This window comes from Panicum hallii, chromosome 2 (assembly GCF_002211085.1).
Source record: "Panicum hallii strain FIL2 chromosome 2, PHallii_v3.1, whole genome shotgun sequence".
NCBI classification, from domain to species: domain Eukaryota; kingdom Viridiplantae; phylum Streptophyta; class Magnoliopsida; order Poales; family Poaceae; genus Panicum; species Panicum hallii.
Genome location: NC_038043.1, coordinates 55,584,934 through 55,649,848, shown reverse-complemented (window position 1 = coordinate 55,649,848; position 64,915 = coordinate 55,584,934). Strand labels below are relative to the sequence as shown.

At 45.8% G+C, this 64,915-nt stretch overlaps 7 protein-coding genes across 8 annotated transcripts in view; 3 read left to right on the top strand and 4 right to left on the bottom strand.

Annotated features, from left to right (window-relative positions):
• The first annotated feature begins 13,482 nt into the window (after positions 1-13,482).
• On the top strand, positions 13,483-17,714 carry LOC112879760. The gene is made up of 4 exons (XM_025944143.1): positions 13,483-14,491; positions 16,566-16,773; positions 16,863-16,992; positions 17,073-17,714. The coding sequence occupies exons 1-4, from the start codon at positions 13,731-13,733 to the stop codon at positions 17,321-17,323; spliced, it is 1,350 nt and encodes a 449-aa protein (XP_025799928.1). The 5' UTR covers positions 13,483-13,730; the 3' UTR covers positions 17,324-17,714.
• Positions 17,715-18,372: 658 nt separating this feature from the next.
• On the bottom strand, positions 18,373-21,829 carry LOC112880572 (NADH dehydrogenase [ubiquinone] flavoprotein 1, mitochondrial). Its single transcript, XM_025945272.1, has 2 exons — positions 21,639-21,829; positions 18,373-20,091 (listed from the first exon to the last, which is right to left on the bottom strand). Exons 1-2 carry the CDS (start codon positions 21,690-21,692, stop codon positions 18,631-18,633), a joined length of 1,515 nt encoding a protein of 504 aa, XP_025801057.1. The 5' UTR covers positions 21,693-21,829; the 3' UTR covers positions 18,373-18,630.
• A 900-nt stretch (positions 21,830-22,729) lies between these two features.
• On the bottom strand, positions 22,730-23,637 carry LOC112882731 (protein DMP2-like). Its single transcript, XM_025947859.1, has one exon. The coding sequence runs from the start codon at positions 23,557-23,559 to the stop codon at positions 22,915-22,917; it is 645 nt and encodes a 214-aa protein (XP_025803644.1). The 5' UTR covers positions 23,560-23,637; the 3' UTR covers positions 22,730-22,914.
• Positions 23,638-26,336: 2,699 nt separating this feature from the next.
• Positions 26,337-47,651, top strand: LOC112879891 (transcription-associated protein 1-like). The gene is made up of 36 exons (XM_025944313.1): positions 26,337-26,671; positions 27,470-28,197; positions 28,270-28,398; positions 28,491-28,576; positions 29,066-29,174; positions 29,629-29,724; positions 29,910-29,972; positions 30,054-30,113; positions 30,544-30,612; positions 31,017-31,098; positions 31,206-31,258; positions 31,365-31,427; positions 31,500-32,729; positions 33,675-34,667; positions 34,752-35,087; positions 35,225-35,483; positions 35,815-36,037; positions 36,654-37,026; positions 37,586-37,735; positions 37,822-38,043; positions 38,125-38,346; positions 38,437-39,087; positions 39,519-39,782; positions 39,887-40,243; positions 40,641-41,044; positions 41,119-41,548; positions 41,634-42,935; positions 43,022-43,282; positions 43,371-43,661; positions 43,753-44,220; positions 44,611-45,042; positions 45,231-45,509; positions 45,627-46,029; positions 46,118-46,266; positions 46,598-46,795; positions 47,220-47,651. Exons 1-36 carry the CDS (start codon positions 26,608-26,610, stop codon positions 47,337-47,339), a joined length of 11,619 nt encoding a protein of 3,872 aa, XP_025800098.1. The 5' UTR covers positions 26,337-26,607; the 3' UTR covers positions 47,340-47,651.
• A 661-nt stretch (positions 47,652-48,312) lies between these two features.
• On the top strand, positions 48,313-49,889 carry LOC112879892 (uncharacterized GPI-anchored protein At5g19250-like). The gene is made up of 2 exons (XM_025944314.1): positions 48,313-48,569; positions 49,268-49,889. The coding sequence occupies exons 1-2, from the start codon at positions 48,497-48,499 to the stop codon at positions 49,777-49,779; spliced, it is 585 nt and encodes a 194-aa protein (XP_025800099.1). The 5' UTR covers positions 48,313-48,496; the 3' UTR covers positions 49,780-49,889.
• Positions 49,890-52,056: 2,167 nt separating this feature from the next.
• LOC112880452 (DEAD-box ATP-dependent RNA helicase 40-like) lies at positions 52,057-59,287 on the bottom strand. 2 transcript variants are annotated; one of them, XM_025945088.1, is made up of 8 exons: positions 59,107-59,287; positions 57,290-58,827; positions 56,798-57,010; positions 56,024-56,092; positions 55,201-55,470; positions 54,286-54,636; positions 53,832-54,109; positions 52,057-53,685 (listed from the first exon to the last, which is right to left on the bottom strand). In XM_025945088.1, the coding sequence occupies exons 2-8, from the start codon at positions 58,748-58,750 to the stop codon at positions 52,260-52,262; spliced, it is 4,068 nt and encodes a 1,355-aa protein (XP_025800873.1). In that variant the 5' UTR covers positions 58,751-58,827; positions 59,107-59,287; the 3' UTR covers positions 52,057-52,259. The 2 variants fall into 2 exon arrangements, with proteins under 2 accessions (XP_025800873.1, XP_025800874.1); XM_025945089.1 differs by having other exon boundaries at positions 56,798-57,007.
• Positions 59,288-61,996: 2,709 nt separating this feature from the next.
• The window catches only part of LOC112880455 (cytochrome P450 3A31-like), a 4,591-nt gene continuing 1,672 nt past the window's right edge, over positions 61,997-64,915 (bottom strand). Inside the window, exons 2-7 of the mRNA XM_025945091.1 lie at positions 64,551-64,750; positions 63,829-64,428; positions 63,500-63,650; positions 63,173-63,322; positions 62,782-62,948; positions 61,997-62,535 (exon numbers count right to left, since the gene is read on the bottom strand). Coding sequence (XP_025800876.1) covers positions 62,428-62,535; positions 62,782-62,948; positions 63,173-63,322; positions 63,500-63,650; positions 63,829-64,428; positions 64,551-64,750 — 1,376 coding nt within the window. The 3' untranslated portion in view covers positions 61,997-62,427. The remainder of the gene's footprint in view (positions 62,536-62,781; positions 62,949-63,172; positions 63,323-63,499; positions 63,651-63,828; positions 64,429-64,550; positions 64,751-64,915) is intronic.

Sequence of the window (64,915 nt, the reverse complement as noted above, 5' to 3'; positions counted from 1 at the left end):
GAGATGAAGGTGATGTTTGGGAGCATCATAAATGAAGAGCAAGATCATTGGAATCCTATGACTTCCAACCCCATCATACCCCCAAGTGAAGATGCCCCCCTCCTATGAGTGTCAATATCATTGATGGTGAGGATGAGAATGAGATGGGTGATAACATTGACTTGGACAATGGCGATGAGGTTCAGGAAGTCTCTCCTGTACCTGCCAATGATAAGAAAAAGGCTCATATTATTCTTGAAAACCTAACAAGAAACCTAAGGCTAGCACTGCACTTGTTATATAAGAACACATGTCCAAGATATCAGAGAATGCTCAGGCTTTTGTGTCTAGTAGGCAAGCGGGGATCACTATTGATCAAGTAATGGGCCATGTCATTGCATGTGGGGCTGTCCTTAGAGTGATGAGCATTTTGTGAAGAAAGAACGGAGGGAAATGTTCATGACTATTCGCAATTCCCAACCAGGAGGCTAGGTTCGATTGGCTTAGGAAAAAGTATGATGTGATGTTTGGAAAGTGATGATAGAATCTAGTGTGTGCATTTATGTGGTCATCTTCTTTATTTAGGGTGTGTTCGTTTCCTAGAGTCTAAAGTTTAGAGGTGTCACATCGAAGAGAATCTTGTCATTTAGAAGTATTAAATAAAGTCTAATTACAAAACTAATTGCAGAACCTCAGGACTAATTCGCGAGACGAATCTAATGAGGTATATTAGTCCATGATTAGCGGATGATTACTGTAGCATCACTGTGGCAAATTATGGATTAATTAGGCTCATTAAATTTGTCTCGCGAATTAACACCCATTTGTGCAAAAAGTTTTATAAATAGATTTTATTTAATACTTCTAAATAGCAAGATTCTATTTTATGTGACGGGTCTAAATTTTAGAGGGGAAACCAACACACCTTTAGTCTATGTCACGTGGGCAAATTATTTTATACGGGCGTCTGACGAAACGACGAGGGGGGGCGTTTCGGAGGACGGACGTTCCGCACGACGTACGAGGAGCTCCGCTCGCCCTGTGCTGCCATGCAGGAAGCTCACCAATCCTGCCACCGCTCGCTCCTGCTCCCGCCGCACCTGAGCCCGGTGTTGCACGCATCTCTCACCGCTACCCTCCGGCCTCGCACGGAGCGAGGAACCGCTGCTCGCCGGCCGCGCTGGGGCGTTGGGCTCAGCGCGCCCAGGAGGAGCGCGAGGGCCGGCGAGAGAGAAAGAGACTGGGAGGAGGAGAGCATGATGCAAGGCAGCAAGGCTGATCCATTTGGAAGTGGGCCCCATGGCCGAGATGGTTCCGTGAAAAGAAAAAGGAAATGAAACCGAGGAGTAGGCACTATCTGATCAACCGTAAGCTCTCGTCAACGAGCGGTCGATTGCAGAATTAGGATTTCGGTGCCGGAGAGTCTCGGAGAGAAGACAAATCTAGTGCCGAGAAGTAACATAGTCTTGCGTGAAGGTACTTGCATTTACGGCTATATTCAAAATAATGTGTGCGCAAACCAAATTTAGATGCCACATTCCATATATCAAAATTATTATTGGATGGTTTTAAATATTGCCATGCCTTATTTTGAAGCCTTTATTTTATTTTAGAATGCAGCTCGAGCTTTCCGAGGAGTTAAATATTTTAGATTTATGCAGCTCGCGCTTCCTGAGGAGTTAAAATTTTTTAGATTTGACCAAATTTATACAAAATAGACATTTATGCTATAAAATAAGTATCATTAGATTAATTATGTAATATACTTTATACTAATCTATTTGGAGATATAAATGTTAATAAATTTTTATATAAATTTGATCAAACTTGAAATTGTTTAACTCCTCGGGAAATGAGAGTTGCATTCTTTTAGGGGACAGAGGGAGTCTTAGAAACACCAGCGCGGCTTTGCCGCTCCCCTCCTGGAGCACCAGCCGATTGGATTTTTATGTTTTTCTAGTGTATTTGATGAAAAGAGCAATTGTAGAAAAAAATAAAAATAGGAGTAGAGCAAACTATAATAACAGGGGCAGAAAATAACTTGCAACAACCATAAAAGAAGGTAGGAACAGAAACATAGTGTTGCTTGTGATATTAATTTTGCCCACAAAATTGTGACCTCTTCTGAAAACCCAAAAGGAAGGTCAAAATGTTAGGATAAGGAAAAGAGGAATCTCTGCAAAGTTCAAACTGTCAATAAAAAACACTGTCCTGAGAACCCAGGTAGAGCAACAGCTAACCTAGCCTCCTCTTGGGCCTATGCTCCGCCATCTTTTCCACTAACTAGTACAGTGCACATGCGGCATGCATGTGTTTTTGAAAAACCCAAGCACCATCAAACCTACCATGTTCTTGTTACATTCCTACACACAGGTGGAGAGAAATGCACAAGCAACACAAGAAACCTCTCCAAACGCCTTTGACCATTAGGCAAAAAGCAATTTAAATGATCAAACTTTATTAACTTAAATGAGAACTTTTCAGCTACCATGCAGATCTTATCAACTTAAATTAAGAAGCTTTTTAGCTACCACGCCGATCTTATCAACTTAAATTTAGAAATGATCATGCGTGTTCCTACGGTAAGTGGATTTCAAAATTAATGGTTCATCTCATCCCATCTCTCTCTATCACAAGCAATTTATATGCATAATATTGCCTATTTATTCGCATATGCCCCCAAAGAATTTATATCACCTGACAATAATATATCTTTTAGCAATCCGTCTGGTTGAGTTCAGCTGCCCCACATCTCGCCCCCCGCTCTCCTGTTCCGTGTTGCACTGTCTCTCCTCGTTCTCTTCTTCCCTTTCCAACAGTTCCTAAATTCTACTTTCACATTTCAACAGAAATCAGTAAAAAAAATAATTTCATGTACGCTTCCCGTTTAAAACCATATTCTTCGTTCTAGCATTTCCGTACACCTAATATAGTGGTAGAGCCCATCCATATACATATATTTCAAGTAGAGCTGATCCTAAGAAGATTGTCTTGCACTACTGTGCAACTCTAAGAAAATTTGTGACACTAAGGTAACATTGATATATTTTTACATCACTTACACACTGTGCTGCAAAAAAAAAGCTATCGTGGAGGGCCTAAAACAAGAATAACAATTTTAAAACAAGAATAAGTCCTAAAACCAAATAAGTATTTTACAGCCAAGAACAAGTCCTAAAATATAATAATATAATAAAGACTTTGTAGCCACAGGAAAAAAAGAAATCTGGATTAAATAAAATATGTTCTTGTTGCGTGTGCATCTTTACTGTACAAACATCAGGGATTCTTACCATTTCAGAATGCCTTATTAATCTTCTTAGTGGATGATACTCTCTCTATAGCAGCAGAACTTCCCAAATTAGCTTGGTAGCCTGAAATTTAGATTTTTATTGCGGTAAACTTTCATGGATCGCCGGCCACGACAACCGGGCCATGGGGGCGCTCCGGATTGATGATAGTGTGCGTGCGGCCGACCGACGACGACGAGGAGACTACAGCAGGAGATGGAACGGGATTTGACGCCGGCGGCCGGCCAGTAGCTGGGGCGGCCAGGCCACCATGCTCGATCACCTCTCCCGGGTTACTGAGCGTGAACGAAAACCCAGGTGGACGTGCTGGACGGTTAATCAAATACCATTGAGCCATTATTGACATATGCAGCACGAACAAGAATTGTGCTCCAGTTGGGGGTGACGATTGTGTGCGAGCCAGTTTGGCAAAACTGTTGCCAATCATGCTTGTGGCCTTATGGGTCTTCAATTGTACCGCGTCAGCCATCTAGGAAACAAAACGAAACAAAAAAAAACTAGGCGCAGGGTTTAACATGCTTGTGGCCTTAAGGGTCCTCTTTCTGTTTCTGAGGGCGGGAGGACTTCAAGACACCAATCCCAATCCCAATCATGTTTGCCAGGGTCACGCTGTTACTTCATATAAATCCATCTAAAAAAAGTTGCTTTACATATACCTGCCACCTAAAATATGCACAGCCCAACTGTTTTTAAGCTATATATGTCCAGATGTAGTACTATCTATAGTCTCGTTATTGACTAACTGTACAACTTCTTTGTACAATCAAATACAATCTACTGTAGCATCACTGGACAACTTCTTTGTACGATCAAATACAACCTGTAGCCTCACTGTCACTGGACAGCTTCTTTGTACAATCAAATGCAGTCTACTGTAGCCTCACTGGACAGCTTCTGTACACTCAGTGGAAACTAGTATGGAAATCTAGGTAAAGTTGCCCCTGAAACTATTTACTGATAGGTATATATGATTTGAAGTGGATGATATCCCCATCCTGCATGACATATTCACCTCCAACCCTTCTGCCCCTTCCAGAGACCCACAACATTGATTTGATTTATCATGTGTGAAACTAAGAAACAGTAGAATTGACTGGTCCTGTACAACGAAAGTAGGATAAGGGCCCAGCAGCGAGTGAGCTAACTCTGGTTCTTCCTTATAATTTTATGGCCCATTAAAGCCCACCGAAGTAGAGGTTAAGTGAGCTTGTTAGTTAGCCTAATATGTTTCGAGTAAAAATGACATGAAATAAGATATGTCGGTCAAAAATAAAAATTGATCTGAAACAAATGAAAATGTTTTGAATAAGAAATAAAATGGACATGAGAACAAAATGAGATGTTCCTAGAATAAAAATCCTGAAAAAATGTTCTAGTACGATTGGAAAAGCAATTGTTATGGACCAAATGAAAATGTTCATAGAAAAAAGTCCTAAGTAAAAAAAATGTTCTATAAAAACTAAAATTGTACTAGGGACAAAACAAAATGTTCCAAGGATAAAATAATGTATTCCAAAAAAATATTCTGAACAAAAAGAAATGTTTCAAACGGAAGTACAAGTTATTTTAAGATCAAACAAAATATTCTAGGAACAAAGGGAAATATTCTGAGCGAAAAAACATGTTCAGGTCAAGAAAACCACAATCGCTCGGAGAACAAAAGAACTATTTTCCAATAAAAAGTGTTCTATCTAAATAAATAATGTCGATTCTATCACTTTTCTAGTTTTATTTTCAAGATTTCTACATTTCAGCATAATCATCTTAGTAGCTATGAATCCTAGCCCCTATTGTCAAATGTAGCAGTGGTAGCCTTGGAATATAAGTACGATCTTTCTATATATTCAAAATAAAAGAATTGAAGATCTCTGTGGAATACTTTTCCTTTTATGCTATCAACTTTCTGTTTCTTATGTTCTGATGTCCTATTATAAATTTATAGGAAATACATTACAATAGATGGATTTGATGCTATTGTATAAATATTCTGCGTTCTTCGAATGTTTTAGGATAATCTCTTTCCGCACACTGCATTTTATAGAGCATGCTATAGACTTGTACGTTGAGTGCACTTGCAGAGATAAGATCTATTTACTTTTTCTTAAAAAATGCTAAATGTTGGAAAATAGGATGGATCTAACGCACTTATGTGAGGATCAATACTTAACAAACTACTCTGTTCATTGCGGCAATAGCATTACAAAGAAGAACTTTTACACTTCATGTGGCTATCCTAGTGCTCACCCTCTCACACTTAGCACTACTACCATGCTCCTTTAGCTTGCTCATGGTTGAATGACATGGCAAGGAAGGAGGCCTCTATTTATAGGCTATGGGTAATTATTGAGGCAAGTGCCTCCTTTTCAGAGAATTCCTAGATATTTATAAATATCTTCTAATGTTTTTAGTATCTTCTTCTTGTATGGTGGACAACACTCTGGAAGATTGCTTGCACCTTTCAATATTATAGGTTTATGATCATTTTTTATGAGGCTTCTAAGTTGGGATCCCTGTTTAGGGTGATGACGAAGAGCTTTCTGGAGAACATCACTCATCAAGTGCCGGATTATTTTTGGGCAAGTATTAACAACTTGGGTCAAATTGGGAGAGATATGCGCTAAAGGCCGTTTGAGAGGACGTGACCTTGACTTCAATATATCCAACCTGAGCATTAAGGTTAACAGCCATAATATGAAGACACTGGCTGATCTGTAGAACAAGCTTACCGTCTTGAGAATTGATTTGCTTAGATGAAGTAACTTGCACTAATTAACCGCTGCTAGCCGCAAGTTTAATACGCTGTGCTGCAGAAACAGCGTGCACCGATGAAACGGAAAAGGATAATTAATAGAGATGTTGCAAATGTGAACATCGGGATTAATCAGCAAGAACAGTGATGATGCACTCGCAGAACAAGACTAAATGTCAAGCGCAACGTAACAAAACCACGTCAAGTGTGCCTAAATAATAGTTTTTACTACTTCAAATGTGTCTCTCCAAATAGTAAATTTTACCGACCACTGCTCAAACTTCCCAATACTTTGAGCACAATGACCGATCTATTTTATTCAATCGCTTGAATTCCGGGACAAAGTTTTGAGAATTGCAGATATGAGACACTCTCTCCGTACGGGAAAAAAAATAGAGGCCTCCCTTAGTAGCGGGCCAACTGGAGCGGTTTTCTTTTTTTCTTTTTATTTTTTTGCCCTCGAGCCTTAATTTTTTAGTGGAGGATCTGAGTAAGGACCGTGTTGGATTTGCTTTTAGTGGCGGTGTTGTTCGGCTCTTGCTACTTGGCGTGACAAAAACTTACCAATTCAGCCCACCTCGAACCAATGCATTTGCCCCACAATTCTAACAGCTCAGGCCAGCCCAGCCCTCATATTTGTCAGACATGTTCACCAGGTTCATGTTCATCAGCTTGTGAAGTAAAAATAAGGATTATCATTTTTTTAAAGGAAGATTAGCATCTCTGGTTCCAAAAGGAATGGAAGATTCAGCAGCATCTTCGGTTAGGACCGCGTTGCCATAAAAGGCATTAACAATGTTTCCAGTAGACCTGATCCACAGAATAATCTTTGGTTAAGGGATTAAGTAGACTATTTTTTTAGCAAATGGATTAAGTAGACCTGATCCACGAAATAATGGGTAACGTTGGTCTACCGTCCGTGATTTGACGTGCATGCGTCCCTCAAATCTGGCCGGCTGTGCAGCTGATGTGATGCTGAGATATGACAGCGAACCGGCTCGCCAATGATTCAGAACAAGCAGCGCTAGTTGATAATCTGTGCCAGTAATGTGGCGAGCTGACGCTGACCCGTTTTGGGATTCACAATGCCCTCGTCACCTCATGGGTCGGCATGACTGCATTCTTGGATGACATGGTCCTGAACAAGATCATCGGAGCACTGAGCTAGCAGGGGATTTTCAGTGCCCTCCCTCTGAATTTCCTCTCTCTGAAACCGAATGCGTTCTGACGCACACTGGTCGCACCACGATTCAACAAGGTCAGAGACTTTGGCGCTGCGTCCCAGGGATCAATCAGATGGAGCCTGACCAAGCTCCTTTCGGCTTGTAGGTTGCTGGATGTTGCCGCTGTCGCGAGTCGCGACGGCGTTCGTCGGTGGTGGACAGTGGGGCGGCTCGGCAGGCTGCAGCAGTCTGCTCCTCAGCCGGGTGGCGAAGTGAGGGATAGGGTGGCGCTGCGCGCAATTGCGCGAGATCGTCCACGCAGGCCACTAACGTGAATCGCTCGCCTTTTAATAGGTGCCTTGCCGGCGGCGCCCTTTCCCGACGCCGTCGTAGCTTCTCCGCATGCTCGCCTCGTCCCGTCCCGCTTGTCATCTTCCTCCTGTCCGCTGCGCGCATCGTTTTCGCCATGACGAGACGACCTTGAGACAATGCATCGCGAGGTTCTTTCGCTTTCGATAGCTTTTCCTCCGCTTTTCTCCCCCCATGGCCGTGCTTGCCTTTCGTCGAAGACTAAAGGCCGCGAGAGCTGGTCCGCGTTGTGCTTCCTGCCGGGTCTTTTGCGCGCTGCTGAATCCACTAGAAATATATCCATCGCCATGATTCGGTGCAGAAAGATAAGCCTGCCGAGTTTAATTATGACGAGTCGACACGGAAGAAGCCCCTCTGAAGCCTGGAAGGGTTGCGTCGGCCCGATGATTGGCAGCACTGACGAACTGAACTTTAATCCTTCGCTCCTGATTATGTCTGAAAAGGGGGCAATCTATCGATCTAGCACTCGGTTTCGCTCGAAAGCAGCAGAAGCGAAGTCCAGCTTGGAAAGCGAGCCTTGGGGAGTTCCATGGGATTCAGAAACGCAGAAGGCTACCTAACTAACCTTTGCCTCCAAAGAAATGCAGACAACGAGGTTGCCATGAGCCCTTTTGTAAACTACTACTAAAAGTGCCGACCCCGATGCCCCAGGAAAGACGAGGCGAAAGCTCGTGTGATCTGACCGCGCCACGGCACCTACCGGCCATGCAAAGCCGCGCAGGGAGATCGGAACGCGGCGGCAAGCTTTGCGTTTGCTTAAGAGAAACCGGTGGCGGGTGGTTGGGGTCAACGTCCAGCGTCAGCCCTGCCCGGCCCTGAGGCTGTGAGGCTCCAGCATTAAATGTCACGACCCACAAATTAAAACCACATGAAGGAAAATTTAATTACATCATCATGAGCATCATCCAAGCATCAAGGAGCATCATATGCACTTAATTACATAATGATCATCCCTTTTCTTGTGTGATTTAATGTGTAAGTTGTGAAGGAAGTTTAAAAATTGCTATGTGTCTGTGCCACCAAATATTTTATTCAAATACTAGATTTCAAATGATGAATTTTAGATATTTTTACTAAATTTTTGGGTGTCCCTGCCGAGCCATAAAATTCTTGGAAAGTTTGAAAACTGCATTGTTGTTTGAATTTTTGTGATCAATCCATAATAGATTTTCGAGCTCTAGTGGTTGCATTGTGTTCTTGATGGTTTAATATTGCTTTAGTAAAAATTTGGTGATTTTTGGAGCTCGGGAAATGCATATTTTTAATTTTGTAAGTTGAACCATTGCCTTTCTTCTTTTTCCCTTCTCCCGGCCCCACCTGTCTGCCTCCTCCCTCTCTCCTCCGCGCGCCCGGGCCCGCATGTCAGCGCCTCCCTCCGCGTCCCCCGGCCCTCCGTGCCCGCCCGTTGGGCGCCCGCACGGTGGCGCACGCCGGCGGCCGCTGGCCCATCCAGCGTGGCCGCCGCCTCTTCGTCTCCCGCGCTCGCCGCTTTCTCTTCCCCTCCCCACTTCAAATCGCGTCGTTCTCTTTCTCCCCTCCAACCCTAGCCCCGCACGCCTTCGCCTCTTCCGCTTCCTCCTCTCCGAGCCGCCCGCCGCCGCAATCCCCCGCCGTCGCTCCACCTCCGCCCGATTCCCCGCGCGCGAAGCTTCCCCTCCACCTACTCACTCGACCCCGGCCCCCAATCGCCCCTTTCCTTCACCGCCGCCGCTCCCCGACGCGCGCCCCCGTCCACCGCCGCCGCTCTCCGCCGTCCTATTCTCCGCCACCCCGCCTCGCTCGTCCGCGCTGCGGGTGAGCGCCCCCTCCGCGCTGCGCTGCCCGCGCGCGCTCCGCCCTTGCGCGTTCGCGCCCGTGGGCCGCGGCCCCGTGCCGGCCGCCGCGACGTCGCGCGCGCGCGTTCGCGTGCGGGCCGCGCCACGGCGCACCCTGGCCGCGTCCGCGGCGGGTCAAGGCCGTGGCTGGCCTTGACTCGGCCCGTTCCCTCCCCAGGCCCACCTGTCGGCGCCTGTTGGGTGCCGGCCCGGGTGGATCTAGCGTTTGCCGCCCGTTTCGTTTTATCATTTCATGTGGATTCTTGTAAATTGCGTAGAAATTGTTGTAAATCTCCAAAAATTAAGAAATTTATTTTGTTTGAATCCTCTGTAATAGATCTACTTAGATAAATTAATGTTATGCATGTTAGAATCCTGTACCTTGGGTTATAGTTTTTTCTTGCTAAACCAAGTTAATTGTTAACCTTGTTGTGTGATGCTTTAAAAATGTCAAACTAAATGTTGTTGCGTTCCTTGTGAAATGATCTATCTCATGGTCCAGTTTATGTATTTGTTCCTGTGCTGTTTGATAGGTTTTTAATGCATTTTTGGTTTTGCTGCCTGCAAGTTTGTAAAATGAATAACTTTCGATAGAAAATTGATAAAATGATAAAACCACTTCTATTATCTTTTTTATCATGTCTTGTACTCCTGGTAATTTTATTAGGATTTTTGAAAATGTTTTGCATGGCTTTTAAGATTTAACTTGATTCTAGTAGCTAAAACTTGCAAATAACATAAGTAATTCCACTAATATGCTCTTGATGCAATTTCAACTCTCATGAATTTGTTTTGAGATCCCCTATGTACCTAAATTAAACCATGATTTATGCTTGTAGATGTCTTGCTAAGCGAAGTTCGCCTCGGTCCTAGTATTAAAATTAGTAATCGAGCTTGTGGTGCCATGGTGATTTTGCCTTCTCGTTGATGTGACATTTTTCTTCTATTACCATGTCATTGCATATCATCTCATTTTCACATCATTGGCATCATCCTAATGCATACATCTCATTCATACATTATAGTGACCGAGACGCCGGAGGACGCACCCGTTGAGCCCACCGAGTTCGTTGAGACCGAGCCGGGAGCCGAGTGTGTTGTTGAGCAAGAAGAGAACCAAGGCAAGCAGCTAAGCATGATTCCTTGACCTATTTAACTTGCTTAAATTTAGTTATTTCACTTGGGGTATCTATGCTTATGTTAAATATTTATCTATTACATCGTTGGTCCTATGTTCATACAATGCCCTCTCTTGATTTGTATATCCATGCCCTTGGCACACGTAGCCACTTGCAACTCATTTAACTAAATGCTTAGTCGTGCCTAGAGTTGGTAAATATCTTGTAGGGAAAATTGGAATAGGATCACTTGTTTCACCCACTTTGTGTTATCTTAAACATGTTGTCCGGTGTCGGAATGTTGGTTTGGATCGGTCTAGTTGGAAGTGTGGTTTTGGTTCGAGCGGAAGGTAGGGCCTAGAGAAAGGAGTCTCGGAGGTTTAGTCCGCTTGAACCGATTAAGGACCGTCCGTGGATGACCTTGGAAATTGAGCACTTATTGTACTACCACATATCCATTCATGGGGTGGATAAGCCGAATACCCTCTAGTTCTAATCGTTGATGCATGGTCCTAGATGCGTGGCCGTGGGGCTTTGTAGAGAGGCTTAGGGGTGTCCCCGGTGGACCTAGGTAACTCTCCGCGCAAGTTAGGCGTGATGTTCAACGGTTACAACTCGTCGGGAATGGTTGATGCGAGTACCCCCTCGCCCAACGTGATCGGTTGGGCGAGTCGCATGGTCCTTGTGTCGTGTGGGTAAAGTTGTACACCCTTGCAAGGTTAATGAATCAATTCGAATTGTCGCGCTCTCGGTTATGAGCAAACTCTTTATCCTACGAATTCTTCGTAGAAGTGTTGGTCGAATGGTTGGTTGCACGTTACCCCTTGTTGATGCTTAGAATTGGAGTACCTAATCAACTAAAACTTGAGGTGGGTTGGGCAAGTTAATTAAAATGCTAGGAGGCTAGATGGTGGAATTAGGGAGCTCATGCTTATTTAAATTACTTAACCCTAAAGCCTTTTTGTGAGCCTTCATATGCATTTTTCTTGATCTATTTATTCGCGTAAGTCTTGCGAGTACCTTTGTACTCATGTTGCTTTATTATACTAAGTTGCAGGTGAGCCGGAAGTGGTGTTTGGCTATTTCTACCCCGCCGAACCCGGTGCGGGCGACGAATAGGCCAATATGGTCAATGGTGTCGTTGAGCAAGACGCCATTAATATTATCTATCGTTACATTTTCCGCTGCGTATCATTCATGGGATATCATGATAAACACTAGATTTTATGGTTTCTATCTCTTCTATGTTATTGTGAGCCCGAAGCTTGTATCCTTTATTTGAACCTTTAAACTTCAGATTTGGAACCTTTCCTTAAATTAATGTTGTAATGGTTAGTTGCTTAACTTGTATTAAAATTTGCTCTTTGTGGATCTTTGGTGATGTAAGAGCTTGTAACGGTATGTGCATGTGTATGATCTTGGGCATACGTTGGAGCACATACCGGGACTACCGGGTTTAATGTTATTTTCGGCGAAAGGTTAAGTTGGTCTTTAGTAGTTTAGATGTGGGTTAACCCGTAACGCGCCATTTGTGCGAGTGCGTGTTAGCTCTCATCTTCACGATAACGACCGACGGTTTCGCTTAAAATGATATTAAATTGAACGGTTCTCACGTTAAAAGTTGTAGGAACTGTGTTGCTGCTGCCTGCTACGTACGCCTTGCCGTTGGGTTTTCACCTGGCAGTTATTCCAGAAACGACTGGGCGAGTAGAGTACCGGACCTGTCAGAGACCACGATGCTTCGAGCTCAGCGAGATCGCCTCCGAGATCAGCTGGTGTCAACGTCAGGCGCTAACCGCCTCCGGAAACGACGACGTCGAAGGCGGTCGAGCTCGCCGACCGGTAGGTCCGGCCCGTCCCCGGCGCGAGAGATGCCAGCGTCTTCTCTGCTCGTGACCGGCGTGATCTGTACGTCCGTTCACGGCGGTTCTCGTGACCGGAGAAAAGGCCGGCAGGGCGTGGCGCGCAGTAGCAGGGGTACGGGGATCGGTAGGCAGCGTCCGGAACTGATCGAATCGAAAGTGGCAGCGCGGCGGGCGAGCGATGCGTGTGGGTTTCTGCGCGTCCGTTTGGAAGGGGTTTTCGCGATGATGGATGGGGGTGGGTTCTGGTGCTCGTGGGGTGGTTGGGGTTGGAGTTGGAGGCGCCAGTTGCGTTGTGCGATTGATCGCCCCGCCCCTTCCAAAAAGAGCATGGCAGCCGGGATGTGGGGGGTGGTGGTGGGCTCCGGGCATTATCCTGAGACCTGAGCTCGTCGCCGCTGAAAAGGCTGGGGGGGTGGGCATTGCAATTTGCAAAACCGTGGTGGCACTGGCAAGATGCGTTGCCCCCATTTATTTTTGATTATTTTCTCCCGAAATGTGTGTCATGTGGCGCTGGAGCACGGGAGCAGGCCGAGCTGAGACCTGAGAGGAGCGCGCAGTTACTTGCACGCACGGTGCCTTTTTTGTATCCTTTTTGAAATTACTTTTTTTTATCCTTAAGCTCGCATCTTTATTACTCTTCTAGTCTATTGGTTGAGTGGTATTTACTATGCACAAAACTCTAAGAGGAGATGAGTTACTGACGACACATTGATCCGGATCCCAACTCAAACCAACACGAGCCAGATCATGAGTACGCTAACACACGGCACAACCTCGGTGCAAAACAATACGATGGAATGCCTTGGCCCCAGGACCCGTGACGTGGTGTTCGGACGCGTGCAGCCAAGCCAAACACGTGGAACTCTGGCCACCATTGTACGCAATTTCCTTTCTCAGATCCGTAGCGTGACGACGTACGATGTATCAGCAGCCGGACAAATAGTAGCAGTAGAATACGCCGAGATACCACGGAGAGGTAGGTGCGCGGCGCGCATGGGTACAAGAGACGGCAGCGCCACACCAAGCAAGCAGCCGGATCGATCGATCTCGCAGACGCCGACGCGCGGGCGTACACGCACACGAATACCCCCACCTCCCGGGGGAAGGCAAAAAAAGAACAGGCGGTTTCCCGTGTAACCACCGCGCGCGCGCTAGCCCGCGGCCGAAGCGAAACCGGAGCCGTCGGTGTCGCCGCCCGGCCGTGGCGTCTGGTATATTACAGGGGCGGCCGAGGCCCAAAAGCCACTGGGCGCGCGCGCACGCGAGCGAGGGAGCGAGGCGAGGTAGCTGCTGCGCGGCTGCACCCGTCGATCGCCGCGGCGCCGGCGGGCCTGGGGACGGACGCGACGCTAGCTGGGCCACATGCTGCGCCGCGTCCTCGACGGCTTCGACTGCCTGCACCCGCGCCGGCGCCGGCGGCACGGTGGGGGCGCGGGCGCCGGGGCGGTGCCGGCTGCCAAGGCGCGCGTCGCCGTGCGGCGGTTCGGCGGCTCCAGCAAGGCCGCGCCGTGCAGCGGTGTCAGCAGCAACGGCGGCGCCGCGGCGGCGGGCGGGGGAGGGCGGGAGGTGACGATCCGCGTGGCGACGTTCAACGCGGCCATGTTCTCCATGGCGCCCGCGGTGGCCGCCGAGCCGGCAGCCGGGGCGGGGGTTGGGGCGGAGCGAGGCGCTGGGCTCTCACTCCCGGGCAGCCCGGGCGGCGCGCGGCGGCCCAAAGGCATCCTGAAGGCGCAGGCGGCGAGCTTGGCGCGGTCGCCGAGCAAGGCGCGCGTGTCCATCAACCTCCAGGACAACGAGATCTCCCTGGAGCGTAGCCGGCTCTGGCGCGGCAAGAGGCAGCCGCCGCAGCAGCAGCAGAGGCGTGAGGCGGCGGAGGCGGTGGCGCCGAGGCGGCGGAGCGTGGAGGAGGTGCTGCGCGAGGCGGGCGCCGACATCATCGGTCTGCAGAACGTGCGCGCGGAGGAGGAGCGCGGGATGCGGCCGCTGTCGGAGCTCGCCGAGGGCCTGGGCATGCGCTACGTCTTCGCCGAGAGCTGGGCGCCCGAGTACGGCAACGCCGTGCTCTCCCGCTGGCCCATCAAGCGCTGGAAGGCGCACCGCGTCGCCGACCAATCCGACTTCCGGTCAGTCCACCCTCCCGCCACCCCTCCATCACTGCACTGTCCTAAGCTTACCAACCAGCTCCTGCATGCGCTTCAATGGAGTTCACCACGCTCATGAATTCCATTTACGACGCACAACAAACTAGTAATCTCCACTAATTTCACATTAAACATACGACACACGCATTACCGCATTCTAAATAAAGTTGGCTGAATCTCTCGATCATTTCGCTACTCGTTGTCGTTGGGGTCAGTTTTGAAGGCGTTTGATGCGCAGAAAATAGGAGTAGCGCACAGCAGCAGCATGGGATTCAGAGCTGGATTAGTGTCCCGTCCTGTCGCAGCCTGAATGCATGTTCTATCCTGGTCTCCATCGACGCCCTCGCTGTAACAATAACACCCCGTATCACTTTGCCCGACCACCCCCCGTGACACATCACATGTCAGAGCCAGCCCGCATGAGCACCCAGCCAGCCCCACCCTGCCAGTGGCTCGAACTCGTCGGCACTGCCTGCCGCCACACACACAGAGGAATGGCAGCCGTGATCAACCGTAGCTGCTGCTGCTGGCTACTCTTCTTTACCTTCCTGATGAAATGCTAGCAGCTGCTCCTGTTCCAGTCGAACAGTAACTGGCCCAAGCGCCGCCATGTTGCGTTGTCTGGTAACTAAACTGTTAACCCGCAAAGCTTGTCCAATTTTTTAGCAGTACTCATCACCTAGCTTTACCTGCCTGCCGATTAGTCAGGTGCATAAAGGTGACGGCTTGGGGGTTAGGAGCGAGCGTTCCAGGCGCTACGGACAAGCGGCAAGATGCTTACGGAGTAAGTATGGCGGATAACATGCTGAATTCAGCTGCTACCTGACTATTAAAAAGGATTAGGTGAGCTGCCCCCGTTGTCACAACCTGAAAACCACAGGGATCAGCGAAGCTTTTGCGGCCCGGGCCCCCATAATCCAAAGGCAAATGCGCGTCTCGGATCGTCCCCACAGCTTTTATCAACCCTAGCTTTAGCCCTACAGCCTACTGGACTAGGAACAGTAGCCATGGCAATGCTGGTTAGTATCATCGGAAAGGATTAGACAGGCGCCACCGGTGCAGACGGTTAGAACGTTAGGTGCTCGCTACTCGCTAGCTGCAGGTGCCGGTGGTGGTGCTGAAGGGAAGGGGATGGCGAGAGGTAGAAGAAGGCATCTTCGTGACAGCGTTGCGATCATTGGAAAAAAAGGGGAAGTTTTTGCCGTCGTGTGAGCCATCTCGCTGCGGCCGAGTGGTCGCCGTCAGGGAACTGGTAGCTGGGCAGCGCCTTTCTGGGCGAGACAACTCCCTGGGCAAGGGCCTCCGGAACCCCCCGTTGCCCACGCGAGGAGCCGGAAGGAGTTATTGCGGGACGCTTCTTTGCAAGTTATAAATGGCCGGAACAGTGTCTGGGATATATTTTTTTCTGATCTGTTATATAACTGGCTAGCTCTGCAATTTTGATCAATTTTGATTCTCCAACGATTTATGGATACGCATATAAGTACTGATTGACGAGATTATATATAATTTGCTCTTTCGATAATACTCACTCAATTCCAAATTATTAGTGGTTTTGGTATTTCTAGATACGAAGCCGTTACTATGAACGTAGATATAGCAAAATTTATGAGTGTGGAAATGCCAAAAATGACTAATAATTTGAAACGGAGGAAGTACCTTAGAGTTTAGAGCTGTAGCTAGAATTTTGAAACTGTAGTAAATCCTTGATTTTCCCCTAAAAGACCACATCAAGATTCTTCAACAGTACAGGCTACCTTCCTGTCGTGTGAAGAACCTTTCAAGGACCATAGGCATAAATGAGGCATAAACCACTCGTGCTACACAATTTATGGTCACAGAAAACTGTCACCCGTCACCTCGATCTGTGCGGATGAGCATCGAACCAGCAAGCGAACGATGCTGAAAGCAACATGGCGATCGTTCCTTCGCTGTCCGAGCATAACTGACTTGCCCCCGGAGCGTGATGGCGATCATTCCCTGTTGTTGGTTCGAGTGATTGACAGATAGTTTCCGAAAGGAACTGAGCAAGCGCGATGTGCGTGGTTGCTTGCAGGAACGTGCTGCGCGCCACGATCGAGGTGCCGGAGGCCGGGGAGATCAACTTCCACTGCACGCACCTCGACCACCTCGACGAGGGGTGGAGGATGAAGCAGGTGGACGCGATCATCCGCTCCGGCGACGCGCCGCACATCCTCGCCGGCGGCCTCAACGCGCTCGACGGCACCGACTACTCCGCCGAGCGCTGGGCCGACATCGTCAAGGTAGCAGTCACGTCGTGAGCTCGGTGATCATTCATGGGAGATTCTTGTGACCGAGATGGATGGTGTGCTCATCACTGTCGGCTTTGCAGTATTACGAGGAGATCGGCAAGCCGACGCCCAAGGTGGAGGTGATGAAGTACCTCAAGGGGAAGCAGTACGTCGACGCCAAGGACTTCGCCGGAGAATGCGAAGCTGTTGTGGTTGTGGCCAAAGGGCAAGGTAGATTAAGAGAATCTCAGTTCAGTTACTTAGTGAGATGTACCTGAACTTCCCTTCAGTTCAGTCTGTTTCATTTTCAGACGTGCAGGGGACATGCAAGTACGGCACCAGGGTGGACTACATCCTGGCATCCCCAAACTCGCCCTACAAGTTCGTACCTGGATCCTACACGGTCATCTCTTCCAAAGGAACATCCGATCATCACATCGTCAGGGTCGATGTAACCATACCTCAGATCAAAGAAACCGACACCGAAACCTTGAACCGCAAACAGAGAGTAGTCAGGGTGAACAAGAAGAGCTCAAGAAAAGGGATATGGGGTGCTAAATGATTTCTTTTTTTTTGTTGGGTCTTAGTTCTTTGCATTCTTTTTCTTTTGCCGGGTGATGTGGGTTGCTTGGAATTGTGTATACAGCTATGGTTGTTGGAGTAAGTCTGAAGAAGCCAGGTTGCAATGGCTGCTGTGGTGTGTGACCAAGAAGTGGAAGCATGCAACGTATTTTGGCCAGGTTTCCCTTCTGTTGGTTACCGTCTTGCGTATGTTTGTAGATTCAGAGTGACTTCAGCTGGAAGTTCTCTAATGTTGAAGGCATTGCAGCATACCTGGTTGCCGTAAAAGTGAACTGCTTGAATTGGCAGGAGTAATTTATACTCCACGGCTTCAGCTTCATAGACAAAAAATGATTCATCTTATTTTTAAAAAATAAACTATATTCTCTAAATATGTCTGAAAATAATGCATCGACCAAGAGAAGCTGGATCCTGGAGCAGATTTGGCGTCATCGTCGGGGCAAAAACAGTAGTTATGGCTCATAATCGTTTCAAGGGGAATATGTCCAGGCCGAACCGAACAGGGCCTCGTTTTGTTTCCCAGGATGTCACCGTGCTCAAAAGGCAGTTTGTTTTCAGACTACTGGCAATAGCCCATTCAGCATTTTTTTTTGTTCCCAATTCTCTCCAGCTCAGATATCTTGAGCGAGAAAACACTGGAAGGTCTAACCAGCAAGCTCTACCCCAGTAGCCTGTCTGATCCTGACAACAACTGAATACGATACGCTGTAGGAGCTGATGGACACACCCTGCAGCCAACAGTGGTATAACCCACCAGGTCAGGATCGTGTACATGTTGATACCGCAACCAGCCAACCACCCTGATCTTCAAACGACAGGCCATGGAACATGCATGGCCGGGGCACTGGCCACATGGCTACATGCCGAATGCCATGCAGGTGAATGGGTGATGCTGGTGCATTAGATGCAAATATAAGTCTCAGATGTGGACATGATTTCAAACACCTAACTCAAATTACGAGATCATCATAGTGTAAGTGTAACCATAGTTCAATACTAAAAAGACAAAATAATAGAGAGAAAAACAGGTAGACATACACATCCACACTAACATTATGATGGATCATGTAGCATACATGGTACAATGATCAAGTTCGTTTGTACTTTGAAAAGATTATCTAGTCCATCAAAATTCACCAGCTGCTTGAGTGCATCAAATAAACATCCATGTGAAGGTTTAAAGAAATCAAGAAAGCTGCATTTCCTTACATAGAAATGAGCTCCTCCAGTTTGCATTATTTAAGTAAAGAAATCAGGAAACTAGTACAGGGGCGACATGGTGGCATATCATGCAGAAGCCGCCACCAGCTCCCTTTCAGCTCGCTCATGGATCCTCCTTTCCAGCTCCGGCCTGAAGTGCCTGATAAGCCCCTGCACAGGCCATGCTGCAGCATCCCCAAGGGCACAGATAGTATGCCCTTCGATTTGCTTTGTGACCTCCTGAAGCATATCGATTTCCTCCAGCTTCGCGTTACCAACCTTGAGCCTCTCCATGATCATCCACAGCCAGGGTGTGCCCTCCCGGCATGGCGTGCACTGCCCACAACTCTCATGCTTGTAGAAGTATGACAGCCTAGCAATTGCATCAACAACATCCGTAGATTTGTCCATCACGATGACCGCTGCAGTACCCAATCCAGACTGCACAGCCTTCAGTGCATCATAGTCCATCAACACATCATCACATATGTGTTTTGGTAAAAGGGGAACAGATGAACCACCAGGAATAACTGCAAGCAGGTTGTCCCATCCTCCCCTCACACCCCCACAGTGCCTCTCGAGCAACTCCTTCAGAGGTATGCTCATTTCCTCCTCCACGGTGCAAGGTTTGTTCACATGCCCTGAGATACAGAAGAGTTTGGTTCCAGAGTTGTTCTTGCGCCCAAAGCTTGCAAACCATTCTGGACCACGCCTAAGAATTGTTGGGGATACAGCCACAGTTTCAACATTTGTCACAGTAGTGGGGCAGCCATAAAGCCCAGCATTGGCTGGGAAAGGCGGCTTCAACCTAGGTTTGCCCTGCTTCCCTTCAAGGCTCTCCAGTAGGGCAGTCTCTTCACCACAGATGTACGCACCAGCACCAAAATGAATATGCACATCAAAATCATAACCAGATCCGCAAGCATTCTTACCAAGAAGTCCAGCTGCATATGCTTCCTGCCGGGCTTTCTCAAGGTTGAGACGCTCATTCACGTATTCACCTCTAATGTAGATGTAAGCAGCTGATGCCCTCATTCCAACTCCAGCAATAAGGCATCCTTCCAGAAGCTTGTGGGGGTCATGACGCATGATTTCTCTATCTTTGCAAGTTCCAGGTTCACTCTCATCAGCATTAACAACAAGATAAGAAGGACGTCCATCTGAAACCTTGGGCATAAAGGACCACTTGAGACCGGAGGGGAAACCTGCACCTCCACGTCCCCGGAGACCTGATTTCTTCATTTCATTAACTATCCAGTCTGCCCCCTTAAGCACCAAATCCTTGGTCCTATGCCAGTCACCCCTCTTCATTGCACCTTTCAGAAAAGGGTCATGCAGACCATAGAGGTTCGTAAAAATGCGGTCCTCATCTTTGAGGCCACCGAAGTGAGTCTTCTCTGGAGGGGGAGGTGGTGGTGGAGGCTGTGGTGTGCTTGATGTTGTAGCAGCCTGGGTACTAAATGATCTGCTAGCAGGGCAGAGGCCAGCACCATTGAAAGAACGAGCAGGCTGTGCCCTTGATAGTGAATGAAAGTACTCAACTGCTGCCTGAAAAGAAAATAAAAAGTGAGGGCCTGAGGGGCATGCCAATGAATCATAATAGGCTGAGTAAGGGTATGCAATTAATAAAAAATTAAAAACATAAAGTGCTTCTACGCTCTCCATAAATAAATATATTCATAGTTAGTTTACTGCAGTCGGAAGCAAAAAGTGGGAGGTTTAATTTCCCAAGTGACTAACTGGTGTTGATATTTGATAAAATGGGACTCAAATACCATGATCAAAGTGTGACAATGAAATGATAATTTTGATACTGGTGCCTCCAGTATATGAAGTAGTATGGAGTAAATTGCAAGAGGAAAAAAATCACAAAGTGGTTAAAAAGGGGCACCACAGCAAAAATTTACCATTTTCTACATGGGCTGGCTGTAGCAGGAAAGTTACCAAATGAAGCACAAATAAGCATTGTTCATGAATCGGGAGAACATGGACAGGAAACAGTATAATTCATTGTAAGATTTCAAGATATCAGGTCAGTTACTAATCCATACAAGAAATGAAGGTGTATCCATGCCACATGATATCTGATTAAGTTTATACACTTAAAGGTTACATAATAGTCTACCAGGTGGCAACAAAGGCCTGACAACTAATTCAATAAAAATCTACAGATATAAAACATAACTCCTCATTCATTACAAATAAGCATTTTAAATGATTCTACTAGTCTATCCCAACATATTTATCCGCATAAGAGGCAACCTTCACTATCTGCTACATTCTAGATGAGTTTCTGAGGCATAACCCAGAGTTATGAATGAAATATTAACAATAAAAAAGATGGATTAAGACGTGAAAGTTCTTTTGCTTCCAGAACCAGTGGCCTGTCTAAGGATGCAAAACTATCATATTCAAGTTCAACTTAACATAACATTCCCACTTATTCCTAAAGGTTTACCAAATCGAAGAAGAAAAGTAGCAACTAACAAAGGAATTCGCACACAGGACATAAGGTGTCGTCAGATGAGCAGAGCTTGTTTGTCGTTTGGATTTTGGATCAGCAATGGCATAGGCAAAGTAGAATAGTATGCTCAGGTTCAGACTCTTGAGTTCACAATTGAACCTCGGATGGTCCAGTGGAAGCGACTTATAACAAGTGCAACTAATCATGAACTAACAATGAAATATACCCTCACCGACTTGAAATCTGGAATCAGCAGTGTCCCGCAGAAAGAAAGGAGGGAAACTTACCGTCTCCACTATTCCATTCAAGCGCCCCCGCACACCCCAACCCAACCAAAATATGCCGCCTTCACTCTCCACTCCGAGCCCTATCTCAATCTTTCGCCCATTTCCAATCACTAGCAATCTAGCACGCCGCGACACGGTAAGAGATTCATTTCGTCTCCATGTGCAAATACAGCAGCTGTTGGAACCCTTCCCCACCGTCCACGGCTCAAACCCACAACCCTCCGAGGCTACGCCTAAAACGCCCTCGCCCGGTCCAACTCTCACGCCGGATTTCACATCTCCAGGCAGTGGGATCCAGGCCGACGAAATGGGAAGGATACAGAGGGGGAGGGAGGGGATCGAACCTTGCGGTCGGGGGAGATCTCGGCCGATCTGAGGAGCGCCCGTCGCAGCGCCATCTCCGCCTCCGCCTCGCCTGCTCCGCTCGAGTCGAAGGTGCCTGCTGGTCTGGTCGGATTGGGGGAGATCGGGGAGGGGAAGAGAGAGGGGTGTGGGAGAGAGAGAGAGACGGAGAGGAGAGCGGCTGCGTGGGCGAGCTCCTGGCCAGAAGGGGATGCGCGGAGTGAGGCCTGCACACGCACGCGGGCACGAACCGGCGCCGCGTGGTTGGGCCTGGGCCGACCGATGGATTGGTTTCGGTCTGGTAGTCTCAGTGTCTGGGCCAATAGGAGGCTACGGTTTCGTAATGTGGGCTTTGGACTGGAAAGGAAAAAAAGATCAATAACTCTTATTTTTAATAAGTTTCAAAAGGAAATATAAGGATTCTCAGATTAAAAACTTTGCGCTGATCCCATGTGGTGTTTTAGAAACTTTTGGTCTGTAATGATTCCTAATTTTGATGTATTCATTTTTGTATCTCTTGGTATGAGAAAATAGCAATTTTCCTTTTGAATTTTATGGAAAATGCACACCCACATACATCGCATGCACTGCCGCAGGAACACAAAACAAGGGAATAATCGAGGTCGCGTGTGCTACTGCGATGGGACATGATGGGACGCATCACAGAAGGCCCGTCCCACTATTACTCCAACGACCTCGCGCCGTCGTCGCTGCTCGTCACACCACTAGAATTAGGGTTCAGGGTTGGCGGAGTTGGGAGTCTAGGATTGCCGGACCTAGAGAGGATCGGAGGCTGCCGGACCGACGGTGGGGTCCGTCGAGACGGCGGCGAGGTGGGGCGGCAGGAGCGTGAAGCTCAGCAAGATTAACGATAGCTGTAGTGGAGGGTGGCGGTGGCGGTGAAGGTAGGCGGGGGAGCTGGGCTGGCCTGTCTGCGCCCTCCCCCACACCTCCGCGCCCCGGGTAACGCTAGGGTTGCCCCCAACTCGTGAAAAGGATGTTTCATAGGTTATTGCCATTGATATGGATAAAAACCGTAGAAAACTGAATCGATGCAAACAAAATGAAGATGTTTCAATCTTGACCTCTGGGATTTGGGAGAAATAGATGAACATATGCAGGTAGGTGTGTGGCAAAAACATCACATTTATCATATGTCCACACAAAGCACGTACAAATAAATACAAATTAAGCGACACAGCATGACTATACAATGATGCAATTATGCAAAACAGATGCTCGCAAAACCAATCCACCTCGATGGCTCCAAGGTCGACCCTACTGCGACGCCAGCGCGCTCGTCTCTGGCTTCGACGGCGGGTACCCGATCCCGTGGCGCGTGGAGGGGAACACGATGAAGACGACGCCGGCGACGGCGCCGACCACGACGGGCAGCGCCATGACCACCTTCTTCTGCTGCTCCTTGAGCGACGGGTAGAAGCACGCCACCGTGTTGGCGTCCGCCAGCAGCGCCACCGCCGCGAACACGGCCACGGCGAAGGCCGCGTGCACGAAGTCGGAGAACCGCAGCCGGTACCTGGAGAAATCCCTCCCCCCGCCGGCGGCGGCGCCGCTGTCGGCGAAGGGAAGGAGGCCCCGGGGCGTGACGAGGCCGTACTTGACCTTGCCGTCGGCGCCCACGTAGCTGTCGGTGAAGGTGGAGAAGGCGCAGAAGAAGCCGCAGAGCCCGAGGAGGATCCCCGTGGCGATCTTGTACCCGACGCGGCAGGCGCCGGTGTTGGTCACGATCGGGTTGAGCACCTCGTACACGATCACCGTCGCCGTGGGGAGCAGCTTGAGCACGTCGCCGATGCTCTTGAACGTCGCGTCCGCCATGACCCCCGCGGTCGTGCTCTTGGCGGCCGGGTCTGCGGTTGCTCCTGATGCTTTCTTCGGCTCCCCCTCTTTGATGCCTTCTTCCATTTCGCTGCTCCTATCCTTCCTTATTTACTAGTACACTACAGTAGGCTGCTTGTGTCTGCTTGTTGCATGGCCGCGTAAGTATTTATAGGCAACTTGGGTGTAGAGGAAAACTAAACCCATATGAAATTAGGAGGTCGTTGCTTGGGGGACACAGTAGTATCTTCATTTGGCTGTTATGTGATAACGATGAAACGCCATATGATGCAGCATGCGCCTGCTGTGAAAGTACATTTTCAAGAAAAATATTTGATGATCCACACGATAAGCAAGAAATTTCTTATGATCTTGATGTGGATGCATGCACATATAGTTTCCTACACTCATACGCTGGTTGGGTGATTAGCTTGATCTCGACTGAACTTGATTATATAAACTGGCTTTTGGTATATGAACTGTTCAACTTGAACTCAGTTATTACTCCGGATTGGCCGAGAGTTTCTTGCGAGGATGGACCAGAGAAATGGTCGTGCTAATTTATCGCCGGCTGGTTAGTGGTCTCTGCAATTTTGATTGTTTAGCTGCTACGTTGTGTCTGCATGCATATCTACTCCAGTGCCAGTTGGCCCGGTGGTACTAGCTAGTATCCTAATGACGGTGGTTTGGAAGTTAATCCGGCAATCATTGGGTTGTTAGATGCCTGTAATGGCCAACTGGGGTTTCTGAAACATCCTCGCTTCTGATCTCTTTCTCAAAAGGATGCGTTTTTTATTTTCTTTCCTGAATCCAGCAGCTACATATATACCAGCTTAAAACAGACTCCATTGACAGGCACGCGTCTCTGCTGATGACAAGGATCTCGCTTCGTACGGTCAAAGACGCATCTTGTTAAATCCAGCGGGTAATCTATATATATATATATATATCACTACCGGAAACGCGGTCTTTGCTGAGTGTCCGAGGCTTTGCCGAGTGCCAAATATCGGGCACTCGGCAAAGAGACCCGAACTTTGCCGAGTGCCACGTAGCAGGCACTCGGCAAAGAGTCAGCCTTTGCCGAGCGTCGGGCTGAGGGCGCTCGGCAAAGGCTAGGCCCTTTGCCGAGTCCCAAGTCACAGGCACTCGGCAAAGGTCCAATCTTTGCCGAGCGCCAGCCAGAGGGCACTCGGCAAAGAGCCGTCACGGATTCAAACGCCGTCACGGCCATTTTTCTTTGCCGAGTGCCTTCCATGACACTCGGCAAAACCTTTGCCGAGTGCCCGAGTAAAGACACTCGGCAAAGACGTCTTTGCCGGAATATTCGCTGCCGAGTGCCCTTTGCCGAGTGTAACACTCGGCAAAGCCTTTGCCGAGTATTTTCGTGTCTTTGCCGAGACACTCGGCAAAGGTCCTGAATCCGGTAGTGTATATATATATATATATGAAACGTATTTTTCAGCGTGGCATAACCGAGGTTTGGCAATCTTGTAAGGAACTTCAGTTCGGAAAACTCGATCAGTCGAGTGACCCGAAACGTCAATGGCCGTACCATCAGGCTCCGGACGCGGACGCATCCCTTTCCCCGCCGGATCTCTAGGCCGTTTGTCTTTCGGTGTCATCACGACGTCGCGGCGCGCGCCGGCGAACGGGACGGGACGACGAAGCATCAGAGGGTATCGGCACGGCACGGGCGCGGGCACGCGGCAGGCGCGGCAGGAGACTCGGGAGTCGGGACGACGAACCCACCGGGAGCTATTCCGTCCCCGCACCGGGCGGAGGAGAGCCGGCGGGCGGCTACCGGCCATCCCGGCCTTGCCGTAGCGAGAGGATGAAGCTTTGAAGCAACCGGGATGACCGAAGCGCTGCAAGTGGCATGCAACGGGAGCTTGACCTTGAAGAAGATGCGCTTACCGGCGGCGGCGTCTACAGTTTTCCATCCGGCCCGCGAGGCCCATAGGCCGGCCCATGGCACGGCATTTTGGCCCGGCATGGGCCCGGCCCGGTACAAGGCTAATCCTTACCTGCATACATCGTCTTACCTTTCATTAGCACCTACTAACGAGTGCTCTTTATTCTCATACGTACCCATGGGTTCGTCAAAGAAGCAGCAGCAGCAGCCAAGGCTGTCAATAAAGCTTCATCTGATGTGGATCAGATTGCGAAGTGATAGATCATGGATGATTGCATAGTAGTTTCTCAACTAAGAAACTTTCTTAAATAGACTTATTGATAAAGAGCCACCTAGTTCTGAAAGAAAAACAAATTAGACTTATTGATGAAGGTTTTACAATTTGGATTGTGCCCCGATATCTCGTTACTCCCTCGTTCCAAAATATAATTTATTTTAATTTTTCTAAATTTATAGATTTTACCATATACCTAGACATATATTATATCTAAATACATAACAAATATAATAAATTTAAAAATAACAAAACGACCTACATTTTGGAACCGAAGGAGTACTCGGTTAAATCCAATATCTCACTCTCTACGTATGCAAATATATATTCAACCATCACCCGTTCATCATTTTATACAAAAATAAAAGAGTGAATACACCGGCAGAAGAAGAAGAAATCTTCAGCATTAACATGGCAAATCGAAAAGGACACCACTGCAAATCTGCATGAATTACTGTACCTTCAGGCCAAAACTTACCAAACCTACAGCTAGCTAGCCAGCCACCGGTTCAGATCCAGGCAGTCACGAACGAACCGAAACGACCCAAATCGTGTAGTTTGACCCGTCTCAACCCAACCAATGAACTGAAGCGACCCTCGAGCTGAAGCGACCGAGTGCTTCTGGGGTCCTCGTATAACTCGAGGCCCCATCGAACCTCGTCCTCCTCCGTCCGCCCCAGCTCCCTCCCCCTCCCCATCCCCCTCCAAACCCTCACCCCTCCCTCGGCTCGCTCGCGAGCGCGAGAGAGACCACCTCCCCCTCCCCAAACGAGGGAGCCCATTCGCTCGCGTCGGGGGAATCGAGCCCTCGCCTCCCACCGCCACCGCCCGCCTCACCCCCCCGCTCCCCCGCCAGCTCGCGGAGCTCTCCCGGGCGCCGATCTCCAAAACACTAAGCCCTGGCGCGGTAGGGTTGTGGGTCCGGACGCGGACGGGCGGGTCGCCCCCCATGGCGCCCATCAACAGCGGCAATATGGAGCAGCACTCGCAGCGGCTCCTCGAGCCCGACCTCCGTACGACCCGTGAACCCCTGCTCTCCCCTCTCACTTCATTCCCATCGCGTTTTTTTTTTTCGGTTTCGCTTGGGTGGTGAATTCCCAGTCAAGGTCGCGACGTTGTTCTGGTCCCTGATCTCTCTCAGGTTAAGACCTTGTGGAATTTTCTATTGTTTGAAGAAAATTAGATGCTTTTCGTTAACCTTTCTGCAACAAGGGTCACTCTGTCGCCCGCAGTTGTTCTTTCTCATATTTAACTTCTGTTTGAATCTCACGCCACTGGAGTGCATCCAGGCGTCTCCGTCCACTGATGTTTTTATAAGTGTTTGCGGCGGTAGTCTTTTTCTTAATGCCTGCAATTCCTTGGTTTTTTTGCACTGAATTCCTCGTCCAGCTTGCTAGTTTTGTTCACCTTTTCAAAGACGTTTACTGTCAGATACATTGTAATGTCCATATCCTTCAACTTTATATTTCAAACACAGATAGCATGCCCCCAATTTTGCATTTTTGGAGGCTAAGCTTCCTGCCTCTGTTCTGCAGCGGAGCACCTTTTGGAGTGTCCCTGCTATTGTTTATGTTATCTGGGAATGAGCATATTTTCTGTCCGGCAGCGAGTTTGGCACCCCCTCTCCTTTTGTTTGTTTTTCTTCTTTTCTGGGAGTTGGTTGCCTTACCTCCGCTATTTGTTCTGTGAATTGTGCATAAATGATAAAATTTGTCTATTCTGTCTTGCAAAACAGTAACATAATCTTTGCTCCAAGCCGTTATTATTTTTTCTGACTCAGTGGTCTGATCATTGGCTATAATACTCTGCAGCTGTGCAAGCCCGACTGCAGCTTGCCATGGAAGTCCGGGACAGCCTGGAGATGACGCACACCCCAGACTACCTCAACTTTCTTCGCTGCTACTTCAGAGCCTTCTCAGCCATTCTCACCAATTATACCATGCCACAGGCCACGGAGAATGCTGAGCACAAGCTACGGAATGTTGTGATTGAGATCCTCAACCGCCTTCCACACAGCGAGGTGCTCCGACCATTTGTACAGGATTTGCTCAAGCTTTCTCTCCGTGTGCTGACACTGGACAATGAGGACAATGCTCTCCTTGCCATCAGAATTGTGTTTGACCTCCTCCGTAACTTCCGCCCAACTGTTGAGGCGGAGGTGCAGCCATTTATTGACTTCGTTGTTGTCATATACAAAAACTTTCCTGATACTGTTACCTACTTCTTCGATAATCCCAACACCAGTGCCAGTATGGCTGCTTCCATGCCCATTCAGCATTTGGACCCCACTTCTGATGCCCCAGGCATGATGCAAGTGCCTGGCGGTGGTCAGCTCAACCCGAGTACAAGGTCATTCAAGATAGTCACGGAGAGTCCTCTTGTTGTGATGTTTCTCTTCCAGTTGTATGCGAAGCTTGTGCAGACAAACATCCCGCAGTTGCTGCCCCTCATGGTGAAGGCCATCGCTATCAAGGGTCCAGACAAGGTGCCACCACACCTTAAGACACCCTTTAATGATTTAAAGGGTGCACAGGTCAAGGTAGGGTCAGCGTCTGTTGATTTTAGTTACCTTCTCTGTGAAGTTCCTGATGGATTGTGGTTTCTGCTGCAGACCTTGTCATTCCTGACGTACCTTCTGAAGAGCAATGCAGATTACATAAAGTCATTTGAGGAAAGCATATGCAAGAGCATTGTGAACTTGCTTGTTACATGCCCTCCAGATTCTGTTTCCATCCGAAAGGCAAGATTTGACCTTGGGCTTTCTCAAATTCATGTGACCATATGTGCATTACGTTGAAAAATGCTAATTTCCTTATCTCTACTGAATTGCAGGAGCTACTAGTTGGTCTGAAGCAAGTTCTCAACACCGAGTACAAGCGAGGGCTGTTCCCCTTGATTGACACACTTCTTGATGAAAGGTACGGAAGGCATTTTTCTTTTGTCAGCAATTTTTTGATCCAGCAATTCTTTTTTTTCCTTGGACTGAGCTATTTCTGAGATCTCATTCAGCTAAATTTATGGGTTAGCTACATCTTGAATTCTTGCTACCGTGCTCGTATTTTGTGACGTGTAGAGGCAAACCACTTTACTATGCTAATGCCTTTAATGAAAACCACTCTGTGGATAGTTCAAGGGTGTAGATGAAATTGTTTCCTAATAAAAACATCATTCCCATGATATGTGTCTATTTGAACTTAATCAATTTTAGTTTTGAGAAGGTTACTGTAGAGATGTAATTAGTGAAAGACTTCATCTATGCATGATGCGCTATGTCTTATTGTTTTCTTATGATAGTTGTGTATTGTTTCCCTTTACAGATATTGTAGGATTTACTATTCTACATGTTTTAGATCCTAACTTGTACTTTGTAGTCATATTGACTAACACCTCATTATTGTCGTTGTCAGGGTTTTGATTGGCACAGGTCGAGTTTGCATCGAAACTTTAAGACCTCTTGCCTACACTCTTCTTGCCGAATTGGTGCATTATGTTCGAGAAGATATTTCTCTTCCACAGGTTAAACTTGCCTTTTTATATTTGATTCATCTATCTTGCTAACAGATTTGGGGCAATGTTCTGTTTCTTGAATTTGTATGTATGCACAGTTGTCACTATTAGTTTCCTCCATGAGAATTTATATTGGCTGGATGCATCATTTACTTCGGCAAAGCATTTGATTTCTTCAATGCAGACACCATCAAAACAACATTATTGTCAATTCATTTAGACACTCAATTTATTAGTTAAGCCAGGTGGATTGTTAGATCTCTGTTTGGCATTGAGCTACTATGAATCATGCATACAGTGTAATGCCAGTCTGCAACTAGTTGGCCACTTTAATGATTCGGTGACCCTTAGAAGATGAAATTCTCTTTACAGGAGTACATATATTTTCATTCTGTCTGTTATATTCATGCTTTGGTGTTGATGATGTTGCTGCTAAAGTAATAAAACTATCACTTCTTTGCAGTTGTCACGGATCATCTATTTATTCTCTCGAAATATGCACGATTCTTCGTTAACCCTTATAATTCATACAACATCTGCTCGCTTGATGCTGAACCTGGTATGCTTACCATTCTGGCAATAGTGAAAATAGTGTTTACATTTTTTGTACTATTTATGATTTAGAATTTCTTTTCCCTTTCCTAGCTATTAGAGTATAAATTCCTAAAGTATAACCGTAAAATTAGGCTTTAGTTTTACAGAAATCAGTATAAGTCACTGCTTTTTAATCTGGTGTTGCTTTAGGTTGAGCCCATATATCAAAAAGGGGTTGACCAGCAAAGCATGGATGAAGCCCGTGTTTTATTGGTAAGAAGTGTTTTTCATAATGCTATGTCAGTAGTTTTTCTCTTCCGTATTCAACTATACTTATTAGCTTGAAATGATCAGGGGCGCATATTGGATGCATTTGTTGGAAAGTTCAGGACATTGAAGCGAACAATCCCTCAGGTATACAGGCATGATCTCTGATTCTTCTGTTGAGCAGGTTATTTTAGATGGTAAAATCATGTAGACACATGTTTTAGACATTGCGACACTGCAGAATCTGAAGTCCAAAATTAATGGTTGAAGGGGTAGGGTTGAAAACATGTAAATAGAGGAAATAAACTGTTATGTTGGAACTTTCATGCTCATTAGAAGCATAAATGTGATAATCTTGCAATGAAGGGGCACATATTGTCGTTTGCTCCTTAGGTTATTCACCTCCCATCCCCACTCCTTACACAACTCCATGACATGCTATCCCTTTCTATCGCTTTTTCTCTCATGATTGGATTAAACCCTGGGTTTGTCAAATAGATGTTCTATATAAAAAGGTAAGTGTTATCGCCTTAGGTTTTATTGCCTATATGGTCAGCTTACTCCTCACACTCTACAGTTGCTCGAAGAAGGTGAGGAAGGGAAGGTACAACCGAATTTGAGAATGAAGCTTGAAGTTCCATTACAGGTGTGCCATGTAAAAATTTCTTTCATGGAGTTAGCAATACCTTTCTTTTATCGCTGTGGCTGGCTGCACCCCACTTTCTTGAGAAAATCACAAAGATCACTTGATTTTGATTGAATTATTTTTTGGGCCATAGCTCAAATTTCTCAAACAAAAAGGGTCACATCAGGTTTAAAATATAAGCCCTCTCTGTACATTATGCAAACCATATCAAGTTTTTTTTCATGGGCGGATAGACACAATATTACAAGCTTTGTCTGTTAACAAACTATGGGTAGTGCTTAGTTGCATCCCACTTATAGAATGAATGGGAATTTTGTGAGGTTGTTGGTGAATTCTGATACAAATTGAGATTGTTTTGTTTTACTGATGATTCAATGACCTTTTCTTTTTGGCAAAATTTACAGACTGTACTAAATTTGCAACCACCTTTGGAGTATACTAAGGAAATTAATGATTATAAAAGTCTGATAAAGACTCTTGCTGTGGGTATGTATTAATTGTTCTTAAGTTTCTGCACCGTTCCACATGTTTCAGGATCTTAATTCAATTAGTGGCTACATTTTAAATAACTATTTATATTGAACTCATACCAGGAATGAAGACAATAATATGGAGCATAACCCACGCTCACTGGCCACGCCCCCAGGTATTATAAACACACCAAATGTGTGGATGCTTTTTGGCCATTCTGATATTATCCTTGGATTTTACCTAACCATTCAAAACTTACGTTCCTATCATGTGGTGAACAGCAACAAAATCAACAATCTTCTAATTTGTCAGTTCAACCCTTCAGGGGACTGCGGGAGGATGAGGTCTACCGTCCTAAAACTTTCTTCCTTTTCGTTTGACTGAACTGTTGCTAATCAACTCTTTGTATATTCTAGGTGCGAAAGACATCAGGTGTTCTGAAGTCTGGCGTTCACTGTTTGGCTCTTTTTAAGGAGAAAGACGATGATAGGGAAATTCTGCAATCTTTCTCACAGATGTTGGCTATAATGGAAGCTCGAGATATAATGGATATGTTTTCCTTTTGCATGCCTGACCTCTTTGATTGCATGATAACCAATAACCAGCTCTTGCACATATTTTCGACCCTTTTGCAAGCTCCCAAGGTTCTGCGGCCTTTCACGGATGTATTAATTAATTTCCTTGTTAGCTCAAAGCTTGAAGCCCTGAAGCAGCCAGATTCACCTGCAGCAAAACTGGTTTTGCAACTTTTCCGGTTCTTGTTCATTGCTGCAGCAAAAGCTCCAGAAAGCTGTGAACGCACACTTCAGCCACATGTGCCAGTAATAATGGAGGTTTGCATGAAAAGTGCTACCGAAGTCGATAAACCCCTTGGTTACATGCACCTTCTTCGTAACATGTTTCGTGCTTTGAATAGTGCTAAATTTGATTCATTGATGCGCGATCTTATACCATCTCTGCAACCCTGCCTCAATATGTTGCTTTCCATGCTTGATGGTCCGATAAGTGAAGATATGCGGGACTTGATTTTGGAGCTTTGCCTGATTCTACCTGCTCGCTTGAGTTCTTTGCTACCCCACATACCTCGTCTAATGAAGCCTCTTGTTCTTGCTCTAAAAGGTAGCGATGACCTTGTGAGCCTAGCTCTACGCACACTTGAGTTTTGGATTGATAGTCTGAACCCTGACTTTTTGGAACCTAGCATGGCAAATTTAATGTCAGAAGTCATTCTTGCTTTATGGTCCCACTTAAGGCCGCCTCCTTACACATGGGGCACAAAGGCCTTGGAACTGTTAGGTAAGCTGGGGGGTCGAAACAGGCGATTTTTGAGGGAGCCTCTTGCACTCGAATGCAAGGAAAATCCGGAACATGGATTACGCCTAGTTCTGACTTTTGAGCCTGCAACACCGTTTTTAGTTCCTCTAGACAGATGCATACACCAAGCTGTTGGTGCAGTTATGCAAGGCAGTGGTATGGAAGCTTTCTACAGGAAGCAGGCTCTTCAGTTTATTCGGGTGTGTCTGGATTCTCTGTTAAATCTGAGGGAAAATGTACCTGGTGAGGGTGTGAGCCCTGGTGTTCTTGGTACATTGATAATCTCTTCGCTGGACCCCTCAAGACGTCGCAATGATGCTTCAGATATGAAGGTTGGTATGAGTGATTGAACAATTAATATTTTAACATTACTTTACAGTGTACTAATTCTGATCACAAATACAAGTCCAGTTAAGTTTGTCCTAAGTAAACTTTTTTTTTTACCTTTGACTGTCAATATTGAATTTTGTATGTAGTTTGACAATACAAGATCGGCAGTATTCATTATGTATAATATACAACTATTTTGCAATTTAAGATTTTATAATATCATATCAGAGACTCTGTCCATGTCCCAATGGATGTTTGTGATTGGAGGATGTAGATTTCTTATGCACGCCTCTGTTTACTTATGGCATTTACAACTTGATTATTTGCCTAAACTCTTAGTGTTTGATTTACATTTAGATGAATTATGATATTCACACTGTACATAACAATATCATCACATGACTTTAATCTTCATAGTAAATTCTTCCATAAACCAGTGCCAACAATTTGAATTGTGGCTGGTTATCATTTTAGGCTAATTATTATTGCCAAACTAACGTAAAACGAAAGCAACTCCCACTCTTCTGATTATAGTGGCGTTCATGGTGTTCAGTTGCCTGCTGTACTGCTACAACTGGATCTATGTATTGTTAGTTATTACCGAGTACCGAGTACCGAATACTAACAGCTGATTTTTTGGAGTTGGTGGCTTGGTGCAATCTCTGGAATGTATCTATCTGCATGTGTTGCGACAGTAGCAATGCTAGATTGTTCTTTTTTATCAAAATGCTAGATTGTTGTTACTCCGTAAACAATATAAATGAGTGTCGTCATTGGCCATATTTAGATGCCTTTTTTTTAAAAAAAAACTGTTACATATTACTTAGTTTTTACTTGTTCTTGTCTGAGCAAAATGAATTCAACAGATTATCGAAGTTACTTTCTTTCTGGTGTCCTTGTGTTTTAGCTATCTTATCAACGCTTTACTTTTTTACTTTGGTTTATAGGGAGATTTAGGTGTGAAGACAAAAACACAGCTATTGGCTGAGAAATCTGTTTTCAAGACTCTACTTGTAGCTATCATTGCAGCTAATGCTGACACCAGTCTCCATGATGAGAAGGATGAATATGTTGTTGATATATGTCGGCATTTTGCTATGCTTTTCCATGTTGATTCGCCATCCTCCGGTCAATCTGGATTTATGCAGCCTATTGGTTCTTCACTCCCATCTAGCATCAACATGGGAACTAGATCAAGAAGCAACACTTCATCGAATCTCCGGGAGCTGGATCCCTTGATATTTTTGGATGCCTTGGTTGAAGTGTTATCCAGTGAAAATCGTCAACATGCAAAAGCTGCCCTATCTGCTTTGAATACTTTTGCTGAGACATTAATCTTTCTTGCACGTATGAAGCACACTGGTATGCTAAGGGGAGGTCCTAGCACCCCTATGTTGGTGTCTAGTCCGTCTTTAAATCCAGTATATTCGCCTCCCCCTAGTGTGCGGGTTGCTGTATTTGAGGAATTGTTGCCTCGGTTATTGCATTGTTGCTACAGTAGTACATGGCAAGCTCAGATGGGTGGTGTAATGGGTCTTGGAGCGTTGGTTGGTAAAGTTTCTGTGGATACCCTATGCATCTTTCAGGTCAAAGTTGTACGTGGTCTTCTATTTGTTCTTAAGAGGCTTCCAGTGCATGCAAACAAAGAGCAGGAGGAGACAAACCATGTCCTAACACAAGTTCTACGGGTAGTAAACAATGCAGATGAAGCAAACAGTGAAACTAGGCGGCAAAGTTTTCAGGGAGTTGTTGAGTTTCTTGCACAGGAGTTATTTAACCCAAATGCTTCAATGGTCGTGAGAAAGAATGTGCAGGCCTGCTTATCGCTGCTTGCAAGCAGAACTGGCAGTGAAGTCTCAGAATTGCTTGAGCCTCTCTATTTACCATTGCTCCAGCCACTGATTTCACGACCTCTTCGCTCGAAGAATGTTGAGCAACAGGTACCTTAGATTTCTTAATACTGAATCACTAAAACTTGAAGTCCGCAATATCAATAAATTGAATTTTCTTCCTTTTTGTGACAGGTGGGTACTGTTACCGCTTTGAACTTCTGTCTTGCACTCAGACCACCTCTTCTAAAGTTGTCTCCTGAGCTTGTCAATTTTTTGCAAGAAGCTCTGCAAATTGCGGAGGCTGATGAAACTATGTGGGTCACCAGGATGATGAATGCAAAAATAGTTCTGACATGGAACAAACTAAGAACCGCATGTATTGAATTACTTTGTACGGCAATGGCATGGGGAGATCTGAAGGCTCAAAATCACAGCGAATTGCGGGCAAAGATTATTTCAATGTTTTTCAAATCTCTAACATGCAGGACCACAGAGATTGTCAATGTTGCCAAGGAGGGACTTCGTCAGGTGGTCTTTTAGCTGTACCTCACTTATATTGACATAAATGTGTTTACTATCCTTTGACTCGGTCACTCATCAGTTTTCTATACATTCTTCTCACTATTCAGATTTTGCTGTCCTAATTGATAATTTTGTTTCTGTAGGTGGTTCAGCAGCAAAGGATGCCAAAGGATCTTCTACAGAGCAGCCTAAGGCCCATCCTAGTAAACTTAGCAAACACAAAGAGTCTTACTATGCCATTGCTACAAGGATTGGCTCGCCTGCTTGAACTACTATCAAACTGGTTTAATGTCACTTTGGGTGCAAAGCTATTGGACCATTTGAAAAAATGGCTGGAACCAGAAAAGCTTGCTCAGACTCAAAAATCTTGGAAGGCTGGAGATGAACCAAAAATAGCGGCAGGTCTGCATCTTTTTTTTTTAGTTTTTCTTTTCTGGCTCTGCTAGGTTTACTTTCTTCTAGACATTTAGTCTCAAAATAAACGCACATCACCCCAGAGCTAGTAACTATATATTGTATTACTCAGTTATTGTTGTAGAATTACACTAGACTTGTGGAGTATATGATTCTGGTCTGCTTTTATATAAACATGGAAAGTAGCCAACCTCTTTAACAGGAATGAAAATGGTTGCTTCTATTTTATGTTAACTTCCTTTCTTGTAACCAGCCTTATCCTGTGTGCTTTAGTTGGGAGTTATTCTGGTTTCCTCTGATTTTACTTTTTCTTGGGCAGCTATGATCGAGCTTTTTCACCTTCTGCCCCCGGCAGCAAGCAAATTCTTGGATGATCTTGTTACCTTGGTAATTGATCTGGAAAAGGCACTTCCAGAAGATCAATTTTACAGTGAAATCAACAGCCCATACCGTGCTCCACTTGCAAAATTTTTGAACCGTTATGCTGCGGATGCTGTTGACTATTTTCTTGCTCGGTTAAGCCATCCAAAGTATTTCAGAAGGTAAGAACTTTGCAAATTTAAGTTTTCTTTTGACATTGTATAAATATTTTTGTCTGCTGTCCTGTCGTATTGTGAACACTTGTGTTCTTCCAACTTCGCAAGGGAATATTCAGCACCCCATGCTGGTTATTTTTATGTTTATGTGGGGCTGTGGGCATAATTTTGCCAAAAGCTTTAGTTTTTTCTGGACCATTGCTGTCATACAAGTTCAAAGGTTTGAGCTGGCCCAGTTCCGAAGTATTTTTGGGTTATACTGGACATCATCATCTATTTTGACAAGCTCCTTGCTGCTTCTTTTCTCTTGTATCATCCTTGTTTTTCGTTTTCCTTTTTGACTTTTCAGCTCGACCACCTGTATTGTGAAGCTGATTGGTAAATAATTTAAATTGTCAATTTGATTTCTATTATTATGTTTGTCCTTTTCATTCTTTGGTTGCATACTATAAACAAAACATAACCTTATTGTTCTTGTGTACTTCAAGTTTATTTTAAATTTATGAATAATTTTTAGTTCTATGGAAGTTATCATCTGTGAGATGTACTACCTTTTTCTAGACTCAGCATAATGATTACACGGATTTACCATTTCTTATCTTATTCTTTCTTGAAAATTCAGGTTTATGTATATAATCTGCTCGGATACTGGGGAGTTGAGGGATGAACTAGCGAAGTCACCTCAAAAAATACTTGCAAGTGCCTTTTCACAGTTTTATCCTCAGACTGAAGCAGCTGCTACTCAATTGTCTTCTGTGAAGGATGAAGCCCTTGCTGGGGCTATGTCTGATAGTTTTACTGGACAATCTTCATCAAACATGGTTACTGGTTCTGATAGTTATTTTAATGGATTAGAGCTTGTCTCAGCCCTTGTGAAATTGATGCCTGAGTGGCTCCGTAACAACCGTGTTGTCTTCGACACATTGCTACTTGCTTGGAAATCACCTGCAAGACTTTCACGTTTGCAGAACGAGCAGGATTTGAGTTTACCCCAGGTAGCCATTGGAAATTGCTATAATAATTTGTGCATTTCTCGTGTATAAATCGTTATCAAATCCTTTTGTTTTCTGTTCCGCGCTTTATTTATTATTTCCGTTTGCAAAAGTTGTCAGCGTTACTCATGATATATTCCTTTACACTGACAGACATCATAAAATGATACTTATGCATTTCACTAGTAGCAGATTGGCAATCTTAAATTGGATGCTGGTATATGAAAGTTAAATAAAATGCTTTACAATTTGTTTGTATCATGGAATTAAATCGTGGTACATCCAAAGGCTTGAGTACCTTATGTATCCAAAGGCTTGTGTATCATATGCAATTTAATCCTGGTAAACACAAAAGCTTAATACCCTGCTACATGCAAAAGATTAATACTCTGGCAATTGGCTCCTGCATATTTAATATGCGTCCTTTGCTCCTTTACACAAAATTGCTATTATTGAAGTTTTATGTTACTTTCATACCCAATATCTGCACTTGGTTCCTTCCACATTGTATCTGTTTATGTTTTAGCGCCTTTGAGTTCTAATAATATTACTTTTTGAACAGGTGATGGAAAGCAAGCGACTTATAAAATGCTTCCTCAATTATTTAAGACATGATCGTAATGAAGTTGGTGCACTCTTTGATATGCTATCAATATTCTTGTACCGCAGTCGTATAGATTATAGCTTTCTTAAGGAATTTTATGTCATAGAGGTATTGCCATTTCTTTTCCTTAACTCATGAGTTGTGTGTATTTAGTGACTCTCTCTCTCTCTCATCATATTTACATGTTTGTTTAGGTTGCTGAGGGATACGCTCCAAGTTTGAAGAAAACTATCCTTAACCACTTCCTGAACATTTTTCAGTCAAAACAATATGGCCAAGATCATTTAGTAGTTACCATGCAGATTCTTATACTTCCAATGCTAGCTCATTCTTTCCAAAATGGACAGAGTTGGGAAGTTGTTGATCCTTCGATAATTAAAACTATTGTTGAGAAGCTTCTTGATCCTCCAGAAGAGGTAGCTATATAAAACCTGGTGACAGCCAAATTATCTTTACTTTTAGCATATGTATATTGAAATGTTTCTTCATTTCTCTAGGTCAGTGCTGAATATGATGAACCATTGAGGATAGAACTCCTTCAACTTGCGACATTGCTTTTGAAGTATCTACAGAACGATCTGTTTCACCATAGAAAGGAACTCATAAAATTCGGTTGGAATCATCTCAAGCGTGAAGATAACTCCAGCAAACAGTGGGCCTTTGTAAATGTCTGTCATTTCTTAGAGGCCTATGTAGCTCCTGAAAAGATTATTTTACAGGTAATTTAACATAAATTTCTCTCAGAATAATTGTATATTCTCATCATTTTCTTATGGCCGGCTACAAATGTGACATCATTTCCCCCCCAGGTCTTTATCGCTCTGCTACGGACATGCCAACCAGAAAATAAGCTACTGGTGAAGCAAGCACTGGATATTCTCATGCCTGCCCTTCCGAGAAGACTTCCACCTGGAGACAGCCGCATGCCGATATGGATCAGATACACCAAGAAAGTCCTTGTGGAGGAGGGGCATTCAATTCCAAACATGATTCACATATTCCAGCTTATTGTTCGCCACGCAGACCTTTTTTATAGTTGCAGAGCCCACTTTGTTCCTCAGATGGTCAACTCTCTTAGTCGCCTTGGATTACCATACAACACTACAGCGGAAAATAGACGGCTTGCAATTGAACTTGCTGGATTGGTGGTGACATGGGAAAGACAGAGACAAAGTGAGATGAAAGTTGTGCAGGAAAGTGAGAGCCAGAATCAAATAGGTGATATGCTTAATCCTTCTGTTATTGGTGGAGACCCAAAGCGCTCCTCTGATGTTCCGTCATTTGCTGATGATTTGAGTAAGAGGGTGAAAGTTGAGCCAGGCTTGCAACCTCTTTGTGTAATGTCGCCGGGTGGGGCATCTATACCTAATATTGAGACACCTGGATCTTCAGGCCAAGCTGACGAGGAGTATAAACCTAATGCAGCAATGGAGGAGATGATCATTACCTTCCTTATAAGGGTGACTATCGTTTCCTTTTTGTCTTGAAAACTACTTGCTGAACTGCTTCAGTAGATTCCTTTTTAAGTATCAAGCTGACAGATTTCTTGTCGCGCCTTACTGACCTGCTTTTGGGGTATATGCACAGTTCCACTTGGACATTTTTGCATATTTCATGATACAAGAAAACTATGCCTTTTTCACTAAAACAGACAAAAATATGATATTTCAAACTAATTTGATCTTACATATGGACTAAGGCGTGTTGCAAGGTCCATCGGTCTCTTCTGAGTTTTGCTCACATAGTGATAGTGTGAAGCTACTACTTTGCACCACCTTACTACTGTATTCCATAATCAGCATATGCACAGCTATATTTTATGCATAACTATTGTTTTTGTTTCTTGCATTGGAGTTGCATGTATTCATAAAATTGTTCATTTGGACAACAGGTTTCACTTGTGATTGAGCCTAAGGATAAGGAATCTAGCTCAATGTACAAGCATGCTCTTGATCTACTGACCCAAGCTTTGGAAGTCTGGCCAAATGCCAATGTTAAATTCAATTATCTTGAGAAATTGCTTGGAAATCTATCACCCTCTCCTCAGTCCAAGGACCCTGCAACAGCCCTTGCACAAGGTCTTGATGTTATGAACAAAGTCTTGGAGAAACAACCCCGTCTCTTCATCCGGAATAACATCAATCATATTTCTCAAGCAAGTTTCCTTGTTTTCTTTACAAATTCACTGTTATAATTTATGTTTTCATTGATAAGGACATATTTCTCATGCTTGCATTTGTTTTATGTTATTTTGATTAGATACTGGAACCTTGTTTCAACAACAAAATGCTGGATGCTGGAAAATCACTTTGTTCCTTGCTCAAGATGGTATTCAGTGCTTTTCCTCTTGAAGCAGCCACAACGCCTCAAGATATAAAGTTATTGCATCAAAGGGTTCAAGATCTCATCCAGAAGAATCTTGCTGCTGTTACAACTTCGCAGATATCACTTGAGCTCAGCAATGCTAACTCTATCATAAACTTTTCACTGTTTGTCCTCAATGCACTTGCGGAAGTACAGAAGAATTTCATTGATCCGTTCATTGGCTTGCTTTTCCGTGTACTGCAACGACTTGCTCGTGACATGGGATCTTCCGCTGGCAGCCATATACGACAGGTATGCTAATTGTTAAGTATATTGAAAATCATTAGAGTAGGTTTAATATGTTTAGGTGCAAACAATCTAGAGCTCTATTATATTCCACTTGTCCTTTTTTACAAAGCCTTCAGCTAACCTTAGTACTATTGACTGGCTTTAACTACTGAGCTTACACTGCTACAGTAAAAACTCATATCATTCACTACATTGTCCAACGTTATTTTTGTCACATTGGCTTTCTTCTGTTTCTTCTCTGTGTGTGTGTGTGCGTTTTTTTTTTTGCTTTCTTCTTGCAACTTTTGCGCAAAAAAGCCCATTGAGACATTGAGTGACTACGTCTAGGAGGTTTTATTTTAATTGTCTAAGCTCCATGTTCTATTACCATGTCAATGCATAACTTTTGCAATAATTCCAGGGACAGAGGCCTGAACTGGATTCATCAGTTAATTCACGTCCTACAGTAGATTCTACTGTCATATCTAACATGAAGACTGTCTTAAAGCTCATAAGTGAGAGGGTGATGTCCTCTTCTGACCACAGAAAATCTATGGGACAAATACTTCAAGCTCTTCTTTCAGAGAAAGGCACTGATTCTAGCATTCTTCTTTGCATACTAGACATGATAAAATCTTGGATTGAAGATGATTGCAGGCTTGCTTCATCTACTGGTTCTGTTAATTCGCTTAACCCAAAGGAAATACTTGCTTATCTTCAGAAGTTATCATTAGTTGACAGAAAAAGCTTCCCCCCTGCTGCTCAAGAAGAATGGGATGCAAAATACTTGCAGCTTCTTTATTCGCTTTGTGCAGATTCAACCAAGTAAGGACATCACTACAAAGTAAGTGTTTTGAGTCTTTTGTAATCCATTCTTTAATGATTTCTGTTTCCTGCAGATATCCATTGGCTTTTAGGCAAGAGTTTTTTCATAAGGTTGAGAGACAATATATGCTTGGACTTAGAGCTAAAGATCCAGAAATGAGGAAGCGATTCTTCAAACTTTACCATGACTCAGTGGGGAAAACGTTATTCTCTAGACTGCAGTTTATAATACAGTCACAGGACTGGGAAGCAGTGAGTGATGTTTTCTGGTTGAAGCAAGGCCTTGATCTCATTTTGGCTATATTGGTAGAAAATGAACCAATTACACTTGCAGCAAATTCTGCTCGAGTACCAGCGCTTATGATAGCAGGGCCTGTACCCGATCGCATCACTATGCCACAGCAGGTTCCAGATGGCCAGGAAAGCATGGATGGCACATCGCTATCATTTGACTCTCTTGCAGCAAGGCATGCTCAGTTCTTAAACGAAGCGAGCAAGCTTGTGGTAATTACTTGTACTCAGAACTATATGGTGCTTAGGATAGCACTTCTTTTTATTAGGTCTGAATATTTGTTCTCAAACCTTGTAGGTGGCAGATATCATGGCTCCATTGAAGGAACTTGCATTTGCTGATGCCAATGTTGCATATCATTTGTGGGTGCTTGTTTTCCCAATTGTTTGGGTCACCTTACATAAAGAGGAGCAAGTTGCTCTAGCTAAGCCAATAATTGCTCTTTTGTCGAAAGATTACCACAAGAGGCAGCAGGGATGCAGACCTAATGTTGCCCAGGCACTTCTTGAAGGTCTTCATTTGAGCCATCCTCAACCCCGCATGCCTAGCGAGCTTATCAAATATATTGGAAAAACTTGCAATGCATGGTATACTGCAATTGCCTTACTTGAGAGTCATATGCTGCATATGAATGAGGCTAAGTGCTCTGAGTCATTGGCTGAGTTATACAGACTTCTTAATGAAGAGGACATGAGGTGTGGATTATGGAAGAGAAGATCAATCACTGCAGAAACAAGAGCTGGGCTTTCACTTGTCCAGCATGGTTACTGGCAACAGGCACAAAATCTATTTTATCAGGCTATGATTAAAGCTACTCAGGGAACATACAATAACACTGTCCCAAAAGCTGAAATGTGCCTCTGGGAAGAACAGTGGCTATCTTGTGCAGCTCAATTAGGCCAGTGGGAAGTCTTAGCTGATTATGGCAAAGGTGTGGAGAATCATGAAATTCTTTTAGACTGCCTGTGGAAGGTTCCTGACTGGGCATATATGAAGGATAACGTAATTTCCAAGGCTCAGGTAGAAGAGACGCCAAAATTACGTCTGATTCAAGCTTTTTTCACTCTCCATGACAAAAGTACTAATGGCGTTAGTGAAGCGGAGAACCTTGTCAGCAAAGGTGTTGAACTTGCACTAGAACAGTGGTGGCAGTTGCCTGAAATGTCTGTGCAGTCTCGAATGCCTCTGCTGCAGCAGTTTCAACAGTTGGTTGAAGTGAAAGAATCCTCAAAAATACTGCTTGACATTGCAAATGGGAACAAACCAGCTTCAGCAAGCTCTGGTGCCAATTCCAACCCAAATAATTCATTTGCTGACCTCAAGGATATTCTTGAAACTTGGAGACTTCGTACACCCAATGAATGGGATAATATGACGGTTTGGTATGATCTACTCCAATGGAGGAATGAGATGTACAATTCAGTAATAGATGCATTCAAGGACTTTGGCCAAACAAATCCTCAACTTCACCATCTTGGGTACCGAGACAAGGCTTGGAATGTGAATAAGCTCGCTCACATAGCTCGCAAGCAAGGTCTGCCTGAAGTTTGTGTAACTATACTTGACAAGATGTATGGTCATGCTACCATGGAAGTTCAGGTCTGTCTCTACCATCACCACATTTCTAGTACTTCATATTGCAGTATCTTCTTATTTCACTAGTTCACTATCTGCCCTGATTGCAGGAAGCATTTGTGAAGATATGCGAACAAGCTAAGGCTTACTTAGAAATGAAAGGTGAACTAGTCAATGGTCTTAACTTAATCAATAATACCAATTTGGAATTTTTTCCTGTGAAGAACAAAGCAGAAATATTTCGTCTCAGAGGTGACTTCCTTCTAAAAATGAATGACTGCGAGACTGCTAACCAGTCTTATTCAAATGCAATAACTCTTTTTAAGCATTTGCCCAAAGGTTGGATTAGCTGGGGAAATTACTGTGATATGGTATGCTTACAATCCTTTCTGTCGTCAATAACGCCCCTTCAAATTTCCACACTTATTGACTTAAGTCTGATTATTGTTCTCTTTGCAGATTTTTAAAGAAACAAAGGAAGAGGTTTGGCTTGAGTATGCGGTCAGTTGTTTTTTCCAGGGCATCAAATATGGAGTCTCAAACTCAAGGAGCCATCTAGCTCGAATTCTCTACCTTCTCAGCTTTGATACACCAAATGAACCTGTAGGAAGGGCTTTAGATAAATATCTTGAGCAGCTGCCTCATTGGGTTTGGCTTTCATGGATACCTCAGTTATTGTTATCATTACAGAGAAGTGAAGCCCAGCACTGTAAATTGGTTTTGCTAAAGATAGCTCAAGTTTATCCGCAGGTAAAAGCAACGTTGCTGTGTTTGTATTTCTTGAACTTAAAATTGCATATTCCTTTTCCAGGGTGTACATATCTGAGACATGCTGTTACAGGCATTGTATTATTGGCTTCGTACATACTTGATGGAGCGCCGTGACGTTGCTACTAAAACCGAAATGGGAAGAAACATGTTGGCTCAGCAGCGTATGCAGCAAACTATGTTGGCAAACAATGTTGCCAATAACTTACCGGACGGGAGTGCAAGGGGATCTAACCATGCAGGTGGTAACATGACATCTGACAACCAGGTTCATCAAGCCTCCCAATCAGTTGGTGCCCCAGGATCTCATGATGGTGGTAACGTCCAAGGACAAGAACCAGACAGATCTTCTGAAGGTGGCACAAATAACAGCCATGATCAAGGGCAACAAAGTTCTGCAGGTGCTGAGGGCACACAAGTTGCGTTAAGACGCAATAGTGGACTTGGTTGGGTAACTTCTGCAGCTAGTGCATTTGACGCTGCAAAGGACATAATGGAAGCTCTTAGGAGCAAGCACACTAATCTAGCCAATGAGCTTGAGGTAAGAAATAATGAAGTTTTTTTTTATGTTATTGGTAATCATGTGAATGAGGATGTATTAATTTTTTTATCCTGCTGCAACTTTTTTGGTTTTCCTTTACGGGATGGTGGTTGGGTCCATTGGCAATGCTGAATTTTGATGGCTGTGATCTGTTTGCCTGTCTAAAAAATATAACAGAGTGGATAAGAGATGTATTGGCATAAGCTACTCCGTCTTAGTTGTGCCATAGTTTAGCAAAACCAGGAAGCATTTAGAAAGGATAGAGATGTACTTAAGGTTACAGAAGGTCGTGAACTTTGTAACGGACCAATTTTAACCTTGTCCAATGCTCGAAAAATTTAGTCATACGTATTTTGGTTGGTTATCTAATGTTGTTTATTACTTGTTCAGCTTTTACTGTCAGAAATTGGATCACGATTTGTTACTCTACCTGAGGAAAGGCTTCTTGCTGTGGTTAATGCTCTGCTTCATCGCTGCTACAAGTATCCAACTGCAACTACTGGCGAGGTTCCACAATCTCTGAAGAAGGAACTCTCTGGTGTATGTAGAGCTTGCTTCTCACAAGATGCTGTTAACAAGCATGTTGATTTTGTCAAGGAGTACAAGCAAGATTTTGAGCGTGACCTTGACCCAGAGAGCGCTACTACCTTTCCTGCAACCCTTGCTGAACTTACTGAGAGATTGAAGCACTGGAAGAATATTCTGCAGAGTAATGTAGAGGATCGGTTCCCTGCAGTATTAAAACTGGAGGAGGAAAGTAAAACACTAAGGGATTTTCATGTTGTTGATATTGAACTCCCTGGGCAGTACTTCACAGATCAGGTTTGTGGCATGTCACTTTTTATCTGTCAAAGTAAAAATATCACTTGCAATTGGTGCACAGTCAAATGGATACACTGCTAAGTTGATTTAGTACCATTGTTTTATCATTTGAGGAAGGTCATGTGAAAATATACTCTGTCATTACACCGGTCACCTTTCTATTGTCTTATACTATCTATCTGCTGTAGGAAATCGCACCTGACCACACCGTTAAGTTGGACAGAGTTGGACCTGACATTCCGATTGTCCGGAGGCATGGTAGTAGCTTTCGGAGGTTGACACTAATTGGTTCTGATGGTTCACAGCGCCATTTTATTGTTCAGACATCACTGACTCCAAATGCTCGGAGTGATGAAAGGATGCTGCAGCTATTCCGTGTGCTAAATAAAATGTTTGACAAACACAAAGAATCTAGGCGGCGCCATCTAGCTATCCATACCCCAATAATTATACCTGTTTGGTCACAGGTGCATACTCGTTTCCCTTCTCTTGTATAATACTTCAGTAATAATTTGCTATAGCTTCCGTGGACTAGTGTACATGGGAGTTCTTGACTTGACACATCATTTTTTTTTCATTTTTAGGTTCGGATGGTTGAGGATGACTTAATGTATAGTACTTTTCTTGAGGTGTATGAAATTAACTGTGCTCGGCATAATAGAGAAGCAGACTCGCCTATTACAATTTTCAAAGAGCAGCTTAATCAAGCCATTTCAGGGCAGGTCTCTCCTGAAGCAGTTGTGGAGCTACGTTTGCAAGCATACAATGAAATTACTAAAAATATTGTTAACGATACTATCTTCTCCCAATATATGCACAAGATTCTACCAACTGGCAACTACCTCTGGACCTTCAAGAAGCAGTTTGCAATTCAAGTAGCTCTCTCCTGCTTCATGTCATATATGCTGCAGATTGGTGGCAGGGCTCCCAACAAAATTTTGTTTGCTAAAAATACTGGGAAAGTTTTCCAGACTGACTTCCATCCAGGTATCCATCATGGCAGTTCAATGAGCTGATTATTCATATTTTTAAATAAGGCTTAGGGAATGTTCTGATTATTCATTTTCCTTTGTAGCTTATGATCCAAATGGAATGATCGAGTTCAATGAGCTTGTTCCGTTTAGGCTGACACGTAACTTGCAAGCTTTCTTCTCGAATTTTGGTGTTGAAGGTCTCATTGTGTCTGCCATGTGTTCTGCTGCCCAGTCTGTGGTTTCTCCTAAAGTAAGTATATACACTCAGCATGCTTTTATATTTCAACAGCAATAAATGGTTAAAATTTTGTAGGATAGGCGAAGAGCGCGAATAAGAAATCCTTTATCATGTTATTTCATGGGGGAAGTCTTTGTATGCCACTGAATGCTTTCCTTGTCTCACATTTGGGCTTGAGCTCACCTTGTCAATGACATAAGAAGCCAATTTCAGTATCATATAAGAAATTAATTCCTATCTATTGTGGTTGTAGTGGATCTTATTTCTTGTTGGATATGATTTTATGCCTATGTTTTCCCCCACTAGTTTTGTAGCCTGAAAAGTATGTATTCTTGTGTTTCAGCAAAGCCAGCACATTTGGCATCATTTAGCTATGTTTTTCCGTGATGAACTGTTATCTTGGTCATGGAGAAGGCCACTTGGCATTCCATCAGTGCCTGTAGCTGCCAACCAATTGGATTTCCAACAGAAGGTTATAAACAACGTGGAACATGTCATCGGTCGTATCAAGTCAATATCACCACATTATCTTGCTGATGAGGTATGCTATTTCTTCTCTATTAATTTATGTTTTTTCTTTCCAGAAATAGTGTTTCCAGATTAGATGTCTGTTCCTTTTATTTTTTTATGGGTGCTGCTAATTGCCTTCTGCAAACATAGAATAAAATTTGTTGTTACGAGACATTCCACCATACCTGGTTTTCAATGGCAACATCTAGTTAGCCAAAGCCCCACCTTTTCCATTTGGCTCAGTAGATATTGCCATGTGCTGCATCCATATACAATGCTACATGTTTTTTAACATGAACAATGATCCTTACTGTTATTTTAGTACTCCATCTATTCCAAATTATAGGTCTTTTTAGCTTTTGTAGATACATGGCATTTGCTATGCACCTGGGCAATTCAGATGCAGATCATTTAAGTTGCACCACATCTGATGATCCATTCTATTGTTATATCAGGAGGAGAATGCAACAGAGCCACCTCAGTCGGTCCAAAGAGGCGTCACAGATCTGGTAGAAGCTGCATTATCCTCGAGGAACTTGTGCATGATGGACCCGACATGGCACCCGTGGTTCTGAAGGCAGCCCAGTTTCCTGGCTTCCTGATGATCATAACCTGACCAACAGCCGGCGCATGTTCAGTCCATTCTGATTTATAGTAGTATCTCTGGTAGTATGCTCGTAGGTGCTGTACATATAGCCTTGTCCGGGAACTCTGGTAGAGACCTTGTGTTGTGCAGATAAAGCCGGGGTGTCATCCAGCCCTGTGTTGACTGCTGTATTGACATAGCTTATTGCCAACATGACCTTAGGGGATCAGAGATGTAATCAAGAACCGTTACCTGCTATCTTCCAGTGCCTTTGAAAATGGGTGCGGTGACTCACCATGCTTTCGTGCAGTTCCGAGTGCGATGCAGGCAGGCAAAGCGTTCGTGAGATGCGCAACAACTGCCCGTCGGTCGTATGGCAGTCGGTTCCAACATCATGGTCGTGACGGTGCGCTGTCCCTCCGGCGTTAGTTAACGCACCGGCGTCCGTGCCGAGCTAACCAAACACCTTTCACTTGCCTGTTCTTTATTTGGTTTTCTGGAGCTTACACTTATTTCAAATCAGGGGTGTGACGTACAAATTAAATTATTTCAAACTTTATACATGGTAGGAGCAACACCGACAGTGCAGTGCGGGTACCGGGTCCCAAAACTGTAGCCAGGAAGACCGAAAGAAATCCTTAAAACTTTTTTTTGAAAAAAATCCTTAAAATGCGAACACAAATTAGAGGGATTTATTCTGACCTTCTGCATGTTACCACCTTACTCGTTTTTGTGACCAAGAGGAAACTTGGAGTTTCTGTGTGCTTTTAAGAGGCCCCAAAGGTGACACTAAAGTAAAGAGAGGCGCTAACACGGTGTGAAACCTTTTTGACTTGGAAATGTAGGCAGACTGGTTCACTAATTGTCCGCAAAGGGCAACCGTAAAAGTGGCCTTAGAAATCACTGAATCCAGCTTATTAACAAAATTCGCAACAAAAAAAAAGACAAGAAAGACCTAACGATCGCTTTTGGGACAGGCCGGCCGGAAGGAAGCGTAAAGGAATGGCGGGCGGTGGTTGGTGACAGCAACTCGCCTCCTTCCTCCCGCGCCTCCGTCCGCCTATACCTGCCGCCACTGCCTCACTCTTCCTTCCGCTCGAGGCAGGCTAAGCTGTCGCGGCAGCAGCCAGTTGGTCTGAAAGCGAGATGGATTCCAGGATCTCCCTCCTCTGCTTCCTCTTCCTCGCCGCCTCCCTCCTGCACTGCGCCAGATCTGACAGTAAGCTCATGGCTTCTTCGGTTGTCTTTTCTTGCTTCTCGTGTTGCTAGTAGATTGATGCTGAAATCAGAGCATCCCATTGCGATATCGCGCTCGGAAGCGGTTCACCGTTTGTACAATTCGATGGATCCGATGCATCCCGGTGCCATTTTGTTTTCAATTCCATTTCTCTGTTTCTTCGCTTGCTCGCGTTGTCTTGGTTGCTGCACTAGTTTATTCTGGAGATGGTACTGTTTGCCCATGCTTATTCTGCAATGTGCGTCCGGTAGTATAGCTATCCTGGTGCAGTTGGCCTCTGTGCTTGGGTGCGTGCAAGATCTGATTGATATTCAGAGGTGTCGTTGCGTAGCGAGCAATAATTTTATATAAGATTTCATGCTGCACATGTTGCATCGCATTACCCAGTAGTAGCATTTAAGTAATGGATCGCTCACTGTTGCTAGTGATTGATTGTTGCATAGAAAACAAATGAATTAGCTGTTTCTTTTTTTTGAAAGCAATTAGCTGTTACTTGGTCGTCATTGGTTTTTTTATAAAAGAAAATGTCACCGATCGCATGTTTTGGAGATTCACGATGAAAGTCAAGATCTCATGTGCACAAAAAATGTACTGTTATGGCAAGATCTCCTGACAACGTCAGGCTGAAAACTTGACAAATTCTACATCGTTTTCTTGCTACTGAAACTTCCTGTTTCCAGGCAACGATGCTCAGCTTCTCAAGGGCATCAACAGCTACAGATCCTCGCTCAAGGTCCCGGCACTGACCGAGAACAAGAATGCGGCGTGCCTGGCCGAGCAGCTCGCGAAGCAGTTCAAGGGGCAGCAGTGCACCAACACCACTGGCGCCAACACCGTCATCGGCACCGAGCAGCAGTTCCCGGACTACCCCAAGTACCTGGACCACTGCCACCTGAACGCGTCGGTGACCGAGGACGGCCAGGTGATGCCGGCCTGCGTGCCGGGGCTCGTCCCCGCCGTCGTGCTCACCAACTACACCAAGTCGCAGTACAACCGGTTCCTGAACGACAGCCAGTTCTCCGGCGTTGGGATCGCCAACGAGGGGGATTGGGTCGTCGTCGTGCTCAGCACCAGCACGGGCTCCGGCGACTACTCGCCGGCTCCGCCAGGCTCCAACTGGGCCGCTCCGGTTCAGCCGTTCAGCCATATGATTCTTTTGTTGGTAGGATGTGTAATTTTGCTGATGAAGTGAGAGGTTGATCATACTGATACACAAAGAAGAGCACAGCTTGCATTTGTGTGGTTCATTCTGTATCATTCGAATTTCAGTTTTTTTTATGAAACATTCGAATTTCAGTTGAACTTAGGTCTCACGGCACGTTAAAAGTCTGATTACGAAACCGATCGATCCCCTTATTTTCTCAACCACCTGACTGATTTCCCCATGAGCATCACGCCATCAGCATTACTGTTGCGAGTGCCGTACAATTACATCCAACCAAGCCCTCGATCTGGCTGATGATCCAAGCAAGCTATTTCCCCCCAGATCAGCACCGGCCGGCCGGTCGCCGCGCCGAGCTGCTACGAGCCGCTGGAAGTCTGCAAGACTGCCCCTGACGGGCGTGCTGGGGAGGGAAGGGGCACGTGGCTTTATCGTCGTTGAAGATGCTAGTGGCTGGTCGGAGGCCGTGACGTGAGCGCGGCCAGCCAATGCAGCCATGCCGTCGCCGGTGGCGCGCAGCAGCTGCATAGGAGAGGTTGGGGAGGGGCGCTCTCCACTGGGGCGGAGGCGGGGCTTGGACGGGTGCGCCTTCTGCGATGATTCTCGCCGCACCCATACCTGGTGGGTGCTCGTCGCTGGCGACGAGACCGGCGAAGACGCGTCGAAGGGCATCGCCGCTCGCCCAGTCGGCGCCGCAAGGCCGCGAGATAGAGGGGCGGCTGGGGACAGAGAGACTGATAAAGAAGCACGGGAAAAAATAGAGATGAGAAGGGTGAACGCACGCACAGGCCAAGGGAAGGGACGCACGCGGGGGGATTGGTGAGGCGGAGCTCCGGCGAGCCGCGGTGGAGAACCGGATCGCGCCGGAAACTTTTCAGAACACCCCCTGGATTGGATGGCGATTATTAATCGCGATCAATTATTTTCGAAATACCCCCTACTATTTTCATTTAACCCCCCAGTTTGGATCGCGACTATTAACCGCGACCCGATTATTTGCAAAATACCCCTACTTATTTGCATACAACCCCCTAGTTCAGGCAGGGTCCTGCTCTCTCCCGTCCGGCGCCCGCTGCAGCCACCGGCCGAGCGCCGCCGTCCTCCGCCGGAAGTGCGTAGCCCCAACCATACGACTCACCAATCCCCCGCGCTGAAAAATTCCCGCACCCGTTTGGTCCCGCATGCGCCCGCACGATATCTCGGCTGCGCGTACGCCGCGTCACCGCCGAGACCCCCGCGAACAGGGTCGCGAGGAGGGAATCTGCAGCCGCGTCCGGCGTCACCTCCCCCGGCAGCGGCCGCATCCATCCCCATCCTCCGCCTCCCGCCGCTGCTGCCGCGGCCTTCTTCTCGGTTGCGTTGCGGAAGAAGGCGTCGAAGGAGTAGGCCGCCGCATCCATCTGCACCGCGTCATCATAAGAGTGCGTTTGGAGAGGGCCCTTTGATCCTCGGCGCCGACGAGGCTGCGGCGGACGAGGCGGAAATCAAGCCCAATCTTTTGCGCAGGAACTGCAGGTGATGCCGTCGCGGCGGCGCTCGCCGATGACACCAAATCGCAGTAGTATGTGCTGGGCGGCGGTGTGGCCTTGTTCCGGAGTGTTTGGCGCGGGTCGGAGGCCGTGGCCGACTGGCCGCCCAGCGACGCGGTGAGCAGCGCTGCCGCTGACGTCTCCTCGCTGGCGCGCAGAGGAGCTGCAGCCTGCATCGGCGAGGGCGCTCTTCTCGGACGGAGGCGGGGCGGGGGCTGCGATTATCGCGGCCGCACAGATTGGATCCAATGGTCAGAAGGCACCCGAGGAGTGGAACCGTCCCCCCTGGCCACCGAACGCCAGGCTTCACGCGACGTCTCGCACCGACGGTGAGGCCAAATCAAGCGGGCGTGCCGTTCCCTAGCTACCGCGTTGCTCGTTCGTGGCGTTCTGCCAGACAAATCATGCGAGCGGCAGCGTGGCACCGAGCACGGAGGCCGTCTGGGCTTGTTCCCAAGGACGGCTATGGCGATCATGGTCACGCCAATGTCCGATGATGCCGATTTGGATGCGTCGCAAGAAGACCCAATTTTTGTGCGAACGCATATCAGTCAGCCGAAGAGGGAAACCAAGTCAAGATTCGCATGTGCAAAATTCAAACACGACTTTTGGCATCTTTGCTAAACAAATGCCTAGCATAAATCAATTATTCACAACTAAGCAGCGCATCGTCAGGAACATCCGAACGGAACATTGATACAGCTCGTAAGTTGTAACACAAACTGATTGGATTCAAAGAATGGTAGTGAAGAAACAAATTTTTCGACACCAACAGATGAGCATGCAAACAAAGAATTTCATACGATTACGGATGACTTTTTTTTTTGGCTTCTTAGCACAAACAAGACCATACAGAACCATGTCATCTCCAGGAAACATCAACTCATTGAAACTACCCCTGTTCTGCAAGAAACTCATTCCTAATTGTGCACCGGACTAGAGAGAGGGAAAAAGGCGGTACAATAGTGAATATTAGTCTCATTACACATCAGGAGCTGCCTGCTGAACTGCAGAGCCTGGAAATTTTTCGGCAGCAGGAAAGCTGGGTATTGCAGCGTCAGTCCCATGGAAAGGTTGGCCAGCTTGTGGACCACTAAAGTTACCATCATTCATGCTGTTTAATGGTGCAGCAGCCTGCTGGACCAGTCCACCGGGTGACATTGGCGACATTGCAGATGTATCAGTGAGTGACCCTGTATGTGCGAGTGAAGGAACAGGAGATACTGCTTGTCCAGATACAGGTACAGGTACAGGTCCGGCTGCCCCAGTTGCTGGTGGCAGCACATCGAATCCGGATCTTGCTCGGGGCCTGCGTTCCGGTGCTGCACCATGGTCACGGCTCCTGCTCCTGCTGCGACTCCGACTGCTGCTGCGGCTCCGACTACGGCTCCAGCTCCTGCTGCGGCTCCTGCTACGTGACCAGCTCCTGCTGCGGCTTCTGCTCCTACTAAGGCTCCTGCTATCACTTCTTCTGTCATAGCCTCGTGATCGGCCTCTACCCGGGCTGCGGCTGTAGCTCCGGTCCCTACCCTTGTCGCCAAATCCTCGACGGTTATCATACCTTCCCCGTCCATCTGAGATGTACCGGTCATGTGGACCTCGGTCAGAACGTCCCCTCCCGCCAAATCCACGACCCCTGCCACCACGTCCACCAAAGAAATCTCCCCTACCTCGTCCACCAAAACCGGGAGAATCACCCCTACCACGCCCACCAAAACCGGGGAAGTCACCCCTGCCACGCCCACCAAAACCAGGAGAATCACCCCTGCCACGCCCACCAAAACCAGGAGAATCACCCCTGCCACCACGACCACCGAAGCCACCAGGGCTTGCTCCACCTCTACCGCCAAAACCACCAGATCCACGTCCCCCTCTACCTCCAAAACTACCAGACCCAGGGCCATCCCGGCCACCGAAGCCACCTGGGCCCTTTCTGCCACCAAAGCCACCAGGACCCTCCGTGCCACCAAATCCACCAGGACCCTCCCGACCACTAAAACCATCAGGGCCATCCCGGCCACCAAAACCGCCTGGGCCCTCATGAACACCAAATCCACCTGGGCCCTCACGACTGCCAAAACCTCCAGGGCCCTCCCTAACTCCACCATAACCGACAGGGCCACCAATACCTGGTTCAATACGACCACCACCAGGCCCATCCCAGCGGCTCATTCCAGCAGCCTGGTTTCTTAGACCTCCAGTAGCACCTCGTGCAGCCATATCCAGCAGCTGTGGAGGAACATGCTGGTTAGCACCTTCCAAGAGTTTCACCAAATCACCAGCATATTTCCAATCCTGCTCAGAGAAGAACGTGTATGAGACTCCAGTTGCCCCAGCTCTTCCTGTACGCCCAATGCGATGCACATAGTCCTCTATCCCAGTTGGGAAGTCATAATTGATGACCACTCTGAAAAAAAAAACATTGTGCAGTAGCAATGAGCAACGGAAAGACAACCAACAAACTAAGCATATCATGAAGAATTCATGAGTGTCAGGCAAGGTGATATTGAGCATCAGAATATTTTTTAAGTTTTTCATATCTTGCATCCTCACCTGATATCTTTGATATCAAGTCCACGAGCAGCAACATCTGTGGCTACTAATATTGGAGCCCTGCCAGTTCGAAACTGATTGAGAACATTGTCTCTTTCAGTCTGTGACTTGTCACCATGAATGCTCACAGCATTAAAACTGCGACCAATACCACGAGCAAGCTGATCACACATTTTCTTAGTAGAGCAGAATATGATGATTTTTGAACCCCTTTCTTGATCTCTAAGGATCTGCTCTAGGCGTCGCTGCTTGTCCATAGGTGGAACCACCTCTACATACTGCATATATAGAGGGAGGCTTAAATGGATTATCCTAAATAAGAAATGATCACATAATGTAGAGGCCAACACATTGAAATTAGATGCCAAAGAAAAAGAAACAATCATATGCATCCTAAATGAAGGCAAGCATCCAGTACAAAAACGGAACAATCATATGCATTTCACCAGAATACCTGAGTGATGGATTTGTTGGCAACAAGTTCATCGATGCTGCCAATGTTGACCTGGACAGGATCTCTCAGTAAATCCCCAGCTATTTTTGTAACCTCCTTGGGCCAAGTGGCAGTGTACATCAGAGTCTGTCTAGTACGAGGAATCTCATCCACAATCTTCCGTATCTGTGGCTCAAAACCCATGTCAAGCATACGGTCAGCTTCATCAAGCACAAGTAATGAAACCTGATGGAGGCTAATCTTCTTCATTTCCAGGATATCATTAAGACGTCCTGGTGTTGCTACCACAATATCTGCTCCACGCTCAAGTTCTCTTAGCTGAGGACCCTTTGAAGCTCCACCATATAGGCACTGAGAAAAATGTATAAATGGCAATTTCAATGTAAGGAATGTGAAATAAACACATAGTACTAGAAATAATGCACATATTTTACAAGGCAATGAGATACAAAATTCTTGAGCAAGGCACAGGTTCAAGAAAGGCCGCCAGGATTTATAGAGCCAACAGCAATTTTGTTCAGAATCACACTTAATTTGCTCAGAATCACAGCCAACAGATGTTAAGAATCACACTTAATTTTGTTCAGAATCACACTTAATTTGCTCAGCAAACTACTACTCTAAAAGGCGCTAGGACTAGGCAGGTGGTACAGGCCAGCCTAGTGCCATGATAGCCGCTCAAGCCCCATTGACTTTTTAAGGTGAAGCAAGCATAAACTTTGTGAAGAACCAGACTTTTAAAGCCAATAGAATGCATTATTAACTTTTGATATCTAATAACTATTATGCATTTTCTTACAAGACAAAAATTCTGCACATAATTTCAGGACTATAATTGGCTGTGATCAATGCTTATCATTCTCTTCATCAAGATAATAAACAAAGCATAACGAAAGATAATAGGTCCAAACTTACTATGCAGGAGACTCTAGATGATCGACCAAACTTGACTACTTCGTCTTGTATTTGTGAAGCAAGCTCACGTGTAGGGGCCAAAACCAACACTGTAGGACCCAACATCGGATTGTTGTGGCATCTCCTCAAATGTATAAAAGCCGGAATTAGGTATCCCAGTGTCTTTCCAGATCCTGTCTTGGCAATAGCTACTATGTCCCGGTTTTGCAGTGCAACAGGCCATGTTTGAGCTTGAATTGGAGTGGGATTTAAAAAGCCAGCTGCGTGAATCTGAAATGAAAAAAAATGAGCAAGTATCATAAGTGCATGCACATCTGCAGAGATAATTGGTATTTTCCATGGCAAGTAAAAAACGGATGCTTACAACTAGAAAGTGATCAAATTCTATCCTAAGTGAATATGGCTGCTTACTTAAGCAACTCAAGGCATGAAGAGGAGGGTCTTTGTTGATTCACAAAGGCAGAGACAAGAAGCAGGAAGCCTCAGCCAGATTTAATAATCTGAAAGAACAGCAATCCTCCCAATACTTGTCAGCAGAAAATAGCCACAAGTATTTCACTAGAGTGCCCAGAAGATGGAAACTAGTTACTAAATTAGGTTATTCAGCATCACCAAAAACAAAAAATCGCATGTGCTACATCAATGAGCAATTCCATATGATTTGCTCAGTACCATAAAAGCTATATTTTTTCACTTAAAAAGGAAATCGCTTTCAGTGGCCCACCTTGTCAATAATTTCTACGTTAAGAAATACAAGAGAAAAAAAGGTAGATGATGCATCCATGGATCTACAAGTAGAAAAGCTCAAATGAAGAGAACATACCTCTCTCAGGATCTCAGGAGGGAATCCAGCAGCCTCAAATGTCATAAATGGAGCAGGAACATTCTCACCCTGGATATTTTGAAAGGAACAAGGTAGCATGTCATAGTTTGTAGGAATTGAGAGAAAACTTAAAATGTCGGTATAGTGGTTTGGCTAAAAATATTCAACAGGTGACAGTATAAAAGGAAGAGCATGGAGCATAGTAGTGCAACTATGAATAACTAACAGATGACAGTATAGGAGAACTTGTACACTGCAGGAGATATTCTGAAAACCTACCCTAAACTTCACTGAGCTACGCATAAGGGAACAAGCCATACTACAATATGACCAGCTGCAGGTCCCATGCTTTATGAACTATGAATATTGAGAAAATCACTCACAATATTGAGCTATTTGTATCTCAAATATATATTTTCTATGCATAACAAATTAGACTAAAACTCTGCCCAGTTCCTTTAGTGGCAATTTTGACATGATTACAGATGTATATATCATGCTTGAAATGTCAGATATGGTATGCCACAAAAAGAAATTCTTCTAAATGTTAGATATTGACACAAAAAAATATATATTCTAAATGCTAGATATCAAACAGTACCTCAACAGTGCAAACAAATCATTAAATTATTCAAACACACTTAAACCACATGTGGAAAACATTTTTTTCGAACATTTTCATTTGTACAGTGAGAAGCCTTTGGAGAATATTTAAAGTTGGAAATGTGTTTTAGTTTTTGTTAAATAATATAGCCATGCAGTCAAACTCCTTACCATGGCAGTGACTTCATGGTGCTGACGGTATGCATCAGCTGAAGATATGCCCGGGAAATCTGGGGGGCCAAACATTCTTGATGGTGGCCTCATAGAAGCTCCGATAGGCAATGGACCATGATTATGTGGATTTGGCACTGAATGTGGAGGTGCCATGTTATAACCACCAAAATTGTCTGCCTGAGGATAAGGTGGGCCATTTCGCATGCCCTGCTGCACAAGTTTTTGAAAAACAAAAGTTAGTGGTTACAACTTCAGAAATGAGGCTAGGATGGGATGAATACATAGATAGAATTTGATACATTAACAACAGTCATGGAAATTGTTGCCAGCATTTTCTTCAATTATTTTCATTCAAATACCAATCATATAATAATATAGTGGGGAGAAATAATTTTCATCCGACATCATAATGTAGCAGAAAAGTTTAGGTAGTATAATGAGTGAACTTTTGACTTCATTAAGATAAGTTGCTGTATCAAAGATTATTACCAGGGGTGTTTGTGAAGGTGGGACAGCAGCAAGCTTTGGCTGCTGCTGGAGAGTATTTGCCCCATCAAATCTTCCATAGGGGTGAGGGTCATCTCTTTCAAAGTGACCATCCCTATTACCCATCTCGAAACCCATTGGAGGACGAACTGGTGATGGACCAATATGATTTGGAACTGCACCTTGATGCATCTGACCAGGTGAGTTCATTAAACCCATGTTATTAGTCTCAGCAGGAGATGATCCACCATGAAGATGCTTTGCAGGATATAGTGGCCCACCGACTCCAGGTATATTTGGCTGATTAACAGCTCCAGGATATTGATGACTAGAAATTAACTGCTGGTTTGAAAGAGGAGCTTGGCCACGCTGCTGACTAAGTGGTAATGAAAAGCCAGTCCTCTTGCCTTCATGACCTCCCACATCATCATCCTTCAACAACGGACTTTGTTGCCCATGTGACAGTGGCTGTTTTCCGTGCTGAGAGAACTGCAATCCATGCTGCAGTTGACCTTGTTGAGAGGGCATTTGAAGTCCTTGAGATTGAGAAACTTGCGGCAACTGCGGAGTCTGGACAGGGTGAAAGCTCGGAGATTGTTGAGGGTGTTGCACTTGATTCTGAGGAATCCTCATCCCTTGCGGCTGCTGACTTTGATTATAAGCACCATGTGGCATTTGTGGCTGTTGAGCTTGATTGTAGACAGATTGTGGTATCACGGGCTGCTGACTTTGATTGTAGGAAGATTGTGGCATTGGTGGCTGCTGACCTTGCCCGTGATTGTAAGCAGCTTGAGGTGTCGGTGGCTGCTGACCTTGACCTTGATTGTAAGCAGCTTGCGGCAGTGGCTGTTGGTCTGCCTGATATGGATACGGTGGGCCTTGCTGTTGCTGCTGGGGTTGCATGTAAGGACCCTGCTGGTATGGCATATGTTGACGATTCGGGTTCGGGTATTGAGGTGGCTGACTTGGCATGTGCGGCTGCTGTTGCTGCGGGTTCGGGTATTGAGGTGGCTGATTTGGCATGTGCGGCTGCTGTTGCTGATATGGCACTTGCTGAAACGAAGCTTGATGTTGAGGAACATGCTGAAACTGCTGCTGCTGGGCCGGCTGTTGAGTCTGCTGCTGACGCCCAAGCTGGACAGGCTGAGGATAAACTGCCTGGCCAGGTCGCTCCTGGTGTGTTGCCTGCCCAACTTGGCCAAACTGCAAGCCAGGCTGTGAAGCCCCTGGTGCCGGTTCTGGAACCTGCACAGGGGTCGCTGGCGGAGGACCCGCAGGTAAGGGGGGTGCTGCCGCCGCAGCAGCGGGCTTCTCGTACTGGGTCACATTCGTCTCCGGGTTCCAGTAGTACAGTGTCGCGCCGTCAATCAGCCCTTTCCAGGGCGCGGGGAGCGTCGGGTCATCAGGGGCAAACCGAGGGCCGGACGCATCCGCAGAGGCCGCAGCCGCCTCCTGAGCCGCCATGTCCAGCAAGAGGAGCCCTCTTCTCGCCTCTCCTCCCAATGCCTGCCGACCTATGCAGCGACCATGACGGAATTTCCCTGCAAACAAGCAAACGGTTCATGCAAATCCGTCCTCGACATCCGAAAGAGGCGAAATTTCCTATCTGAATCAGCTCACAGCCACCCCCAACCCCGACGAATCCCGAGCAAAAATCCAACGGTAGTCACGAAGCCACCACACCAAACATCAATCGAGCCCACCAAAGGCACCGAACCCAATCTTGGCCAGCGTAAACCCCCCGAGAAAGAATTCGAAGAAACTCGAGAGAGAAAACCGCGGCCGAATCGGCGGGCAAGGGGGCGGGGGTCCAGGATTACCAGATTGAGAGGCGGAATCGACGGGTCCGGGAGTGGGGATCGAAGCGCGATGCCTCCGGCGCCTCCTCCGCCAGGAGGGAGCAGCGAGCAGGCGAGCAGGATAAAACCCTAGCGGCCGCGGGGTGGGGGAGAAGGGAAGTGGGAACCGGGAAGAATCGTTTGCGCTCGCACGCGATTTTTTTTCCTTTTTTTCTTTCTCTCGACTAATTTGGTCGTGTTTGCTGGTGGGACCTTGGGTTACGTCGTTTTTACGGTACAGGGAAAGATTTGTCTGGTTTGTTTACGGACAAACCCTTGGTGGAGCCTCAGCGGCTCAGCCCTCGACGTGAGCCGTTCCGATTCGAGCTGGCTGTGCCGTTGGCTGTAACGGGATTGGTTCGGAATCAGAGAGGAGACACAGAGAGGCAAACAAGCACGCTAGGGTAGTCAGTAAAAAATCCATTCACATAATCAGCCTGTTGTATCATTTCCCAATCACGGTAGTCAGAAGGTTCTTTCTCGTCTAGAATAACAAGATCCAAACCTTTCAGTATATCATTATCCATTCCATCACTTAATAGTGAGCCAACATCACACGAGAAAATAGCTGATCAAGTAGAGATTGGTGTGCCAACATGTCAAGGTAGATTAGCTCCCCAAGTTTGGCCAAGAAACTGCTGATTGCTTTTATCATATACGAAATTGGATATGCGATTCGCCTCGACATAGTTTGATTGCCAAACAAGTAAGAAATCCTTAACATTAAAGTCAAGCTCAGGAAGCAACCAAGACAAACTTCTCTAGCGAGTTGATAAGTTTCTCCGGTGAGTTAGCGAGTTGATAGAGCACTTGTCCTTGTATCAACTCTGTCGAGATTGAAATCCAAGACATTATCAGGTCAAAAGATGTTCATTTTATTGCTACTCCATCTATTTCAAAGTGTAGGTTATTTTAATTTTTTAATTTATAGTATTTACTATGTATTATATCTAGATACATAGTAAATACTATAAATTAAAAAAATTAAAATGGTCTATATTTTGCAATGAAGGGAGAACTATTTTGATGATCTTTATTCCTCCGATGACTCCTTGTACGCAATGCAATTTTGCACGGTGGGTGAGACTGACGACGACCAAATGCTCACAATCACAGTTACAGCAATCCTACCACAATTGGCCAAGCAAAGACACGTCCTGCTGCTAGTTGACGACACGGCAATTCCTCCTCTGATCTCCCTGTTTGCCGGCGACATGGCACGTCGATGGCGCCACGAAGGCTGCGAGGGAACTTGCCCTGGTCCAGTGGAGTCAGCACGGAGTTCGCGAGGAGGATGCCGTTGACCTTGATGGCGGCATTAGTAGCTGGTGTCGAAGGTGAACTCGCCGCCAGTGCTGGGGGTCATGACCACCCTGTTCATAGACGCCATGGTCGGGCACTGCCGCATCAAACTCCTGCGCGTAGCCAGGGTCGATGAACGGGTCCACCGCGCCATTGCCGCGGAAGGCGCAGAGCCTCGGGGACACGAAGCATGTGCGCGTTGGAGAGCGCGACGTCGGCGAGGTCGGCCATGCCGAGGCCGCGCCGGGCGGAGGAGTCCCTGAATACCGGGAAGACAAACTTCGGGTTCGGCAGCCTGGTGGCGTCCGCCTCGTCGGAGAAGCGGCCGCCCGAACTGGAACGAGACGGCGTCGCGGGTGGCGAGCGCCACGACGTCGGGGCAGGAGACGGTGCCCGGCCGGGCACGTCGCCTTGGCCGCGTCGACCAGCTCCAGTTCGCCCAGCGACAAGTCGGGGCCCGCCGCCTTCTCCGTCCAGCAGCACCGACACGTCGCATCCCTGCAATGGATCTGGATCACACGGCCCGCGTAATGCACCAGCATCTGCTGCGGCACGACTTTGATCTTTCACAGATTGACCCCTCAATATTTTACATAAACCCTCTATTCGGATCGCGACTATTAATCACGATTTAAAATAGGGGGTTTTGTAAAAAATACCGGATCGCCATTTTGCATAAATATCCCTATGCTTTTGCAAATAAGCCCTCGTCTTCCGTTTGGGTTCGTTCTCCCCTCCACTCCACAATCCGCCGCCGCCGCCGCCGGCGACCGCCGCAAACGCGGGGTCCGGTGCGTCCCTTTCCCAGAGCAGAAGCTCTGGCTCGTCGGTTCCAACGGAGATTCGCCGGCCCATGGGCGGAAGGACACCTTCGCCCGTCTGCCGCACTCGTTTGGTCAATGTGGAGCACGCGAGACGAGATGGGGCCTCCTGTGGCGCCGTGCCGGCGACCGGTGGGCGGCGATCGGTGCGGGCTGGGGCTTGAGCTCCTTTCCTTTGCCTGGACCTCAAGAACGAAGGCGGCTGCGCCGTTGCGAAGGGTCGCCGTCGTGCTCAAGGCTGGTGGCTGCTGAGACCAGGCTGGCGTCTCTGACGAACGGCATGGGAGCTCACAATTGTTGTCAAGGCCTCAAGGGTGATCCTCCTCCACGTGCCACTGGAACTCGACAGCTTGACTGGAGGATCCCATGCCGAGCCACGCGGGACTAGCGGCGGCGGTGCCGACGTGAGGGACTGAAGAGGGATAGGGGAGGCAGCATTTCCGGCTCGGGCCTCTGCCGGCCGCCGGCGAGCCGTTCGCGGTCCTGCGCTTGCTGCCTGTCTTCTCTGCTGTTCCCGCCTTCCCGGCGGCGGACTCACCTGGCGCCTGGTCATCTGCGTCTGAAACATGTTCATGTCGTGCCGCAACTTCATCCTGAAACTACAGCACTGTACCGTCCGTGCACCACCACCAGCGAATGTGTATGGTAGCTTACTGGCTTTGACTGGTAGTACATTTTGCATTTATCCCTCTTCCTTTATATATAAAAAAATATCATCCTATTGCCTGAAGCAATCCAATACAACATGATATCCGTATACTTTTTTCACAACTTATTATGCTGTAAGAACAGCTGGGACATGTTTACATGTGTCATACAATACATTAGTAGAACGAGACAACATGATACATTGGACATTACATTCCTCCTAGAGGGAGGAGAAAACTCCAACTTAAAAACCCCAACTTGTCTATGCACATCAGCATACACCTCCTGTGATCTAACAGCCCATGGGTGCTCCAAAAACCCAACAAAAACTAGATCGGACGAAGCACACCGGGTCTGTCAAAAATCTGGAGGGAAAAAAGATATAACTTCCACATCGCAAAGTATCGCCTTTTCAGACTTCAGCGTGGTCCAACAACGGTAGGAAACTAGAGAAGGTGTCCTGGTGTAACACCAGTAAAAAACAATATAATGAAAGCAAACGTGTCAAATTTTCACTTGCCAAACCCTCCAGTTAGATCCTTCTTTTTGTGAGGATGATCTTAGAGTTTGGAAGATGGTGAGAGTGGCTGCTGTCAACTTTGGAGCCCACTTCTTTAGACAAACTTGGATGAGGTTGTACCTGCAAAATCAAGTTCCAAGTAACATTGTAAGTTTAAACATAAACTAATGAAAAAGGGTAAATTTGTAGCCCCAAAGCGTGAAATACCACCTAGCAAGTCAGCTCAGAATCTCCCAGAAGGAATTGATAAAACTTTGAACATTTCTTAATGGAATCGATTATTCTCATATGACCACAAACCAAGAAGGCAGTTGGTGTGTGTAGACATCACAGCAAGGCATAAGCATAACAATCATTGCATCTAACCTCATATTTGCGGAGCAGACTGGCAATCAACATTGATATCGCAAGAATCACAAACTTCTGGCCAACACATGCTCGACTTCCAGAACCAAATGGAAGAAATGACTCAGTCTTAGCACAGTCGGTGGAAAGATTCATCCCATTTGAGCCACTGGGCGCTGCTAATATATCTACAATATATGAAGAAAATAAACCGAAGATATAATTAGGAAGAGGCTTCACAAGAGTCTTGCAAAAATTGCTAAAGGTCTAACAAATGCATGACTGATCCAGATGCAGTCAAAAAAATAATGAGTTTAATGCAGTATTCTGAAACTGCTGTTGAGAATCCATTACTTATGTTTCGCTAGAACAGAAAAGTGAGAAGAAAAAAAGAGAGGGAGAGAGAACATACCTCCAAGAACAATGTCCTTTTTGAGGAACCGATGAGGATTGAACTGGCCAGCATCATTGCCCCACACAGAAGCATCCATTTGGACAAGATGCAAAGGAACTACCAATATTGCTCCAGCTGGCACAGTGATGCCCGAGCCAAGAGTCAAATCTGCAATCAAGGAAAATGAAATCCGAAGTGGGTCAAAATTGACCTGCAGCTGACAAATGAGTTCTGTTGCAGCTAAGATGCATGGACCAAAATCAGGATCACACTTCAAACCATCATTTCTCGATAGTAAAATCAGGATGTGCAAATGCATTTGTGAGGTCTAGAAAACTTGCATACCGTGTTTCAAAGAACACCTCTGCAGAAGAGGTCCCGCAGGCAAAAGGCGAGCAGATTCACATACAGTAGCAAGTAGAAATCGCATCCTAAGCACATCATCAACCTCCAGTTCAGATGATTCATTGCAGGCTGCAACAATCTCCGCATGTAGCTGCAAAAAGGAGTAGTATGAGTGAAGAGTCTTCCAGATTGTCCCGCACTTTTGTAAGATGCATAAATTTTTCAAATTTAACTAATTAACATGGGCAAGACAACACCAGCAATAGTTCATCACAAGAGCACAACCAAAATAGTTTGCAACACTGAAAGATAAAGGAACCAATTTGTACCTGATCTTGCAACTTTGGGAATACGACAAGCCTTGTCAAAATGTTGCCAATCAAGTTAGCAGAAGTGGAAATACCATGCAACATCAAACCCATGATGTTTCCACATATCTCCTCTTCTGAACTAAGTGATTCTTCAGCAGCCCCAAGGAGAGAATGACCTGCCATCATCCCTTCACTTTTCTGATAGGATCTCTGATCAAAGTGATGAACTGAACTGTTTTGGTCTCTCGATTTTCTTATGATGCTCTCTGTTAATATCTTCAGCTTAGCACATAGGGTCTGGTACCTCCTATAACTAGGCTTCCAAAATGGACAAACTGCATAAGAAGCCCAGAAGCAACCATCCTTTGCAACCATCATAAGAAGTTCCTCATAAGTAACAGTGTCAGACCAATCCAAGAAGGCATCACCAAAAAGAGTTGCACCAATGATGTTAAATGCCATGTGCCGGGAGAAAGATCTACTGTCCAGAAAATCCTTGGACATAATAGAGTCGCTTCTATACATGATAGCATCGATAACTTTGAATGAATTTAGATTGCCACCAATTGTAAGTTTTTCATTCAAAAATATTTTCAGAGATTCTCTTGTACTTTTGACCTGAAAATTACCAAGAAAACTATTAGAAGAATTCAAAAAATCAAAGTAGTGAAGGTGCAATTTGCATACAAATAGTGTTGCAAAAAAAAATGGATCAATACAAACTGCATTGATATACATACCTTCTCGAATGAGGACACAAATAGACTAAGTCTTCCACAAGCTAAATTATATGTTCTACCAGTCAATGGTAACTTGTCTTCAGCCTTTGTTAGCACCTCTTTGACTAGAGTAGGATCTTTAACTGATACAAGTAGTTGAGAGGGTCCTACCCACAGGCGAACAACTGGACCATAGCTGCTATGCAATTTTGATAGGAAACCTACAAAATGAAGAAGTTCAAAGCAAAATATGAGCATATATCAATGGACGCATCATATAAACTATTAACGAAGGACCCTTAGTTACCATAACAATGGCAAATATCGAACAAAGTATTTCATGTTTACAGGGATGATGCGAAGAAGTATTAGATTGGTAGTTGACA

Excerpts from the sequence above, each read along its gene's own strand:
- LOC112879760 (XM_025944143.1), top strand. The coding sequence starts at position 13,731 with ATGCTGCGCCGCGTCCTCGACGGCTTCGACTGCCTGCACCCGCGCCGG. Across the intron at positions 14,492-16,565 it reads GCCGACCAATCCGACTTCCG|GAACGTGCTGCGCGCCACGA; the intron begins GTCAGTCCACCC and ends GGTTGCTTGCAG. Across the intron at positions 16,993-17,072 it reads GGTTGTGGCCAAAGGGCAAG|ACGTGCAGGGGACATGCAAG; the intron begins GTAGATTAAGAG and ends TTTCATTTTCAG.
- LOC112880572 (XM_025945272.1), bottom strand. The coding sequence starts at position 21,692 with ATGGCGCTGCGACGGGCGCTCCTCAGATCGGCCGAGATCTCCCCCGAC. Across the intron at positions 20,092-21,638 it reads AGATCTCCCCCGACCGCAAG|GCAGCAGTTGAGTACTTTCA; the intron begins GTTCGATCCCCT and ends TTTTCTTTTCAG.
- LOC112882731 (XM_025947859.1), bottom strand. The coding sequence starts at position 23,559 with ATGGAAGAAGGCATCAAAGAGGGGGAGCCGAAGAAAGCATCAGGAGCA.
- LOC112879891 (XM_025944313.1), top strand. The coding sequence starts at position 26,608 with ATGGCGCCCATCAACAGCGGCAATATGGAGCAGCACTCGCAGCGGCTC. Across the intron at positions 28,198-28,269 it reads TAAAGGGTGCACAGGTCAAG|ACCTTGTCATTCCTGACGTA; the intron begins GTAGGGTCAGCG and ends TTTCTGCTGCAG. Across the intron at positions 43,283-43,370 it reads GGGGAAATTACTGTGATATG|ATTTTTAAAGAAACAAAGGA; the intron begins GTATGCTTACAA and ends TTCTCTTTGCAG.
- LOC112879892 (XM_025944314.1), top strand. The coding sequence starts at position 48,497 with ATGGATTCCAGGATCTCCCTCCTCTGCTTCCTCTTCCTCGCCGCCTCC. Across the intron at positions 48,570-49,267 it reads GCACTGCGCCAGATCTGACA|GCAACGATGCTCAGCTTCTC; the intron begins GTAAGCTCATGG and ends TCCTGTTTCCAG.
- LOC112880452 (XM_025945088.1), bottom strand. The coding sequence starts at position 58,750 with ATGGCGGCTCAGGAGGCGGCTGCGGCCTCTGCGGATGCGTCCGGCCCT. Across the intron at positions 57,011-57,289 it reads CACCTTCACAAACACCCCTG|CAGGGCATGCGAAATGGCCC; the intron begins GTAATAATCTTT and ends AAACTTGTGCAG. Across the intron at positions 54,110-54,285 it reads CCAACAAATCCATCACTCAG|TATGTAGAGGTGGTTCCACC; the intron begins GTATTCTGGTGA and ends CTATATATGCAG.